This window comes from Ylistrum balloti, unplaced genomic scaffold, assembly GCF_031769215.1.
Source record: "Ylistrum balloti isolate Yb309-2 unplaced genomic scaffold, AGI_CSIRO_Ybal_v1 Utg371804, whole genome shotgun sequence".
NCBI classification, from domain to species: Eukaryota; Metazoa; Mollusca; class Bivalvia; order Pectinida; family Pectinidae; genus Ylistrum; species Ylistrum balloti.
The window spans coordinates 2,400-74,488 of record NW_026782900.1 but is presented as its reverse complement, the minus strand read 5'-3'; the positions used below and the strand labels follow the sequence as shown (position 1 = coordinate 74,488).

General features: G+C 35.1%; 3 protein-coding genes across 3 annotated transcripts; 1 reads left to right on the top strand and 2 right to left on the bottom strand.

Moving 5' to 3' along the window:
* Nucleotides 1–16,478: 16,478 nt before the first annotated feature.
* On the top strand, nt 16,479–23,456 carry LOC132563624 (transcription cofactor vestigial-like protein 2). Its single transcript, XM_060228364.1, has 4 exons — nt 16,479–16,613; nt 17,297–17,585; nt 19,841–20,257; nt 22,722–23,456. The coding sequence occupies exons 1-4, from the start codon at nt 16,539–16,541 to the stop codon at nt 22,766–22,768; spliced, it is 828 nt and encodes a 275-aa protein (XP_060084347.1). The 5' UTR covers nt 16,479–16,538; the 3' UTR covers nt 22,769–23,456.
* Nucleotides 23,457–39,478: 16,022 nt separating this feature from the next.
* LOC132563621 (uncharacterized) lies at nt 39,479–58,922 on the bottom strand. Its single transcript, XM_060228362.1, has 9 exons — nt 57,096–58,922; nt 54,273–54,352; nt 52,053–53,078; nt 49,728–49,897; nt 48,980–49,181; nt 47,454–47,558; nt 45,322–45,561; nt 44,308–44,340; nt 39,479–42,205 (listed from the first exon to the last, which is right to left on the bottom strand). Exons 1-9 carry the CDS (start codon nt 58,898–58,900, stop codon nt 42,009–42,011), a joined length of 3,858 nt encoding a protein of 1,285 aa, XP_060084345.1. The 5' UTR covers nt 58,901–58,922; the 3' UTR covers nt 39,479–42,008.
* Nucleotides 58,923–59,013: 91 nt separating this feature from the next.
* Nucleotides 59,014–61,671, bottom strand: LOC132563626 (uncharacterized). The gene is made up of 3 exons (XM_060228368.1): nt 61,611–61,671; nt 59,156–59,632; nt 59,014–59,094 (listed from the first exon to the last, which is right to left on the bottom strand). Exons 1-3 carry the CDS (start codon nt 61,668–61,670, stop codon nt 59,014–59,016), a joined length of 618 nt encoding a protein of 205 aa, XP_060084351.1. The 5' UTR covers nt 61,671.
* Between the last annotated feature and the right edge of the window lie 10,418 nt (nt 61,672–72,089).

Below are 72,089 nucleotides of genomic sequence, written 5' to 3'. Positions count from 1 at the left end.
TTGGGGGAGACGACTGATAATAGAAAAATTAAAGTGCATTGGTGCTGTGAAGAAATGAAGTCATTTCTGTCCCCAAAAATGCATTGCTTATCATTAAGTTATGAATATTTCGTTTTTAGACGAAATTTCAAATGCAAAGAACAGAATGCTGCTTTTGAAATATTGAAAATAATTACATTTATGGATTATGGGTCTTGCACATCATCTAGATGTTGGAGTTTATTTTTGAATTTATCTAAATCGCCTCTTTAACATTTTTGGTCCTAAACATCACTTAGAGTCATAAAAGAAGGGAACAACTGTATTATGTATTTTTTTGATACTGATTATAAAAAAATCTCAATTTGTATTGAAAGGTGCAGTTCACTTGTGTTTCTTTTTGTACAATGCTTTTAAAACAGTGACATTATGATGTTTTGTTATCAGATTACAATTATACATTAATATATATTGCTTTCACAAACAGTGACGTTATTCTGGAAGCAGCAAAGTTCAGATGTTTTGTTGTCTGAAAGCATGGGCATCATAATGTTTTATCATCAGAAGACAGTGCCCATATTTCTTTTGTTTTAAGACAGCAGTGAAAGATTTTTTTTATCACAAAGCAGTTTTCGGCTGAAGAAATCTGATGCTTTATACTTTTTTTCAATCATCAATCAGTGACATTGAATTGTTTTAGCTTAGGCCGTGTTTTTACAGTTTTTTGTTATATCGTTTGGCGTTAAGACCACGGTATCAACGTACCTAGACTGAAACTGAAACAATAAGGTTGATATTTTTAGTGAGCATGATAATTTAGTTTTGATATCAATGCTGTTGCATTACTTGTCTTCGCTGAGTACTTACGGTGTGTTGTAATAACAGCAGTACAGCATTATGACAAACATTATGTGGGTGTTTTACATACACATGTCTATACTTTTCATAAAACATGAATTCTCTGTTTTGTTTCACTGCAGGACAAACTTGTTCAATGAGATGGTGATACGTAACTGGAACAACCTAACAAGACAATATTTATACTATACTACAATGTGGAATCAATTGGTCTGGAGTGAGAGTAAAGTTGGTCTGGAGTGAGACTGGAGTTGGTCTGGAGTGAGAATGGAATTGATCTGGATTGAGTGTGGGGTTGGTCTGGATTGAGAGTGGAATTGGTCTGGAGTGAGACTGGGATTGGTCTGAAGTGAGACTGTAGTTGGTCTGGAGTGAGACTGGAGTTGGTCTTGATTGAGTGTCGGGTTGGTCTGGATTAAGAGTGGAATTGGTCTGGTGTGAGACTGTAGTTGGTCTGGAATGAGAGTAAGGTTGGTCTGCAGTGAGACTTGAGTTGGTCTGAAGTGAGACTTGAGTTGGTTTGGAGTGAGACTGGAGTTGGTACTTTCCTTAGATAAATAATCTCATCATTGTAAACCGCTATCAGACCATCCAAGCATTGGTAGTAAACAGCTTTAACATTACTGGTCGCTCACGCGTTCTCAATATGTTTTCAAACTGTTTGCTTTTTTTATTTGAATAAAAAAGGAACGAAAGGAAAAAGAGTTTATCAAATTACGCCTTGAATGTAGCAGCATTTGAGTCCGATACGAAAAATATAGGTTACGTCATGTGTTTGGAGACACCTGTTCCCGGTAGGTATTACAGTCAAAGCGGAAGGATATCTGTGTGATTGGGAATATAGAAGGCGAGGATCCCTTACCTTTTACCACCCACCGGTTCCTTGTCTCCATATGTTGTCACTAACTCCCGGGCCCAACACTCGGGGTGTGACATGTTCCAGTGGCCATGGAGGTGCTACTATGATTACATAAACATATTGCAGAAAATGTATTTATCAACACGTGCTGACTATTGGACGTCCAGAATTAATTAGTTACACAACTGACTGGTCGTACAGAGAATATTAGTTACAGGTGTCTTACACAAGCTGGGGAACATGGTTCAGGTCCGCACTCACACGATGGATGGCTTATTGGTAAATATTACAGATGTCAGTGAATATAATACAAATCTGAAGGATATTCTGAAGTACATGTACAGTTAACGAAAATTTACTTATCTCTTTGATATCTAGTTCAGGAAAGTTTTCTGATCAACCATATTTTAGGTGTTATCTTAGCTGTTTCACGGCTCCAATAACCCGTGTTCTCAGTAACATGTTTTGATATGAAAAGAAATCCACTGGTGATTCAGTCTCTTGATCATCTAAAATAAATTCCACAATTGTCAGATTTCGTTCTAAACACCGAGGTAATGTCAGATTAACACAACTGACCATGACGGAATTTGACAGTTTCATACCAATGCAATCGCCGCCATCTTGTTTCCAATATGTAGAGTCCTTTGATAAGAGTGCTTGTTCAATTGAGATGAAATAAGATGAAACTATCTGGTCAGTCCGCCAACCAATCATCAAACGTCCTTCCGTACAGTTCTCGCCATTAAAATCTCTTATCACACTTTTACTGCATGTTTGTAAATTTGAACACATGTCGTGTGCTAGTTTTGTCCCTGGAACCTCATTAATCACTACCCCGCTCTCTGTCAATCAAATCTATCAGTTATCTGCTGTGCCAGGTCAGAATATACACAACTTACCTACATAACAGAGATCATGTAGTTGAAAAGTTATAACTACAATACCACTTACGTACATGACATTCATTTCCCCTTATACTTTATTCTGTTGGTGGACAGGTAAGACCATCGCATGATTCATTAATACCAGTGGTGTATGGACAGTAAAGATTAACAAAACCAAAGAAGAGACAATTCTATCTAAAACTATTATTTCCCTTTTGGTAAAGCGTTAACGAGGATTTAAGCATGTCTTTGTTATATACTAAATACTTTTGTCTAATCATTCTGCTAGTATGCCGGTATCTATCATTACCTATTTATACCAGAAAGACCAATACTATTTCTGAGATAAGATGAAGCGAGAAATCTGACAATGCCATGACCATTTGAATCCATGTCGAATCAGTTCTGGATATCCGACTCCGCGTTCGTCACGGTAATTTCGTTTATAATAATTGTGGATAGTCCCGAGAGTTATCACCGTTACACCACGGAAATAGGGCCAACAGGCTGCGAGGTTAACACGGCTACACATCTATATTGGGGTGCAGGATCATGTAGAAATATAATTGGTATAAAATTATGTCTGCTAAAATCAAGTTCAAGCAAATAATACAGATCAAAAAGTTATCAAAAACGTGTTTATGTGAAAACTTTCTCACTCTTTTTATCCACGGTGACGAAACAAATGAGCACAAGTTTCATCGATTTCTGAAAACCACGAGATTGTGTGACCTATTCCTATTATAATGAAGGAGCTATTCTGACAATGAATCGACTTATTCTGTACCCATGTGTGTTTGTGATTTTAGCACTAAAACAAGTTTACATCGTGTAAGTACTTACATACAAACAGGTGTAACCACAGCGGTAAAACAAGTTTACATCGTGTAAGTACTTACATACAAACAGGTGTAACCACAGCACTAAAACAAGTTAACATCGTGTAAGTACTAGGATACAAACAGGTGTAACCACAGCACTAAAACAAGTTTACATCGTGTAAGTACTTACATACAAACAGGTGTAACCACGGCACTAAAACAAGTTTACATCGTGTAAGTACTTACATACAAACAGGTGTAACCACGGCACTAAAACAAGTTTACATCGTGTAAGTACTTACATACAAACAGGTGTAACCACGGCACTAAAACAAGTTTACATCGTGTAAGTACTTACATACAAACAGGTGTAACCACAGCACTAAAACAAGTTTACATCGTGTAAGTACTTACATACAAACAGGTGTAACCACGGCACTAAAACAAGTTAACATCGTGTAAGTACTTACATACAAACAGGTGTAACCACAGCACTAAAACAAGTTAACATCGTGTAAGTACTAGGATACAAACAGGTGTAACCACAGCACTAAAACAAGTTAACATCGTGTAAGTACTAGGATACAAACAGGTGTAACCACGGCACTAAAACAAGTTAACATCGTGTAAGTACTTACATACAAACAGGTGTAACCACGGCACTAAAACAAGTTAACATCGTGTAAGTACTTACATACAAACAGGTGTAACCACGGCACTAAAACAAGTTTACATCGTGTAAGTACTTACATACAAACAGGTGTAACCACAGCACTAAAACAAGTTAACATCGTGTAAGTACTAGGATACAAACAGGTGTAACCACGGCACTAAAACAAGTTTACATCGTGTAAGTACTTACATACAAACAGGTGTAACCACAGCACTAAAACAAGTTTACATCGTGTAAGTACTTACATACAAACAGGTGTAACCACAGCACTAAAACAAGTTTACATCGTGTAAGTACTTACATACAAACAGGTGTAACCACAGCACTAAAACAAGTTTACATCGTGTAAGTACTAGGATACAAACAGGTGTAACCACGGCACTAAAACAAGTTAACATCGTGTAAGTACTTACATACAAACAGGTGTAACCACAGCACTAAAACAAGTTAACATCGTGTAAGTACTAGGATACAAACAGGTGTAACCACAGCACTAAAACAAGTTAACATCGTGTAAGTACTAGGATACAAACAGGTGTAACCACGGCACTAAAACAAGTTAACATCGTGTAAGTACTTACATACAAACAGGTGTAACCACGGCACTAAAACAAGTTAACATCGTGTAAGTACTTACATACAAACAGGTGTAACCACGGCACTAAAACAAGTTTACATCGTGTAAGTACTTACATACAAACAGGTGTAACCACAGCACTAAAACAAGTTAACATCGTGTAAGTACTAGGATACAAACAGGTGTAACCACAGCACTAAAACAAGTTTACATCGTGTAAGTACTTACATACAAACAGGTGTAACCACGGCACTAAAACAAGTTAACATCGTGTAAGTACTAGGATACAAACAGGTGTAACCACGGCACTAAAACAAGTTTACATCGTGTAAGTACTTACATACAAACAGGTGTAACCACGGCACTAAAACAAGTTAACATCGTGTAAGTACTAGGATACAAACAGGTGTAACCACAGCACTAAAACAAGTTTACATCGTGTAAGTACTAGGATACAAACAGGTATATACGACAATGAAATAGGAATTTTACAAAATCTACTCTGTGAATGCCGTGTCATTCAAAAGAAGAAAAAAAAAACCAGTTTGTAGCACACTGAATTTTTTTGATGTGGTATATACTGTCCTTGTGTTTTGACGTTGATGTGTATTCTGTTGTCTTTGTACCTTGCTGATGTTTCTATTGACGCTCTGGTATATTCTGTCCTTGTGTGACAGAGCTGTAATATATTATGTTCTATTGTCATTTTGTTGGTATATTTTGGTATGTTCTTTGTTGACTTTGTGATATGTCGTCCTGTTGATGTTGATTCTATCATGGCACATGGTGATTATGTTGTTATCCGTCGTGGTGTATATTGTCGTTGTGACAACTCTCTGGTTCCAACTCCTACTTCTTTATGACTGTGTAGAATTAAGAAGTATGCTTCGTGTTAATGAATAAAAAGTTGATATTTTGTGTTTAACGGTCCCTGATACTATATTTATGAATAGAAATTACCCGTACTGATGATATGTAATGTATTACACAGGTCTCGTTCGGTGTATACACAAATACTACTTCGGATATTTCTGCCCCACTTGAGTTGTTTGTGGTACGTGTCGGCATACACCGGTCACACCCTGTCATCTGTACCAGAAGTTAAGGTAGGAAATATGACCCAGCTTATAATGGAGACCGGCGAAAAGTCATTAGAACAAAAATGTCCACCACGCGTCAGAATGCTTAGCCGAGGATGTCTTCATACCGAACACGTTTGGGTGCCGAACGATCACAAAACCAGAGTTTTCATACCGTCAGCAGCTTAACGTACTCACCATTCTCATAGGTACGGGTCAGAATTTATCAGGACAATTATTTCATGAAATATACTAGGATAGTTCTACCTCGATATACGGCAATATGCCATTTTTACCAGGGCCAAAAGAACACAGAAAAAAACAATATAGCTAATCTTTTCTTATGAGAACAAAGTTGACCAATCGCGGAAGTCAGGTAAACTTTTGAATGGAAACGGGTTGGTATGGTTCGTATTTATTGAGAGACGAAACCCATCTGAACCAGTACCATTACCTGGCTATAAACCATATAATGTTAGCCGAAGAGATTGGAGTTATACTCCAACATATAAAGCAGATGTTTGGAGACTGCCATTAAGACTAACAAAGAATTTGTCTCGGATATAACAATTACCAAAAAGTTTGGCAGTTATGGTTAAACATTCAAAATATGTCTCCTTTCTAAAGGTACTGTTAGAGTGACATCCACTCCCGTCGATCCTTCTTGTCATGGTAGGATGAAGTGTCTGAATTACTGGTTTTGATGATGATTCGGAATGTCTTCCTTGACATCATTCAAAATTGTTACTTTGCAATCTGAGTAAAAGAAACGTAAAGAAATTTGCACAAAAGATACGGAAATTTGTAGCAAATTTTGATTTTAAGTTTGAATCAGATACAGCAGAACCACATACAAAGAGGTGCACAAGCTCGATAATTCAATAAATATCGTAATTGTCTATGTATCTGATGATTTCCGAGACCGGCGTGTACATATATATGATATTTGTCAGTATCACTGATAACACAGACCACAAAGAATATCGGTAAACCTGCTACAGTGTAATCGTATGAAGGGCACATTAAGTCACATAACAAGTGCGATCTGGATGTTTTCCTATTTAAAACATGGAATAAACGATTCTAGTGGTTGAATCAAAATCCTATAAATTTCTGAAAATAATCTGATCTCAAAAATGAGCCAGTGAAAAACACAAGGCATTGCTTTCTTGCAGGGAAAAGCGCCACGAACAAATAACGGATTTTAAAAATGAATAGAACATTCTGTATGCTTTAATTCAGTTCAATACCGAGTCTTATTAAATACGAAATGCAAAATGGAGGAAGTATTTACCGGAAAAATAAGAATTGTGTGTTTTTCATGTAATTTTTGTAAGTTTCACATTTAAATAGGACACCTTTGTGATTTAGTCAGTCTTTGTCAAGCTATGAAATTTACTTAATCCTATTTCTAGTCTACCAGTTTATAAGATAAATTGCAATTACCATACCTTCCAATCTAGAACTGAATCTTTGACAAAATAGAAACACGGCAAACATGCAGAATACAGGGTAACAAAACGGGAAATATGAATGCCCCGTCGGCTCGACATAGAACGCATTTTAGGGGAGAGAGGAATGGCCAAGAATGAGAGCCACTCGTCTCGATCGCCGAGAATGTCAACTTACCATTCCCAATCAAATACTGTGTAACCAAAAATGTCAAGTATCCGAGCTGAGAAGTCAGTAGCAGCCATTTGGTAGGAGGGGCGCTGGTTTATCATCAGATATATGCGATAACACACGATGAACGTAATATTTGTTATTTTTTCATTTTTTTTCAAATATTAAACATCACGTTGAACATGAACAATGGAACTGGATGCAAATTGATTTGAAACTTTGTTGTCTTGTTTACTAACAAAGACATGATGGGTTTTAAAAGTCACCATCAAGTAAAGACGGAAAAAAAGTAGATGAAATAAAATAAATACACAACAGTAAGAATAGATATATTGAGTGAAAGTAAATATATATAATTATAGGGGTTGTTGTCGGGGAAATATATCGACAGGTAAACTGTGGGACGACTACGGCAAATATGGAGCACACGATTGGCATCGTGTCAATGGGCATGCGTCACATAGCGGGCATTCTGGGAGAATGGTGGCCACGGTAGGGGAGAGGGGTTGGAAGGAGGGGAAAGCATCGACATATGAATTATGACGAGGTTGTTTGTATGAGACGTAAAGGCCACATGTATCAGATGCAAGATTTTGGTATTCTGACGTCACGTCACACGTCTTGTTTTATTGCCTGACAGACGAATCGGCTGCTTCTGAATAAAGTTTATTTTAAATGTAGTGTAGTATAATAGATTCTGTTACTTCACAATTATTTACCCTATCTCTGTTAGCGTAGTATAATAGATTCTGTTACTTCACAATTATTTACCCTATCTCTGTTAGTGTAGTATAATAGATTCTGTTACAGTTTTCACGTTACTTTAGTTAATTTGTTTCAATTTCAACAAACTTCTACATTTCAGCAATAAAGCTTAACTGTGATTAACATAATGCAATTGTCATCTAATATTCTGATTTAAAAGTATAATAGCACGAGGTGTATATAGAAATGATAATATGTTTTTGATGTCATGATCACGATATTGGCACCAAAATATCTAAATGTTTGGGAAAAGTCGAACATCTTATATACAGTTGGCGCCTCGAGTTTAATACCGAATTTCTTTGTCTGTATTGAATGTCATTCATCAGATGCAAAGAAACAAAAAGCCGATGTTAGACGCACTTAACAGATAATTTTATGGACATGTTCTGGGAAAACTTGGTAAATATTCTTATGCGAGGTATGAAAACAATGTAAGAACATATATATTTACACCTACAACATTAATTTAGCTCTGTTTAATATAAGTAATGATACAGAATTGTTTGATAAATGTGGGCATATTACTTCATCCTTCAATGACGGTGTAAATCTTTTCTGACTTTGAGTTTTAAGACGATATGTGGATTCAAATTGTTGGATAAAGGATGTTATCAATTATAATGAAATCTAGTAGCGTTATATGTGTACTACATTACTGTTCTAAAATATAACTTTTCTACATTGCTTTTCTACATTATTTTTCTACATTACTTTTCTACAACATTACTATTCAATATTATTCTCTACATTACTTTTCTACATCACTTTTCTATATCACTTTTATTGTTAATACTTGTATACAAGATAAATAGATAAATAAAAAGATATTTGAAATAGTTTAGATTACTTTTATTTATTACACTGCCCAATCATTGTTTAACCTGTTTCGTGATGTGCAGTTAACTTCCAAATTACGTAACACTACATTCAGTGTATGTTCAGCAAACGTGTCAGTGACTTAGATCTCTGTACTGGACTATCAGTGGACATATCAGTATCCGAGATTTCATGTCAGATCGTTCTTGAGGATGTTTCTGTGTTGATATCCGTCCACACCAGAAATAGAATTCAGTGGAGTTGTGCCGGACATATCAGGGGCCCTACCATTATTACTGACTTAATTACACTGGACTGGTTAATGATTAGTCTGATGCTACCAACCACAGTGAGGTAAAGTCTACATCTGGCTGGAGATGGGTCCAAAATCTAACCAAACAACCATGTGTATGGAAAACTTACAAAAATAATTAAGATGAGAAAGGGATCTACGATTTCCATAATTCGATACTGATGACGCTCAGTAGTCTCTGGTCAACGAACTGGACTTACAACGGTGATACTTAATACACTCAAAGAATCATGACCTTAGCTAACCTCTGAAATGATTGACCTCCTGGAGTCTCGTTACGTGTACTCCAAAATAGCCAATGACACCTGCACTAACTTATTGCTAAACTTTATTGGTGTTGTTGTTTGTGTTGATTATCATCAATAAGTATCAACAACAACAGGAAGTGTAGCAGAACTGTTGCTTGATATTATGTCTGTTTTGTTTTATTTGTAACCATAATAATTAGTTCTTTTTTTAAAACTATCATTTCAGAACGTTTAATAGGCTGTTACTTTTCATACACGTTTTACTCACAAACAGATACAAGAAATGGTGGTGAAAATAAAACCAAAACGACATGTATTAGGTACTAAAGCTTTGTGTGAAGTCAGGCTTCAAGAAACGTGCATTTACAGAGTAATTAAGACAATATTAATATAGATAAAATAATTACAAATAAACCGACTGCTTCATGTAATCGACATTAACAATGGCTAGTAATGGTTTCTTAGCATGTTAGTACGAAATATCCCTATATAGAAAGATTGTGTTATCAAACTTAAGACGAGAAGGAAGTCCTACATATCTATGAACCATTAAATGTCTATAGATTGAAAATATCAAACCTAAACTTCGTTGTAGAACGTCATGGCTGAATAACCGGATATATTATACTTCCGCAGAGAGAACAAACTTACTGTTTTTTTCTGATACAGATACAAACACAGTGGATGTCTTCGGTTCTTTATTCCTAATAAATATCACAATGCACACCATGACCATACTGCAGACTATTACGACCTCAACAGTTTTATTTATAATAAATATATGAAATAAATTTTAGAATTTCACTAGCTAGTAGTCTGTTAAATTACGAAAGATGAAATTAAGTATGAAGAAGTACAGTACACACACTTAACAGTATGGTACTCATCCTACCAGCAGCTTTCACTACTAATAGCATTTTCAGTGACTGTGTCTTACTTTTGTCAGTATCTAGAGGGTATTAAATGGCTTCACGTTGAAGATCATATTTCACGAGACAGAACATCTGTATATTTTTTTTCAGGAGTGCCAAGCAATAGTGAAAAATGGAAACATATTCTGTGATACATTTTACTACATTACAGTATTTTATTTTCGGCGAGAAAAAACAGTCGATGTCTTCGAAGTTTGTATTCCTAATTCAAATTATGATGCAGACCATGAGCAACTTCTGGCCATATTGCAGTCTATAATGCTACGGTCGGCCCTGCCTGACTTCTGACAGTATTTACAGGATATTTAGTTGTATCATACATATTTCATAAGTCTTACAGGATATACCTAAGGAGTGCGAAGCTATTGTCTATTTATACTGATGTATAAAGACGATATACAAACCTGTAACACGTGACCTAACTCACTGCAGTAAGATACCACTGTTATATTTTATGAAATACATTTCCTTTTCTAAAGACCTTGTAGCAATGACCAGTAGAATGTCCGATAAACCAAAGTACCTAAAATGAAATGTTGCAATGTGGGGAATATCAGCCATTCTTACTACCTGCTGTTCTGACTTCTTTTTTCACATGTCGGTCACCTTAATCACATTTATGTACGTAATGCACAAACTCAAAGAAAAGAATCGTCACATATTTACGATTAGGTATGTATATACGTATGTCCAATATCTACGTCGATGTATATTATGTATATGGTGTAATCTATCTACATATTCGTCCTGTTCGGTGATGTGCAGCTTGTGAGATTGATATGCAACCTTGCTTCATTTGTTTGAGGGCAACCGTTTGCCTGTCTAACACCTGGAATACCGCGCGGTGTGCGACCAATAACACAGGAAAACAATGGCAACACAAAGCGGGAAAAGGCACGCGATCGGAATTCGTGATCGAGTGCAGTATATGTCAGAACCGCTCAACTATTGTGTCTATTTCTGTGTCGGCCGACCTGTGACAGGCATTGAGAGAGAAATAACAGCCAATCAGAATTGACAATACATCGGTGCATGTTCGTAACAAGCTGGATCACACAAACGCTTTAAATCATACCTCATTATATATTTTTCCGTTTCTCGGTGGTTTCACATATGGTAGAGTCAGAGATTTGACAGTTTTCCCAGGCTCCCAGAAATCGTTGATGTAAAGTTGTTCCACTTTTTTACCCAAGCGATGAAATCTTTTGTTGATTCCGAAGAGATAAAGTGGACAAAATGTGGTATTGTTTGATGTAAACTGACGCAAGATGTCTTTACAAGCGTTAGTATCGCGTTCATTGTTTTGCGTTTGCAGGTGTTAAGTATCAGCGATAAGAAACCAGGTAGTATTCGTGGAATGACGATAGGGACAGAGACAATAAAACATTCTAGGTTCGAGGCAATGTGACGTGTGCACGGTAAAAAATCTAAATACTCGTGTAAACACGGACAGGAACAATGCTTCCGCAATGGAGTTGTCAAAGTAATTGTTACTTCAGCTTCAAAAGGGAGGGAAGCATGTGCATATTGTATCTTAGTTATAACTTTTTTCTTTCTCCATCAAAGGTTTTTTTAGTATTTTACAATTGCTTTCAAGAAACAAAGTCAAGAAACACGACATCACTTCCTATCTACATTTTTCTCCATTCTCTATAATTACCAAGACGTTATTGTTAAGCATTGGGAAGATCTAAATCGCCGACAGTCATTAAGTAAAAGATCAGCCATGTTGATGTCAACGGGTTATGGCGTCAGAATATAATGAAGAGGTAGAAAAATTCTTGAATCGTTTTCTTACTTGAGAGTGTTAACAAGTTTTAAAGCAAAAATGAAATTATATGAGAAATTTGAAACAGCAATATTTGTTGTTAATACTTCTTTTTATCCAGCAACTGGCACCGCCATGGTCGGAATACGCCTGCCACATATATTTTTGCTGTATTCGGCAGTGCCGGAAAACAGCTGTATTTTAGCACGTGCGGCAATTCGACAGAATTACTCTCTGAATTTACTTGAATATTACATTTAGAAATATAAATAGTTGTTGAAATAAGCGATTTTCTTGTTGTAATGAGGAAGATATGAAAATTCATAAAATCGCTGTTATCTCCGATGTTTTTTATCTCTGAAGTTTGGAACTATGTTTCAGCGTGGAGCAATTATTCTGACATTCGTTAACAGGCAAAATTCAGCGTAAACGTCAATGTCAGGTAAACACAGATTGAACTTATAACATTATATGTATTTTGGCTCGGGACAGAAAGACAAAAAGTGGATCGCCAGGGGCTCGTCACTTTTGTCTTTCTTCACCTTCGCAAAAATACAGCTCATATCATAAGACACGGGTTATGTATTGCCTATATACTGATTAACTTGCATTATTAATTCTTCGCAATAAAATTTGAGGGTTCGGATAATTTAAGTTCTATCGAAAAAAATATCTTTACAACTCTGCATGCATACATTTCACACCAAGCTTCCTGGTATATGGATATATCGGGATATCATCTTTTCATATAGAACTTAAAAGCACGTTATTAATGTTTATTTTAAATATCTTGAAATATGTATAAATTTCAAATTAATTTACAAGTTCAAATGAATGTCCATAATATATCTATAGAAAATGGTATATCTGGAATAAGAAAATGTGTGATAAAGGTTATATAAAATTAGTACAGCAAAGATCACAGCATCAGTTTATCGAAAAATGGTTTTAATGATAAAGGGAAATCTTCAAGAACTTGTAAACTACCTTGTGAAACTGAGGAAAGTATGAAGACAAATTCTCCTTAAATTTGGAACCTCAAATATGCATTTACTTATCGTAACTGGAATATGGATTGGCACACACAAGAATCAGAACTAGAATCTATGTAATCTATGTTGTAAGGACATCGTTGATTGATAGAAACATTTGTTAATATCAGTGTGAACGATTATCTGTTAAAAATATCAGATTACTTCTGTACTTACACAAATATTATCAAAATGCTTCAGATTTACGATATATGCAACATAAAGTCACACTGTCCCCTCTATATCAATGAAGTATGCGGCGTTTTAACAGGATACTTCAACCCCACGTAACGTTATCATCTAATGACTAGTGATGATAGACGTGTTGGTTGAAAATCACTCGTAAGCATTATCGAATGACAAGTCACGATTAAAGGACCGTGTGTACAACATCTCTGTTTAATGACTGTTAAGAAAAGCACCCATCATCTGGTACATTTGGCAACAATCACACTGCTACTCCTTTCCGAGTTTGTAACGAGACATCGTTTCGAACTAGATTTGCAGCCAACATATCATTAATGATGAATACGACATTTATCTCTCCAGATTAATGAAGAATTAGACATTTGCAAGTCAAGACTGATGAAGAGTAAGGCATTCACCTATCCAGGTTGATGAAGAATAAGACGGTCATCTATTCAGGTTGATGAAGAATAAGACATTCACCTATTCAGGTTGATGAAGAATCAGACATTCACCTATCCAGGTTGATGAAGAATAAGACATTCATCTATTCAGGTTGATGAAGAATAAGACATTCATCTATTCAGGTTGATGAAGAATAAGACATTCATCTATTCAGGTTGATGAAGAATAAGACATTCATCTATTCAGGTTGATGAAGAATAAGACGGTTAATATGTTAATGGTTTCTTTTATCGTGTTTTTGTATTTGTTAAATAGATTTTAAGTATGAACGAATACTTTTGTATACAATCCGATATCTTGCTTACTATTCGTTGACACTCAAACAATAGAACGTCCATTATTAGTTATCAGATATACGATATTTCGGACCCATAGTAAACACGTAAGTGAATAAAACCTTTAAATACATTATTAGTTGCAGTGTTGTAAAAATTGAATTGAAATGTTTTAAATGTATCAAAAATAAGACCCTTTTATGAAGACCTTTATGAAAACAAATTTCGATACTTTATAGTGGAAATGCCCGTGGGACCAGAGTGACGAGGAGATGTCATCAGTAGATGATGGACAGTCCTACCGCCTGATGTACATATTAACGGCGGGTTCTTTCTTCGGGACAACATGATCCCTACACTAATATCAAACTGGGTTCCCTAATTGGCTTGACATTTTATAGTTGTTCGTTTCACTACCAAAAGTCTGTTGACGAATTCTTTATGGTCTAGACTACAAACGAGGCACCCTTCAAGGAAACTCGCATTTCATTAAGGATTTTGATTTTTCTGCTGACCGTTGATTTGACAAAATTGCTGTAGCATGTTTAAAAAAAGTCATGATTATTCTTGTGTATCAAAATTGTTGTGATATTTAGAAAATATATCCAGACTGGTTAAATATGAATTCGTAAATAACCTTTCACAGACCTCTCTCTAAAACACACATAAAAGGATACGATTACTTGGGACCTCCGGGTTTGAGCTACACGTGTACCTACCATACCACTCCGTGCGCTCTCAAATACGCATGCATATCATTTCGATGAAATTCACAAGGGGTTTTAATTAAAGAAATTAGGTGGACCTGTTATTTGTTACAGAAAGTTAAATATGTAAGTTGGGAATATGTAGCAAAATCGTTGGCTTAAAGGGTGAAAATGTATTATATAACGTTAATCAATTGTAGAGTGGTTTATAAGCTGTATGCAACATGCAGTAAGAGTTACTTAATCAAAGATTCTTAATTCCGACATAAACAGGCCGGAAATAAAATTCTCAATTAATTGTACATTTTTAAACGGTTACCGTATCCAGTAATTGATTATAGCAATAGGTCATCTGTTCCGAATGTTCTAGTTTCTCATACACCGCGATTAACGGCTAAATCTAATTGGTTGTAAACACCTTGATCTGAAAATTTCATCGGTTTGATTATAAAATAAAAAAAAATACGTTATTGAATTCGATAGAGGTATGGTAATGCAAGCATAAAGCATATCTTTTATTATTTTATACGAGTAAGATATTCATTAAGTGTGACCTGTAATGAATATATCAAAAGGTTTTTGGCTTAACAAGCTTTAGAATAGATTTACCGTGATATCAGACGGTGTTCAACATGAATTGCTTTGCTCATCCATTTACTTATCATTATGCCTATTCTCAAGTTGGCATTAGATACGATCATTAAAAAGAATACTTTCCAAATTACATCGGTAAAAGGAAAATGGGGTGTATATATGCCTACCTCAATTCCATTTTGTATGCTATTTGGATATGTCATCGATTTGATTTATTTTTTTTAGATAATTAATATCATAACTGTGAAATGCATAATCCATCAGCGCCCTGTACTATGTCTAAGTGAATTATCTATATATCTTATATTATATGTGATAAATGTAGAAATAACGACAGTACGGACACGTGAATCGTATATATTCTAATAAGTGATATCGGGTGTATGGTCCAATGTTTGTACTGGATCCTACCAAAAAAATGTTCGTTGGATGCGTATTACTGGAATAGATGTATGATCAATTAAATGAATTGTCAAATTTTCGCGGCAATCTGCACCTTTATCAAGACACAAATATTACATAATTTACCACACATACACAGGATATAAAATAAATACTAGCTATAAAGTAAATTCGAGAGTGGTAGTGTAAATTTAGGTGTCTCGATAATCCCTTCGGCTGATGGACGCCGAAGGCCCTTTCATAAAAGACCAAAAACATCCCAAGTTGTTGTATGGAAGATGGTGATCAAAATATACATAATGTTTAATATATATTTTAATTTAAAATTACGTATTTCGTCAGCAGCTATCTTATCAGTATATACCTAAATCCATGTTTACGTCTAATATAACGACGGGAAGGCTGCCTTCACCACGGGTATATAGCAGATTACCATCACATCGTAGTGGGCGGTTACAGGTAGGCGTGGCAAAGGTTGTCAGTTTCTTGTCAATAACTTACTTGATGAGAAGTCGTATGTGTTGCCTTGGTGATGATGCGAACGCGTGGATAGCATAGCGAAATCTGTTGAAACTTACATAGCTATTTACTCAGTATCTCTAAAGAAAACAATGCTTGTTGGTTTGTGTTTAGGACAAACTCTTGGATAAATCTACGTATATTTCCAAGGAGAAGTCATGAGTTGTACTGATCTAATGTATCAGTTTTATCCGCCGTATTTCTCTCATAAAACGACACCTTCTGAAAATGGGGTGAGTGATATTCTTTCTATAACATTTCTTTATTTCTACTGGGAAAAAACAACAGGAAATCTCTGAGGAATTGTTGAAATGTAATTAACAAAATATTTGTAAAGGAAGAATCTATATATAGTTGACATTCTTTACCTAGCCGAAAGACATTGCTGAAGGGACTAAGATGCTTTCGTTCCACAGATACACATTACAAATAACACAGAAACAAGTTTAAGATGATAAAAAGCAGAAACAACTGGTTTCCAATCGTGATCAGACTTCAGGGTAATATATATAAACCGGACACTTCGGGTCGAATGTCTTATGAAAGACTGTTGAGCTGTGCAGAGGATATCATGTAACCGGTTTTATATAATTTTTTCTAGATTATTATTTCCACGCTTTACAAAAAGGAATTTTGTAAGTTTTGATTGAACAGACAGATACGTAATAATTAATTTGAAATAATTTTATTCCATGAAAAAGCATTCAAAACGCTTTCTTCTGAAAGGAAACAGAACGGAAACACAATACATGAGAGGTAAAAATGTTGTAATATTTTACAGAAGACGGTTTGAACTTGATAACATAATTAACTGCATTTGTGTGATGATTTCATTTTTGTTCCATTTCAACATCTTTGTTCAAATCTATAATTTGGTACACTGCTTGTCATGTTTTGCTAAATGTGTTTTTTTTAGAAACTTCCAAACCCAGTACCGTACGAAAGTCAACATGCAGCTCCAGGGAGTTATTGCTGTCCTGGAGATGTACGACACACTAAATTAAGGGAAACGGACCCAACTTCGGATCTAACAGATCCGGATTCACAGCCCAAAGGGTCTCAGTATTTGAACGCTAATTGTGTTTTGTTGACCTACTTCAATGGTGACACAGCTACAAATGTTGATGAACATTTTTCGAGAGCTCTTAGTCAGCCAAGTAGTTTTACACTGGAAAAAAATGGTTCCCAGAACCTTCGACGGTCTGGTAGGTGTTCTTTTATTTTATTTTGTATTTGTCAGATAATCAATGATATAACTGAATATGTAAATTCTACGTTACCAGGACACTGGACAGTATCGTTTTCATACTCTTTAATTATAAGAGCAAGGTACGGTGTGATTGTTAATTTTTAATACAATTACATATTGTAAAAGTTTAACCATATGTCTAACAACGAAAACAAATGTTTGCAAAGAGGATACTCGGTACTTGTATAACTTTGAATTTTAATAAGAAAGATATATAAGGTTCTTCACCTGTATTATATTATGATAAGCTTGGTTATCGCTACCATGTAATAATATTTGCAATATTATCATAATTATCAAAGGTTATGATACCACCAGGACAAGGTAATTGGCGATAAAAATGGTAGGATAAGTTCAGGATTTAAATTGCAAAAATACGTTAAGCTCGCATTTAACAAAATATCTCCAAATGTCTTTATTATGTACTGGAAGATAAAATTACCTAGATGATATACCTTACCGGGTAGGCATTTCGAAATGAAGAAGCTGCTTTTTCTATGTACTAAATGCTTTGTGATCATCATGTGATTTTATATATCTAGGCCATCTGATCGCACACAGGTTCGTCCATTGGTATGCAATTATTTCGTTCATTCAGATTAAACATATTCTCAATAACAAAAAGGAAAAATAAGACATTTTCGAATGATGGCCTTAAATGTCATTCAGTTTATATGAACTACGGATATAGGATATTAAACCCTCACATAATATGTTTTGATAAAGTGAAGTTCAAAGATTCTAGAAGTTTGCATGTCCAAGAGTGTAAAATGTAATGGTATTTATCATACTTGAATGTGCATTACTATAAGTGTTTTAGCAATGAGCGAGTGCTTGTATCGTGTCTCTTCTTGTCTTGATATTTATATTTCTGAATATGTAGATACGAATATGGCATTTATTCTTTAATAACCAAAAAGAAATTAACTTTGTTAACATATATTCATATATGCAATATAAATTAAACGATTATTTTTTTTTCTGAATGTGATCTCTACAGTACTTTAAATAAAAATGACGACTTTGTTACATTGATTAATGCAATTATAATTATTCCTAAAAAACATGTTTCTCTTTAGAATCGTTAAGAAAGTACTTAAAATATCTGTGGCGAGAAATTAGAACCTCTATTCAAACTTAAGTGGTTTACTTAAATCTTGAATCTTAGTCCGGAATTATTATAGTTTAAATCATTTCCATTTAGAACTATACCATACATTTTCTTCAGATGAGAAAAGTTGTTGAAGAGTGTCACGTGACAAGCGGAGTAATATGCTGGGTAATTTGTTCCGACACTGATAAATTGGTGCCGGAGTAAGATAAACAGTTGTACCGCGATTTGTCAAAATTGGAAGGAGCCTTATTGCTGTACGGTGTTGATTTAGTCCGTGTCAGGACGGGACTCCCATAACCGTATTTTAACAGCTGCTTGTTTGTGAAATAATTAGCACTTTATTGGTTCAGATAAGCAGCAATATATTATCTGCGGTTAATTGCTTCGCCACATTGAAAATACGATGACAATATTATTTAACATTGATAATTGTTTTTCATTAAATGGAAAACGATATTTCACAAGTCTTCAAGTTTCAGTTATCGGGCATAAATACGATACATTTTTTACTATTCAGATTGACTGACACTACAACGCCATATTTACCTTTTCCCTGTATTTCCTGTATAACAATAAAAACAGCTTTACTTATGCTGTTTATATTTATCTATATCGTTTGCGTTTTGACTCTATTCCTAATAAAATGCGCGTTTATAATACTGATATTATAATTATAACTGTAGATGTTATTTGTCTTTGAATGTTATTTACTAACAACAATATATACATGATTTTTTATCTTAATTGTAGATATTATATTTTTATCGCCGGCAACCATAAACAATATAGTTTTATTTATTGTATAGCTACCGATTTGTCATAGCTGTCGTAGTTGCATATTGTTTTTTTATCCGATTTATTTCGGTGACACATAACCCTATGGTAATTCTTCATACATCAATTTATCATTATTCTGCGTCTTATTGGTGTTTTAAGAAGTACGGTGGTATTTTTTTTCAAAGTGTCATATTTCGTGGACATTCAAATCGTATGTTTATGTGACAATTATCATATTAAATCACAGAAGTACGAACGTTTATTCAAAGTAGACGTAAAATGTTAAACACTACATGTTTTTTATTTATGATTATTTCTAGAGACCCCCTTGATGTGTCAACGGAAACTTCCACCTTCCTTCTGGAACAGTGCCTACCAACCTCCTAAATCAACATTCGCGCCGGGAAGTAGTGCGGACTACACACGGGATTATTTGACATCACCATGGTACACACTGTCCAATAACTGGCCATATCATTTCGCCGCATCACAATCTTACTCAAACACACCTGACTTTGCTCGTTCCTTTCCATATTCCTCTTTTGACTCAGCCAGTAAGCTTGGCCCATCATATCAATCATTAATGCTAAGGAGTGGATTTGACTCGAGAAATTCAAAATATGAAATGTCCAAACTTTCAGACTCTTTACAAGGCGCCGGAAGTTATTACGCCTCATTGCAAAGATTTGGTGCGGATTTATCTTCCAATATGAACTACGATTCGTCAGCGACATCATGTAAGTACATATGTGTATTTTATATACTTTGTTTTGATAAAGCTATAAAGAGAGAAATATAGAATTATCTTAATAGTAACCTGTTAATCGCAATATCAAAACGACAGCTTACACTATAATTACTCCTGAAAAGTTTAGATAATTTTAACTTGTTTGTTTTGATGTCATTAACATTTGTCTATGTGACTGTAGCTCATGCGAAGCTGACTATAAAGAAGTGTGAAAAGTGAAATACGAATTAATATTTAACCGATGTTTTTTTTACACAAAAGAAAGAAACGCGAATAAAAAAACCCAATGTTTCTAGGATGTTCAAGTTGTGAAATAATCCTGGTTAATGATTGTTGAATAAAATAACAGAAAATTTTAAAGCAAATATCAGTTAAATAAAGTAACATCAAATTCTATTTTTTTTCAAAATCATTATTTCCTGCGTCGATTAAACCAACGGAAGAAATTAATATTGTTTTTCTAAAAAAAATCTGATCCTTCCTCGTTTCATAATAAAACAGAAGAAAATATTAATCGATAAAAAGTATGGTTATGTTCGTTTTACTGTCAATACTACTTAATAAAGAATAAACGTAATAAAATATCATCAAGAATGGTGCAAGAACTCCTTTCAATACCAATTCAGATAACACATAGTAATGATAGTTAAGAATCTCTATAACTAGGTTCTGTATCTCAATTAGTGTATTTCTCACCGCCGGCACATTATCTATTCTATGTATGAATTCCTATTATTTGTAAAAACGCGCGCATATATGTTTTTGATTTGTTGTATTTTATAGGGTGGTAGGTTAAAAGTCTTTTGAACCAGAACTACTAATTATAAGAGTGAAACAGCAGAAACAATGAAAATGCCAATAGCTGTTATTGCTTTCCACCAGTGTGATAAATATTACTTTATACTAAAATGCCAAACAACAAGAAACAAATATTTACATTACATTTAAGAAAATGCATTTTGTCAAAATTACCTTAATTAAGGTTTTCAATGACTTTTGTCTTATTGGTTCTTAAACTCCTTCTTGTTAAGCAAACATGCATGCTTTACACAATAAATAATATTTAGGAAAAAGGTGTATTTTTGATATAGAATAAGAAGAGTCGGGATATTCTTTGTTGTAATATCTATCTATAGTAAAACATGTCTTACCTATCTCTATATAAAATCGATGTCTGAGCTTCCCCTCCATATCAGAAAACAATGTATCATACCTAAGTATCAACTCTACCATCATAAAACGATACAAACATGAATAAACGAAAGACTGTGGCATGATACTCAGAAAATCTAAAATATATGTCTAATTTACACCTTAAGATATTTTATATATTATCTAATCTTATGTACGTAAAAGATAAAAAAATCTAGTTGGAGTAGGATCTTTTATTCGAAGGTCGAGCGGATGCGGTTTTATAAAATGATATGCAACTCTTCATAATCAAAATATTCGGAATGAATAACTGCTAAAATAGCATGCAACATAACACATGAAGACACGTCTAAACGTCATTTGTCAATGATTTATAGGAAGCAATCACCAGGTTTTATTCCAATCTACCGAAGCAAGCGATGCACCCGTTTGGTGTGATAAGCGAGACCTTTCGTAGCCCGATACACTCCCGATAAGATACGACTGGGGGATTATAATACCCAATAGCCCAGGCGCTATTATAGTTTATTTGCCGAAACGAAAGTTGTTGAGCAGATTGGTGTCGGCGTGATTTGTTGTTATAATCAGATACATGCTTCTCCTAGATCGGCAAGTCTCCAAAGGGGGATCTGTGTTGATCTACAGGTCAAATGAGAAATTCATATTTACATATTCTTAAATTATCCTCAATAGGACTTATACGCTGATGTAAATGATATCGCTGGAAACATTTTACTTGTAGATAGGTATTGTAATATTTAGCTATGAATCCTTAATATTTACTAAATATTATATAATGATTGTGTAACATACATGAATATGTTTATCGACATGTCTACACGGGATGATACCTAAATTTGTCATTCAATAACATTTAACTACAAGTATTAATGTGATGTGTCATTCCTTAAATTATATTGATGTTTTCCTATTGTTTAGAATTGAACATTCCCAATTCAACTGTATATAACAGCCGTCACGTGTTTGCATTTAACATTAAACTACTTTCCAGGATAGAAGTTAAAGATCTCCACGATGATATAATATATAACGTATAATGATCCAAAATACTAGAATGGGCATTTAGGCAGCCAACAATAACATGTTTATACCATCTGTATATACACACTTTCATAAACGTGTGTTGTGACTTGAAGCTTGCTGTCCGGTTGTAAAAAGGTTGGGATGTTAAATGTTTTGCGATAATCACGTTCCAGATATGTTGGCGATTTTGGATGATTTCGGAGAGTTTATATTGATGGCCAATAACTACATGGTGATAATCGGTTCTTCTGTTTCAGCATTGGACTATCCATTACAGAGCATGAGGAAGGAGATTTGTTGGTAACTCATCTCATCATTGTTAAGTGCTGTTTACGTCAGAAACATCATTGGCGTGTTGTCAATCACTTATCATAACAGGCTGGTGACAATACGCGTAATGATATGGATAGCAACGACCATGTGTGATGGTTGAGCATGCAAATCCGGAAAACTGGAACTACACAAAGAAGCACTTTTACTGATATCCGGAAAGTGGGAATCCCTGGACAAGCACTTCTATGTCATCCTATAGGGAACCAAACAAACATACAATGATCGTGAAAGTGAAACTAGCATTCTCTGTTATTTGGGATCCGTAACAATATACATCATGTACATGGATGTAAATATGTGATTGAGCATGAATAAAAACTACACAACGTAATTAAAGCAAGATATGGTAAGGCCGATATGGAAAATACATCGAGTAGATGTTTTTGCAAATTAAAGATGCAAAATTGTCTTCTTAGATATTTAATCCGAAATATCGAATGACATCATGAGTTCATTAATGGTCTTAATGGTCAGTGATAGACTTTTGATGTTGAGTATATTTTCTGTGATGGACATACTCACAATAGGAATTGTTGCACCAAGGTTGAGTCAAGAAATGGACACCTATATGAAAGAGATATCCGATTTAATGATCTGTATATATTTCAAAGAGAATATTGTCTGATTATTTTGTCAATAAAATGAATAAAACAAAAGTATTTTGATCGTTGTTTAAAATATCTCACATGTGAGATGAAATCTCACAAATTACAAATTTGTAATTGTAAAAAATATAACACGGAATGAAACGAGAAAAGTTCAAAGAGAACGGCAAATATTTATTTTTACGCATTTAATACAAAAGAGATCATACGGTGTTTGATGAGCATATCTATCGGGAACGTAAGTGGTTTGATAAGCTATAGAAAGCAAAAGCCAAAATATGCGTTAATCGACTGATGTAAAATATAATTTCTTGGAGCTCAATTTCCGCAGTTTTTCAAAAATTACTTTTTCGTGTGCTCTTGATTTCGTGAATAACGAGTCCCCACCAAGTCAACGAAAATAAATAATCCATGAAATTTAAAGATTTAACTGAAGCCGTGAAACGGTAAAACGATATAAATTATTCCACAAAATGTTTGATTTTTTTACATAGCGTGATTGCAGAACACGGATTTTTGGTGTTGTCAATTCTTATCCAAACAGTGTGTGAAAACGTAGGGTGTTAAAACAAATAGGAAAAAACACGACTGATTAGGAGTATCAATAGATCATGTATATATGAAAGAAATGCTTCGAACTATCAACACGAAATCAGCTTGTTGCTCTCTGATTATTAGTTAGTTTTTCAAATGAGGTTTTGATGATACCATGCTATCCTATAAAATTGTTGACTCCATTCTTAAGTTTTATAGTTTTTCTTCTTTAAGCCGAGAATGTATTTAAAAATGAGCATCACTCTTTTCAAAGATCTTTTTCATTCACAGATTTTGTGATAAATTACATGAAGAAAAACAAAGTAAAAACAGATTAACATTTGTGGTCATCAATAAATAGATATTTGATGGTACCAATCTGATTTCCAACTAGCAAAATGGTATTTCGTTGTTACAGGATATCCCAACATAGTGCTTACTAAACAGATTTTATAAGAAAGAATTGAAAACTATTGAAAGTGAAAGTGTATTTTAAATATCAAAACTATTTATTCGGAAGCTATTTCGTGAAAGGGACCGAACGTGGTGGGTGCATTCTGGTGTTTTACTTCGGAAATATCAAACAAATTTCTTGAATAGACACGTTAATAATGTTACCGCTTGAAGTTATATTATAGTAGTCCAATGCCACTACCACGACGTCTCTGGGGTACCAATATTAGTTATTAAAACTCATCTAATTCTTTTGGGTATTTTTGGGTCAAATGCATGTTACATTGTGTCGAAAATAAAAACAATAAAAAGATATAATGTAAATGCTTTATGTGAACATCAAGGGTAACGATATTACAGAGTACAGCACTGAATAAATTTTTCACATAATATCGTTAATCAAATTATATTGTAATAAAGACGTTGGCAGAATATGTTAGCATTTCCATTAACATAATTATAACTTATCTTCTAGCCGAAGAGTATAAGCAATTCTTTTACCTAACACGCACAATAGTCTTAACCAGGGCGTTTCCAATACACATAAATGACTGGAGAACTGTCTGGAGCTGATTGGAAGATACCCTTGTCCCTACCCATTATCCTCTTTTACCCAGTTAAAACGTGATTCTGCATAGTTCGCTATTGACTTCAAACCTATGATGGGGCAGAGAAAACCCATTAATGACCTCATACCATGTCATTAATAGGTGTACAAATATCATTTCAAATACTAATATGTTTCAGTAGGAAAGTATAAAAACTTAAACTTCAATCAGGAGGAATATTTTGTAATTAGCTAATGCATTCATATGATTACATAAAACGTTCAAGTCGGCGGTCGCTGTGGTACAAGTTATGAAAGCTATCCGTTTCGCTGTCGGTGTCTAAGCTAGTACGGAATTTCTGGTCGTGTAATGTTCTTCTTGGCAGATCCCTTGATGCCATCGACTTATTTCTGTAAAGAAATGATAAACCCCGCTTTATTGACTTTTCCTTTTGGTAAGGTTATTAAACAGCTATGCTGGGATCTTAGCTAAGCACACGGCGTGAGGATCGCTGCGGAATTAAGCGCGAGTAAATACCCTTGTACAGCAGCTGAAACTCAAACGTGTGATATCAAGGTTGGACACGCTATGATGTTCATTGTAACATCCTACATATACAACATGGTTATCTTACTGTATATGTTAATGTATAATAATACAATAGTCTTTAGCCAAGGTACCGACACATCCCAAACATAAATGGTCAAGCATGCCATTTCATGGTAACGCCTCGGAGGACTGAAATTCAAAAGCATTCTTAAAAGGTTGTACAATGATAGACTTGTGAATACAAACTTAGTATATCTTATCACCAGATCTTTCGCACATTTAGGGATAGCCGACGAATTTAATCTGCGAAATCTAGAAGCGAGTTTGGAATATCAAAATAGGTGAAAAACAGTTAAATTTATGAGAAGTTCATGTATGACTGGAAGTAGGACAGAATTCGATATAAAATGAATTGTTGTCTGTATTTGAAAGTTTATGCTGAAATAAAGCATTCTATATAACGTTTAGTAGAGATTCCCCTGTGGAATGCTTTTCTTGATGGCATTGTTGATAAAGTAGTTGACAGCGTGTTCGGTTAATAGCGTCAACAGTTTCACGGTTTTTCTATTTCTTGTTATTGCGAAGGATATTCCCTTTAGGATAACTTCAAATAAATGTTGCTTGAATTATCTCAACAAATCACGAATTTCAAATTTTATAATTCCCATTTAGTGAAACATGATTTTTAGGAGGACCTGGGAATAAATGGTTGAGCTTGAAAAAGAAGTGAAGGAACATAATAGCTTTTTGCTTTTTAATCATCATCACCACAAGGAAATTAAAATTTCGAAAATTTAGGCGACTAGGCCATTGATACACTCTTAAAGTATTGGAGTTGTGCTAACTCTATCACATGAATGAATTTTCATAGGAAAGCAACCTATTTAAGACAAGTATTATATCATTGCTATAATACTAAATTAATTATAAACACAGAATGTTTTCTCCCGTTTCTAGTGAATTCAACATTCAAAAATGATAATACTGATATTGGTATATTGCAGATAACCATAATATAAATGAATAAAGCGTTTGCGCGCGCACACGTCTTGCTATTTTGATCCTTACAGCATATGATATGTCGTTTGAGATAGGAATGTATCTGTCGTGTTGCTAATGACGCGGTCACAGGTAAACACGTAAGTGTTTGTTTTGTACATTGATACCTATGTAACCCAACATCTCACAACAAACAGGTCCCGCGTCCGCCTCTACGCCACCACAATAAATATTTACATTATTTGGAAATGCATTTAAAGAATTTCTGCATATACACTTACTACACAAATTGTGTTTTGAACCTTTATGTGTTGTTTCTGTCAGGGTCCTCAAGTCGTCAGAGAAATATCTTGTCGATGCGTGTTGCAATTCTGCAAGATGTGAAACAAAAATAATGTGTTTGTGTTTTGGATTAGTTACCAATGATACATTTAGAAACAATGTACACAGCTGGCAAACTAAATGACCCATTTAAACGTATGAAAGTACTTCTTTCAAAAAACAATTTAAAGAAGATATCACCATTTTGAAGATGATATGTAAACATAATTGAAGTTCCCATCCCGTAGATAACTATATATTTAATCAAATTATCGGAGCACTGAATAAAAGTAAAACTTGAGTTATCATTGAAATACACACTAATGTTAGTCTATTGTCTGTGATAAAAAGTTCTAAATCTTCCTGGAAAGAATAAATGTAATCGGTTAATGACAGTGTTATAGTACCTGCATTCGATTAGGACTTCTTTAAATATGATAGATAGCCATATTCTGATTCAGACAGTTAACATTTTAACAGACATACTCATTCTTACTTAATCACAATAACAACGATACTGTTTGTTTCAGCAATTTGATGATAAGACAGTCATGAAGTTAAAGCTGATCTTGCAGCATACAAGTAGCTGAAGAAAATCAAATGCACGGCAAAAACACTAACGTCCGTCATCTTTACCCGGTAATTATATTGGATGAATTATCACACTTTTACGCAAACCAAGGGCAAGGCGTTTCTGTTGCGCAATACAGCTCCAACGACACTATTTATCAACATGAGTTATAAGGCATTCGCACGGCGACTAGCAGATGAAGAAAATTAGAATGATAGAATGAAACATTCGAAGCATGTTCTATAATCAGTTTAAAAACAACAGAATGTTGACAAGTGATGTGTTTATATTTATATGCATATTTTGGTATGGGGAAACAAAGAAACTCTACATGAAAAATTGGATAAAGATGTCAGTTTTTCATATATTTTCTGTGAGCAAATGAAGTCCTCACGGTCATGCGAGCGTGTGATGTAAATGTTTATCACTAGACGAAGGAGTCTGGTATTCCTATTGCGGTTGGAGGTTTGGGAGGGGGTGAAGAAATATTGGAAGAAAATATAGGGAACAACGCGGCGATATGTACGGTTAATTACAGTCAAGTCTGAACCCAGCAAACGAAGCCTGTGATTTGCTTGGTGTCAGAGCTGACTGATGGCTCTTTGTAACATTATTGCCTCTAACATACATTTCGCCAATAAGGCATATCTAGAAAAGTACATATGTCAAATTTTCATGGTAAAGTTTTGCCGTGTTTAGAACAATTGAAATAGTTTTAGCGTGTACAGAAAACAGCATTAACATCGCTTACTTACATAATTCATTTTCTTGTTTAGTGTCTTGGCATTTTGTACAATGTATTTGTAAAACACTAATTGGAACATACTTGGAGGCACCTGATATTTTGAAGAAGTCTATATGAAAAAGATAAATATTTTAAAACGTTTTCTCTTCGTTAAATCCTGAAATCAATGAATCGTGAAATAGCTCTCTCGATTAAGTAAACTTTCAAGTTTATCTATAAAAAAAAAAAAAAAAAAACCCGCCACGAAACTTCATGATATGGCGTGGTTCATTCTGTTCGCAATCAGAAATCCTCTATAAAACAGACAAAAAGAGAAAAAGACAATGAAAATCCTAATCTTTCCTCAGGTCGACGTATATTTCAGGTGGTTCAGACACGTGGGTCGAAACACGAATACCAATTAAAAGAGCAGTGGATATTTAAAAAGGTTTAATAGAAACTTTATTCCTGGTTTTGAAAATACCTTCCTATACCTGATAACCACCGATAAAATAAATATGTGTATATATTATATACATATTAACAAAAATTAAGATATCAGAGTCCTCAGTAACGGTATTAAGACGTTATGTTGGGGATTTTTTATTTTGGCGTAAAATGTTATGTTTTACTTTTTTGATGTCATAACAATGCTTAACAATGATTCAACTTTACAAATGGTAGTGTGGTTATGTGTTAGGTCCGAGTGTAAAATTCATTAAACATTTTGTAAATAACGGCGGAACAATGTTAATGATGTCAACCGCTGTGGTTACTTATTAATTACAATGTTATAATCATCACTATTATCATCAGTAATACGTTATAAAAAGAGACCGACAAGATGATTAACATAGAGCTTTTATTCAGAGTTATGATAACTACGGATGAGAAATCTGTGTTTTGGCGGTTATACAATCAGTGTTTGTAGTATAAGGTATTACTCTGTCTTAAATTAGTTATTTTTCAAAAGTTACCAAAAGCATTACTTTTTTGTTATTTTATTTTTGTTTACGGCAAATCATAAATATTACTTACCTAGTCACGTATCAAAGAACCGCAATAAAGAAGGACACCATTCCAGTTCATGACCATATCTATTCACGATATCTTCAGCTCCAATTATCACTCGAGAAATATCTAGGACTCTGATCATCTCATCTTCTCGCCTTCCTCACTGTAACCAAAACATCACTTTTAGTTAAAAACACATAAAACAACAACAGAGTTTAAACAACATCCCGAATCTAGTTGCATAAATATATATATACCCATCAGTAATACATCATGTTGTCACATATTGTATGGTGTGTAATACAAACATAGGATATATATCACACAGAAATAATTTAAGAATGCTTTCTATATCTGTTTCACAGTATAGACAAATATTGCATGAATAGATATATTTGATATCCATGACTACAGAATGACGTTAAATTGTTGGTTCACTGAGACAGTCAAAGAAAGTTATTTTTGTGTAAGTATTTAATCACTCGGAAGGCAAACAGAACACACGTCAAAGCAATTCAACTATTTCTACTATGTAAGAGTAACTTAGTCTACGATCATATTTGCTATCGGGTCACTTCTTTTTTCAAATAACAGTGATCTTATGTAAATTCTTGCACGCATTTCAAACGGACTTTATGCATATCTATTTCACTGTGCACGAGCGAGCTTGAAATTATTTCAAATATTTTACTGGGGTATGAATGGAACCGAACAGGCCATATCCCAGGAGAAACCTGACCACTTTAACGATTTTGCAGATTTTCAATTAGTTGGTGCTTTCTTGTACCTTATAACGTTACCAGTAATAAAGACGGTTGTTTTGTGGAGCTGATCCTAACGATAATACTCCCTCTGCCATAAATCTTACTGACGAGCCTAAGAGGCGACACGTAAAGGCGCCGCTTCCACCAAACTTTCAGACTTTGTCAATTCGTGATGTAAAACCTATTTATGAAACCAAAATTTCAAAGTAGTTTCACAACAAATGGCCCCAAAAAAGATTGGTTTAACAATTTTGGATATGAATATAGACAAAACAACGGCATTGTTTTGATTTCAAAGAGAAACTTTTGCCAATGTCGGTTTTTTAAAGCGATTATATATACCACTCAAAGTTCTTATGAACTCTGTCCCGGTAACACAGTATATTGAATGATCCAGAAATAGGAGTGTACTCAAGATAGGGGTCAGTCTACAGGAAACATAAAGCTAAGAGACTTTTCCTAGTATACACATTCTTGTGTCATAACAAGTATTATGTCAATGACTAAAATTAGAAATAATATAAGTTTTAGTTAACAGGGGACGATTTATACAAATGGCTATGACTGATTATGTGTCTTGTGTTAAAGCATTCTACTAAACATTCCTGGTAAGGATTTACCCACACAATATCGGACTATACAATGACATTGTCTCTAGAGAATATCTCCCCGTCGTCGACGGGGATACGTGTGCATGACCATACAGTAAGTCGATTGCATTTTCCATTCCATATACCTTTGCGGGTTTATCGCTCCATTGACAGCTTGAGTCGTATTGAGCGAGGCGGGGCTTTCTTGTAGTAAGTGGAGGCTACACCATTGAATAACTTGCGGGAGACCCATCGCATCTCATTCATTTGGCCAAGGACACAACCACGTCAACATAGAACAGTCTGTTTCTCATATTAGGTATATATACATACTTTCACTACTATATCGGACAACGTGTACCTCTGATCTATAAATAAAATCATAAATATGATAACATGTAAATTGTAATTATATTCATTTAGATGAATATTTTCGTTCTGAAGCTTAATGAGAAAACATGGAGTTGATGAAAACTGCACCCGGATATATTATATATTGTTAAAAGACAGAAAATCAAGCAACTAATTCTGCCACTACATTCACTGTTTTAGTGATGAAGGTTTACCCAAAAAATTAAGAGTTTTCTTTAAATAGACCCCGATTATTTTTATATAAACACATTAACCTTTATTTTTAATGTTTCATTTGCAACATACCTTGACTACTTGTTGGTATGAAACAGGTTGCTGTTAACACAACATTATCTGAAATCAATTCGCGGCTCTATTTAGCCTACATTTTAACGTAGACAACTGAATGTTGTGATATATGATCTGCAATGGTCTGTACGTTCCCTATAACTCGCTTTATTACTTAGATCAAGAGCAAAGCTCACTCCGCCCAGAAACTGGTTTATATAAATATGGAGTGAGATTTCGGTGTCGAGCTCACTCCATCCAGAAACTGAGGATTATATAAATAACAAGTGAGGTTTCGACGTTGAGCTGACTTCCCCTGAAGTCTGAGGGTTATATTAATATGTAGTAAGTTTGTGTAAAGCTTTTCTCGATGTGAATTTGAAGATGGCATGAATATGAAGTAAGGTTTCGGTGAAGCTCACTCCGCCTAGAAACTGAGGATAATATAAGTATGAAGCTAAGTTTGTGTGAAGCTTTCCCTGCCAAGAGTCTGAGGATTACATAAACATGGAGATAGGTTTCGGTGTGCTGCTTACTCCGCCCAGAGACAGGATTATATAAGTATGAAGTTAAGTATGTGTGAAGCTTTCCCTGCCAAGAGTCTGAGGATTACATAAATATGGAGTAAGGTTTCGGTGAAGCTCACTCCGCCCAGAGTCTAGTGATTGATAATACTCCTGCTTGTTGACACGGACGATGGATTCCTTTTCACCTTCTCTGACACAACACGTGTTTTACACTCAAATAATTGGGGACCAGTTTGAATTTGACTGCCAAGTTTGATCTTTTGCTCCTAGCTCCTGTAGTTAACGATGTGTGTGATCTAGATCGGTGAAACAGACTTTTAATGAAGTTTCATTATTTGTATTCTATGTACCACAGCCTTGTGTTTTGTCATATACTTTCTGCATTCGTCCATTCCCAAGATAGAAATGTATAAAACATACACAACATGAACAATATTTGGCTTAATTTTGTCAATAAAACTTCGACAATATTACAGTGATTCTTATCGTTTATCTAAATGTATATTATATCAACAAGCTATTGTATCAAAAGTGTTTAACAACAGTGAGTTGCCGCAAAATTGATTATAATGATAAAAGGAAACTACACAATTGCACTATTGCACACATATATGTGCATATCAAAGACTGTATTGATTAAATCTTAATAGCCCTTGTGGGCCTAATTGTACCTAGTCTATGACTGTTTTTCTTTGACAGCAGATGATTCCCTTACTTATATACTAGACTCTATGAACTCTGTGATCTAGAATAAGTAATGAGTGAGCGCTGTGCTTTTGTATAGTGGCTAGTGAGGTTCTGACGTAACGACAGTACAAGTCTGCTGACCATCTACCTAATGTTTTGATCATGTGATCCACCATGTGTATGGAGGCAGCTATGGTAGCTGCCCCTATCCCAAAAGAGTGACCATTATATGTACTAGAGCCAATACCTATGCATTCTAAGGTATTTTAACAAGGTTAAAAACATATTACGATCTAATACCTGACCTTGATTATTAATAAAGAGAGGGCTGTCAGGGAGTGGGTTTTTAAACTTTCTTTCGTTCATGTATCTGCGACATATGGTGAAAAGGCAAATGGAATTATTAGTAGAAAAATAAGCGAATGTTCGCCATTTCTCTAAACGGAATTTTTTTATCCTTTCAGTGTTAAAATGACACAATCTTCTATTATCAAGCCTTGATACAAAGGTGTACGGTTGGGTCAAATTTGTTCAATACTGTAAACTCTCCGCAACCCGAAAAAGGTCACGGTAATACAGTTGCCAGTACCAAGTCAGATTCCATGGTGCATACAGTTGCCAGTACTAAGTCAGATTCCACGTTGTATACAGTTGCCAGTACCAAGTCAGATTCCACGGTGCAAACAGTTGCCAGTACTAAGTCAGATATCACGGTAATACAGTTGCCAGTACTAAGTCAGATTCCATGGTGCATACAGTTGCCAGTACCAAGTCAGATTCCACGGTAATACAGTTGCCAGTACCAAGTCAGATTCCACGGTAATACAGTTGCCAGTACTAAGTCAGATTCCACGTTGTATACAGTTGCCAGTACCAAGTCAGATTCCATGGTGCAAACAGTTGCCAGTACCAAGTCAGATTCCACTGGGCAAACAGTTGCCAGTACCAAGTCAGATTCCACTGGGCATACAGTTACCAGTACCAAGTCAGATTCCACGGTGCATACAGTTGCCAGTACCAAGTCAGATTCCATGGTGCATACAGTTGCCAGTACTAAGTCAGATTCCACGGTGCATACAGTTACCAGTACCAAGTCAGATTCCACGGTGCATACAGTTGCCAAAACCAAGTCAGAATCCACGGTAATACAGTTGCCAGTAGTAAGTCAGATTCCACGGTAATACAGTTGCCAGTACTATGTCAGATTCCATGGTGCATACAGATGCCAGTACCAAGTCAGATTCCACGGTGCATATAGTTACCAGTACCAAGTCAGATTCCACGGTGCATACAGTTGCCAGTACCAAGTCAGATTCTATGGTGCATACAGTTGCCAGTACCAAGTCAGATTCATTCTGTTTCAAGTAATAACAAATCTTTTCGAAGATTTGGAAAGTTATTAGCTGTCGTGACTTACGCGGTTGGTTTTGCCGTCGCTTAACTCCATTTGGAATAACATGAAGACATGGCAACTTCTGATCACTAAAGAGAGCTGACGTTGTTCATCTGACACATGAATATCTCATGCCACACGGGTATACTTTTAATGTGGAGTATGCTATGTTTCTACTAAAACAAATTGCAACAGATAATTTTCTGATACAGGCAATAAACTTGGATTCATGGTTGTGATAAGACCTGTATGCAGAAGAAATTGTATGTATTTGCCGAAACCACACTCATAGTTTTTCCTAGTACTTAAGGCTATGGAGGCTGGCCATACTTCATGTAGCACAGGTTCGAGTCCCACATTATGTCTCTCGGTTGAGGAACTTTCCTCGACACTTGAACTGCCTCTAGAGCCGGCGATCGGAATGTGGTCATCTGTAACCGACACAGAGAGTCAGCCAGCAATATTGTTTAAACAGCGTGGAACATGTTTGGATAATACAGTAGATTTGTTAGTAGCAACACATTATGTAAGGCGGCGCACTAATGGCATGATGTGCGGTGATTTATCCCTGCCTTTACTGAGAATTACAATTGTAGCTGTATTGTCACACATGAAAACTATTTGCTGGCTACACCACATGTGTCCCCAAATCACAGCTGCGGCTACTATAGGATGCAGCTCCTGGAACGATAAAGATAGTTCACTGGTGTCTGCAAATGGATTGTTCAAATCAGGTGGGCAAATTTCAGCGAACAATTTCTCCTCTGAAATAGCCCCCGAAACCCACCGACCCCGGATGTGTCGGTGATCAGGCGCAAGTCCTCAGAGGTAACGGTGGTATTATTGTAGAATACGGAAACACCTTTCCAATTTGACAGGAAATAGATCCACATCCTGATGTCTCTTCTACATTCTGTGTTCAAACGCACGTGGTTGTGTAAACGCTTAACAATGGTCGACAAAGTAATCAGATGAGACACAAACGAACGTTCTGGTATAGCTGTAGGACTTCTCTTTTAGTACACGAATGGTGCTGTTGGAATTGTCATGAAAAAGTGATGATTCTGTTAAGTTTGTCTTCGGGTAGGCGAGCTTCCATCTTGTCCGATTCAAGTATTATACCAAAGTATTCTATAACGGTACTTGGTTCGCAAGTTTTGTGTCATAATGATAATTAGTCTGTTGAAAATCAGGTACAACAAGGCCATATTCCTTTAAGCACAGAGACTCGCCACTTTTGTCTTTCTTCACCATCACCAAAGTACAGCTTTTTATTTTAAGACACTGACCATGTATTCTCTATGTTCACATATACGACGTGATAAACCTCTCCTTTTTATTGGCTAATTAAAGATCCTTCTACTTCTAATCGATTGACTAAAATACTTGGTTTCCATACATATGAACAAGATATTTATATACAGATATATGGTATGTTTGTGCGGTAGATTGATAATTTGTCAGCATAAACCTGGTTTATATACATAACCTTTAAACTGATGTGATTGTTTCGATGTCAATAAAACTTCGACAATATTACAATGATTCCTATTGTTCATTTAAATGTGTATTATTGTCAACAAACTACTGTAATAAGTGATTATCTAACCTGTCGATAAGTACATCGTGTGGGTCTGATAAGTTATAAAAATCGAGTAATTGCTCGATTTTTCATTACTTTTTCAAATTAATATTTTGTCAAAAAAAAAAAAAAAAACTCGTCGTGTGTGTTTGGTAGCCAGTTCAACCTCTGAAAACGAAAAGAAAATAGCCATTTTCACGGAGTAAGCCCTTTATGGTATTACACAGATAGTTTAGATAAAATATACAGGACATACACCATGTTAATCTGACCTGCCTGATTATAAAGAAAGTGAATTTAAATCACAGCTTGTCCTATTACTCCGTACATGTTTCAAGCTACAACTTTTCCCGTTTTCCTAATTCTATCTAACATAATTCCATATCTGTATGCACGCTGATAGAATCACCATTTCGTTTACATCGTGGCAAAGTCTGTTTCGTGTACAAAAGTATATATATTTATGTTCTTGGACTACTTGATGTAGAGAAGTACTGCACATCCATATAAAACAGGTTTTACATTAGTTCTCATCCTTACTTGCCTGATGTTGAAAAAAACCGTTAACCTCATGCAGTAAAGCTATTGGAACAGTTTCAAAATTGTATTATCACACTCGGTTAGGACGAGCCAGGCCGGTCACTGTGTGGAATATGGACTCTCAATTCAATGGACTGTTAAATAACTAGCCGAAACTGACAATCTGTCAATCTCCATCAGCAAACACGTGTTCAATGCTGACAGATATAACTAGAGCTCCGACTAGGACCCTTCTTCAGATGGGAGAACCTATCCCGGCCGGAATTATCGTCGAATGTGATACCTAGATCCTACTTCCTTGTATCTTCCGGTCGGACCTTAGTACCCAGGTCTCACTATGCCGTTCCTTTCGAACAGTCAACACTTATGTTATGATCATAACATTTCGTAATTAGCTGTAGAAAACGCAGTCAAGTTTACCGATATGAAATGCTCTCATGCTACTGTCAAAAAGACGACACCAGTTTACTTGTAATCAAAATCTTTGAATTCATAACTATTATATTTCACATGATTAATTAGATATAATGTCGAGCTGATGTAAAACTAAACATACGGAATATAAGTTGGTCTTCCTCGAACGGGCTGAAGAATTTCCCTTTTTTTCACTCAAGAGTAAAAAGTTGGCGAATTGATATAGGATAATTTTCTACTGTCATTTATTGAAAAGAGTAACAGATATTTGTTGTTAAACTACATACTTTATACACTGCCAATGACATATGACATTACAAAGATGAAACTTTGGAATTGCTGTTCCCCCGATGTCACTGGATGTGCCCCCCGCCAAGATTCAACCACCTATCCATCACGGTGGCCGACAGTTGGTGTTGTGAGGAATGGACCCTACACCACTGATTGAAACAGACGGGCAAATTAATTTACTTCCGTTCCTATAATTGGTCGGATCCTTTCGCCAAGAATGTAAGAAATTGGTCATTTCTTTCTGTCACTATAGAAACCCCACATACATTTATTACATGTCAGTTTCTGAGCGGTCGTTAACGTTTCACTGCCCCACCACACCAAACAAAGAAAGTATCGAATATCTAGAGCCAAAATGAAAGACGAGGACACGTATCCATACCTTGTTGTTTTCGTACACTTACTAAAAATCAACGATACATATCCACATGTTATATGGTTACCTTATAAAATTGAATATCAAGAGAATCACTTACCTAGAAGATCTCATATTAAACTTGATATGTTCGTTATGTTGTACAGATGTAATAATGAGTCTAAACAAAATAGCCTTGTGCTAAAAAGATTTTTTTTATTTACACCAAAACCAAAAATCATCAAAAGCAAAGATTTTCTGAAATGTACACCTCCATTTTCCAAATAACCTAATAATGTAATTCTATAAAAGAACTAGACCAATGTCGAGGAAGGGCCATCTTTTATGATTGGGCTTAATATAAGAAATATATGGCCAACTTGTGCATCAAAATCCAATGAAAATGGACACTGTTTATATTGATACAATAAAATATGTTTAAATCAAACAATTTTGGAGTATTCAAATATGACATTAATACTGCAATGTATGTGTTTGTACAGTATATGAAATGAGAAGCAAATAGGATATATTAAACTGTGAATTACGTTGCATGATGTAAAAAAATCAGATAAAATAAAAACATAGCATAACAGCAAGTGCACCTCCTTGTGAAAAAATAATCAATGACGCTGCACATTTCGTGAAATAACCCAGTTTGCACTGAGCTGAATCACTATAACTTTAATGTCTATCTTGTTAGTCAAATGTCCAAAATCTACTGATTATTATCTCTATTCATCACAAATAATTTTTCAAAAATGAATCTATATTAATAAAAGGCTTGTGTTTTTCCTTGGAATCCGCCGACTATATACAGATATGAGTAAACAGTAACTACATACCTTAAGACAAATCTAAGCAAGACGATAAGTATTAATATATACACAAGAATGTCGCATCATAAGTATTAATATATATACAAGGATGTTGCATCATAAGTATTAATATATATACAAGGATGTTGCATCATAAGTATTAATATATATACAAGAATGTTGCATCATGTAAGACCAAAGAAAGACAACTCCTAATGCATGCTAAACACTGACGACTGTCTTTGGTCTAACAGCCCAACATCATTCCGATTGATGTCTTCTGTCATTTCACATACAGTTGAATTAATTATCAATATACTAAGGATGGGAAAAAATTAATATTTACTTTTCCACACCTTTGTGTTGATTATTTTGACAATACAATCAGTATAAGCACAGGAAGTGACTACAATTTACCATCCTGACTGACAGTCTAGCTATGTACAGAGTTATTAATGATAGCATATATTACAACAATAAATGGTATAAAATAAGAATGGCTACACAACAATTTATATCAGTGTACACGGGTATAATCATTAGCTAAAGATATATCAATCGTCAGCTTAACCTATGAAGTTGTAACAGTACATGTACATACAATACAAAATGATGAAGTTTACCTATATGCTGGATACTTAATCTCACATTATGAATATTATAACATTATAAACACAATATGGATATACAATACAAGTGCATGGGTATATAAGGAAACAGTTCATTACCTGTACATGTAAGATACATAAGAAATCTGTAACATGTATCAATGATAAATCCTGTACTTCAAGGCATGATTATATATAATTTGATAAGTTCTTGGTATCCTTTTTAAAACAGGAAAAAAAATATAAAAATTAAAAAATAAAAATGTGAACCATCTGACGCCTTCAATCACAGTATGGCAGAAGGACCTAATGTCATTCTACAAGAATTAACCACATAATTTTCATAGAAAAGAAATCTTGTGAATATCAAGTTATACCTGTACCATAACATGTTACTTCAACGTAATATATGTCCTTCTTAATTCCTGTTATCTATACAGGCAAATTCTCAAACGTTCGATATAAATAAAGTCATTTATTTGAGGCTGCTTCAGAGCAGTTCACTCTACTAGCCAGTTATAAGTACCATGCTTGGATATCATGAAGCTTAAAAGATTCTTCAATGTGTTAAACACCATTGATCTTTGTGATCTTAATAGGTAAAGGTCATATAAATGAGGAAACTTCATAGCACTCCATTCCAAATACATTGTACATTTGTACCTGCAAGTACTGACTAAATACCAGTACCATACATCTTTTGAAACATGTAATACACTTCAATATATTTGACCTTGAAAGAAGATCAAAATTTTTTAAACAATGAAAAACATATCGGTCTTTACAATGTCATGGGCAAAACGCTAGTAATACTGCAGTTCTAACATTTTTTTGAAGAAGTTGTTAAAAGTAGAAAGTTGACAGATGGATGGAGTATGGGTCATTTATAACATGCATGTATATCATTAATTCGCAGACACATAGTATGTGACCTAAAAACGAAATGTTCTATCAAGTGCTATATACATGAATCTCATTGTTGATCACAACAGTTTAGCTTACCTCTGTGACCTCAAATCAATACATAAGCAAGGTATTAAGAATTGTTCCTGTTTTATGCTATATTTATATCATCAGTAAGGTTTGTTTGTACTTATAGGTGCTATACTGCTAGCCTTAGATAGGGGTTGAAGTGAGTTTTTATTATGTACATCAGATGTCAATGATAATTTTGGGATTGTACAATGCTACATAGTGTATGCATATTAGGAAAAAAATGGACAAAATTTGCTATCACACATCTGCATGGTTCTATAAGTGAATAAGTGTGGGAAAGGGTTGATTTATTTTCTAAATATATAAGAGTACAGCTAAGTATATTGTCTAAATGAGGCATATATGTATAGGTCAGACAAAGGTCAATCTGTCAGGTACAGACTGAACAGATATATACACTCCTTATTAAGAGTGCTATGTTCACAGAGAGACACATATGACAAATTTAATGTACAGTCACTCATCATATAGATATAAGTAAACATCAAAAAGACATCTCTTGTCGTCTCCGCTAAGAAATGATTTTATTTACATTAGTTCTATAGTGCTCTCATTTTCACAATAGTTACCTGGTATGTAAAGAGACACTATAAACTGTTTAGGTCTTGTGTTTGTTATACTGTGGACCTAAGTGGTACAGATCTGTATATACCCATATACAGGTAATTATTCTTGCTCAGGGCATACCATTCGTCCCTCTCTGAGGTGTGAAATATTTGGAAACTAGTTAACAGTCTGGCTGTATTTCGCTAAATGTCAAATTAAAAATGACCTCTATATTCACTTTATATTTCATTTCTTCTACATTATCTTTCTATCAAACGAGTTCACCAATAATAACTCAGTTATCAAATCAGTCTGTAAAAACAGATTGTAGTCAATAAATCACAAGCTAGAAAGACATCCATGACCACAATACTTCTGAGTAAAGATCAGTACACTAAAACTCTTTGGACATATAAATAAGGTATAACACAGTACTGGTCATTTGTCTGATAAGGGTGAGTAGCCCAAAATGTTGAGCATATGTTTCAAACTTGTTTTAGATCATTTCATGTTGTTTCTTCTGTTTACTCTGTAAATCTCATTGCCAGCAAAATACTGCTTAAATACAATCATTTTAGCTTCAGACATGAGAGCTATGGCCTTTAACGGTCATCTGACAATCAACAGACGGATGGACTTACCAAAAAATGAACTATGTTGGATTTTAACCAAACCAAAAATTAAGATTTGGTCAAGACAATCTAGGAATTGTTTCATATACATTTGATACCACTGCAACTTCCTAATCATGTTTAAGACAAAATTTGAATGAAATCCATTTAAGCATTAAGGAAGCTTAGCATTTTGAAGCAAAGTAAATTATATTTCCTTTTGTGGCCCCTTTCCCACCTAACTTGCGGGTCAAATCAACTTTTTGAATGTACAAAATGACTGTCTAACCCCAATGAAGTTTGAATAAAGTCCAACCAAGCATTAAGAAGTAGCATTTAGAGCAAAATGCTGTCTAACTTCCCCTTTTGGGGCCCAGCACCTAAGTCTCTTTGGGTAAAAACAACTTTCTGAATTCATGAATTAAATCCCTACCCTTAATCATGTTTAAGACAAATCTCTGAACAAAATTTGTTCAAGCATGAAGGAAGAGTAATGTTTTGAAGCAAAATATTTCCTCTTTTGGGGACCCAAACCAAGGTCCCTTGGGATTGAATCAACTTTCTGAATATAACAAGAGGCCCATGGGTCTTACCCGTCATCTGACATAAAATACAAGATTTCAAATTTTGAACTTATTTCACCTGGATTTAAGAATCAAGGGCACTCAGCCACCACCTTGAAAGTGGGTTAAGGTTATTCATTTCAACAAACTCCATAAACATTTATCCAAGCATGCTATTGGCCAAATATCATCACCCTGGGTGTTCTGGTTATTCAGAGGATGTTTCTTCCAGGTTTTATACAAAGTTTACCCTTGTGACCTTGAAAAGGGATCAAGGTCATTTGTTTCAACAAAGAGGATTTTCAATGTATTTTCAAAATGGCGGTCATGTTGGATTTTGGACTGATCCGAAATTAACAAACTTTGGTCAGTGCCATGTCATGATCATTTCATGCAAGTTTGGGCTCAATCGCACTGGTGGAACTTGAGAAGAAGTTGAAAATGTGTTTTCAATGTATTTCAAAATGGCGGCCATGGCGGCCATCTTGGATTTCGGTCCAACCCGAAATTAACAAACTTTGGTCAGTGCCATGTCATGATCATTTCATGCAAGTTTGGGCTCAATCACACTGGTGGAACTTGAGAAGAAGTCGAAAATGTGTTTTCAAGATGGCGGCCACCCTATGGCTTGATCAACTTTTTTTTATCACAGAAATAACTGCCTAACCCTAATGATGTTTCAGACAAAATCTGAATTAAATCCATTGAAGCAAAAAGGAAGAGTAGCGTTATGAAGCAAAATATTGTTTTACTTCCCCATTTGGGGCCCCTTCCCCCTGCCCCTAGTCCCCAGTGGTGAAATCAACCTTCTGAATTTAAGAAATAATTCTCCAACCCTAATGTTTTTCAGACCAAATTTGGTTGAAATTCATGCTGGCATTATGAAGGACTAGTGTTTTACAGCAAAAGTTTACGGACAGCAGATAGCACACAGCGGACCCTTCAGGTCAGATGACCTAATTTGATAATTTAAGACAAGTAGGTTTTCACAGAACCCCTTATAATCTGTCGGCATATTGGACACTTGACCATTGCTGGAGCACATTCAGCACAACAACAAAGATGTCCACATGGCAGGAAAGATATACAGACAATGTTGTCCATACATATTTTACATTTCATCTGTTCTCTCAGCTGGTTGTTTTCCTCTTGGATGGATTTCAGTTCTGTGAATATAACACAATTGTAAACTAAATAACAGTTGAAAAACACAATCAAAACAAACTTATTCTGAGCAGTGTCAACAACTATAATCTCTCAGACAAAACATTCAATAAGGATCTTGGTGTTCATCATCATGATTTCCTTTCTTCGTTAAATGTAATTAATGCTGACCTTTTCTTTTGCTCGGACAGTCATGAAAAGAGCACTTTGTTTAATCTTTGTTTTCTCATAATTTACTCCTCAAATATGACATTTTTATCTAAAAAATATTCCCAAAGTTCTTGAAGATGGAGAGAAAAATGACATTACTTGTTTCAATATGACCATAAACTTAATCTGAAGTGAATAGAGCAAGCCATGGAGACTCTTTAAAAAAAGAAGTGTTTGTCCCAAAACTACACCAAAAATATGGTAACTTCAGCAGATATCCATATTACAATGTATTTATATTCAAGCTCTTATTGTACGTTCTAAGAAACTCAGCTGAACACAAAATATTTTACCCCATCTTCTCAGCACCTCTAATGACTTCGAAATCTCGGGAATATTTGGTTGAGGTATCCATTATGTAAACTATAATCAAATTTTGTTTAAGATGGAAAGACATTTTTTGAGTGATGGATCTACAGGCAGAATTTTAATTGAAATGTTGATGATGATGCTGTCGCAAAAGGAATACTATAGAGTCTCACTCATCACACATGACACCAAAAGTTTTAAAAAAGTCAGCAGCTCACACACTGACCTCTGAATATAAACTATAATAAACCTTCATTCAGTCCAAAAAAAAAATCCCATTCAAATTATATGAAATCAAGTAAGTGAAAATAAATCTGAGTTGAAATAATCAGAGTCAGCATCGCTGAGAATCAGAAAGTGTTTAAAAAATTGCTTATACTGTAGAAATCTACTGATTGGTAAAGACAAAGGCCTGTTCTGAATATTGGCAAATGTTTTGATAACAGTAAGATTTTCTTTTGAAAAACTAACGTGTTAATCAATTGGTTAAAAAATTACAGGTTTCATTTCATTCTTCATCATGTTGGATATCGCCACAAAGAAACCATATAAGCCGAAAAAATGTTTGTTTGCCTGTAAATTGGTGGAAGTTACCTTCGAAATACTAGAGTGAAGAACGTAGAAGAGACATTGGCTACAGATTTATGTTCATTCAGATTGCTTATTGGTGTTTACAAGCTTATCTATGAATCTTACAATTATGATAATGTAATAAATAGGGCATGACCATCTTATGAAAATGTGAAGTATGACATCATTGCTCTTTGATAATACACAATGTTCTATGCTCTGTATTCCAATCACTTGTTATAAAAAGGTTTGGCCAGACATTGCCAGCCAAAGACATGAAGAAATCACACTGAATCATTGCTAATTAAGTGACTTGTATGTGTATACCTGGCAGCATCTGTTGCTTACCATCGTCATTTACAACTATAGCTACCTGCACAATTTACTTTTGATGTGAATAGTGACAAAATAAAGTAATAATTGTGACGCCAATATCCCTTTCAATAGTTTGGCCCAGGTATGATCAATTAGAAATAATTTGAATTGTAGTGAATCAAGACTAGAGAGGATTTGAAATATCAAAGAACAGAAAATAATTCCTTTTATAGAAAAAATTAAATTTTCAAACTACCCACCTATTAAAAATGACCAGAGATTCATCTTAAATCTGTGAAGGGGTTCATGAGATATTTTGTACACGTGACCTTTGACTTTTAATCTTGACTGATGACCAATCAAATCTATGCTATGATATGAAAATGAACTATACTGTTTCGGGGTTTATGAGATATCTTTAACAAGACTTTAAATTCAGATGAAGTCGGGTTGACTTGAGTTTGACCTTAATCTCAAACCACTGACAACTCAAATTTTGTTAGGTGTTGCACTTGAAGACGTCCTTGGGTGCGAATATGTTTAAAATATATTGAAGGCTAGAAAATTATCTTTCAATCCACCTAGTCTCAATTTTATACCCACAATTAGAAACAACAGGGCACAAATATGTTGATTAACAGTGATCAACTGTGGTATTTTCCATAGTAAATCAAGGATAGAAGAATTTTGATAAACTTACCTTCTTCAGAGTATGAACGTGATGAATCTCCATCTGAAACAAAAACAAGGTAAAAACTAACAGAACTGAAATGAATTTGTTTAATATGTATCTGCTGTAATTCTACCAGACTGAAAGGTTTTTCACAGAAATATTTGAGAAAAGTTAACAGAAAATATTGCTACCTTTTAGAACCAATGAAACAACATTAAATTTGAAGAGTATATTTTTGACATAGAAGGATCCATACACTTTCGATGATAAGTCCTATACTGAGACAAAGGTTTTTAGTGATAAGTTCTTAAACTATAGAATGGGACCTTATTAATACTGGGTAAACATCATTCACTTGTTTTGAAGAAATAAAGAATATTCCCAGTCTTTTAGAGATCACTTGTTTTAACAAACTTAACAGCCCTTCATCTCAGCATGCTACAGCCTTAATATCAGTACCCTTTGCATTGCCATTATTGAAACGAATTCATTTGAATGGAAAGTTTACATATGGTGCATGATGAAACAATGGCTACACAGTCTGTTGGTTCTAAAAATACACAATTAGGAACAACTGCAAGAGGAACCTACATAGGAAACTTGAGAATGATCTGCCAGCACTAACAAAATAATGACAACAGATTATCACTGTCAAAATCCAAGATGGCCTGTGTAGGCCATTTGGTTTGTCTGATCAGTCCCAAAATTGACAATGCACAACTAGGACGAAGGGAAGCTTACAAATGAAATTTGAAGATGACTCACCCAGTCCTTTTTAAGACAGAGAGATTACAAGAATTGTTTATAGATGGACTGATGACAAAGAGCAATATGATGAGCCCATTGAACCATCTCAGTATAGTGGGCTAAAATCAAAAACATGTCAGGTATTCATCAAAGTGATCATGTTTCATCATCCAGGGTTGAGAGATTTATTCTAGACAATCCTCAATTAACATAATGTACATACTCAAACCTGATTTGCGTGTACTACTCCTTTATTGTGGAGTATCATAGTATTTATCCAAAATATCAGCAAACCTTGATTTCTTCGAGGTGGTCGTGGATCAAATGGTCGAGGCACTGCCTGAGATTCAGATGTCCTAATGTCGGAGGAAGGAGTCACACTTCCTGGTGGAAATGTGTCCTTTGTCACTGTTTGAGGAGCTGGGTTATCATGTGGCCCAGCTTGTGTCTGATCAGGTCGTTGTGGAGGTAAATCTTCCTCACCAAGACTAAATATTATCTCCAACAGCTGATTTGCTGACAACTGAACACGACCTAAAAGAAAACATTTTTAATTGTGAAAATTTCTGCCAATATCCTTATTCTTCTTTTGTCTTGGGATTGCTTCAAAGTAAATCTGACCTAAAACTAACACTATTACCTGTATCCCGATGTAAATCTGACCTAAAACTAACACTGGTACCTGTATCCTGACATAAATCTGACCTAAAACTAACATGATTACCTGTATCCTGACATAAATCTGACCTAAAACTAACACTGGTACCTGTATCCTGACGTAAATCTGACCTAAACCTAACACTGGTACCTGTATCCCGACGTAACTCTGACCTAAACCTAACACTATTACCTGTATCCTGACGTAAATCTGACCTAAAACTAACATGATTACCTGTATCCTGACACTACCTGTACCCGATCCCGACGTAACTCTGACCTAAAACTAACACTGGTACCTGTATCCCGACGTAACTCTGACCTAAAACTAACACTGGTACCTGTATCCTGACATAAATCTGACCTGAAACTAACACTACTACCTGTATCCCGACGTAACTCTGACCTAAAACTAACACTGGTACCTGTATCCCGACGTAACTCTGACCTAAAACTAACACTACTACCTGTATCCTGACGTAACTCTGACCTAAAACTAACACTGGTACCTGTATCCCGATGTAACTCTGACCTAAAACTAACATTGGTACCTGTATCCCGACGTAACTCTGACCTAAAACTAACACTGGTACCTTATCCTGTATCCTGACCTAAAACTAACATCCTGTATCCCGATGTAACTACCTAAAACTAACATTGGTACCTGTATCCCGACGTAACTCTGACCTAAAACTAACACTGGTACCTGTATCCCGATGTAACTCTGACCTAAAACTAACATTGGTACCTGTATCCCGACGTAACTCTGACCTAAAACTAACATTGGTACCTGTATCCCGACGTAACTCTGACCTAAAACTAACACTGGTACCTGTATCCCGACGTAACTCTGACCTAAAACTAACACTGGTACCTGTATCCCGACGTAACTCTGACCTAAAACTAACATTGGTACCTGTATCCCGACGTAACTCTGACCTAAAACTAACACTGGTACCTGTATCCCGACGTAACTCTGACCTAAAACTAACATTGGTACCTGTATCCCGACGTAAATCTGACCTAAAACTAACACTGGTACCTGTATCCTGACAAAAATCTGACCTCAAAATAACATGATTACCTGCATCTTGATGTAAATCTGATCTAAAACTAACACTACTACCTGTATTCTAACATAAATCTGACCTGAAACTAAGACTACTACCTGTATCCTGACATAAATCTGACCCAAAACTAACACCGGTGCCTGTATCCTGACGTAAATCTGACCTAAAACTAAAACTACTACCTGTATCCCAACGCAAATCTGACCTGAAAATAAACGATTACCTGTATCCTGACATAAATCTGACCTGAAACTAAGACTACTACCTGTATCTTGACGTAAATCTGACCTCAAAATAACACGACTACCTGTATCTTGATGTAAATCTACATTGGTGCCTGTATCCTTAAGTAAATATGACCTAAACATCACACTATCACATGAATCCTGACGTAAATCTGACCTAAAACTTACATTTGCTCTTGTATTCTAATGAAAATCTGACCTAAAAGTAAGACTGGTACCTGTATCCTAATATAAATCTGTCATAAAACTTAACATTGGTGCCTGTATTCTAAGGTAAATAAAACATAACAAAAAAACTGGTACCTGCATTCTCAAGTAAATTGACGTAAAGCTGATTTATTCTGCACGTTTCATTCATTCTGAATTTGACATAATGCACTAAGATGATTCAAATAACACTGGTATACCTGTAGCCTATGTTTAACACAAGGCTAAGTGTATAATTATGTTGTACCTTGTTCACGGCGGAGTTGTTGAATTGCCGTTTTAATGATGTTGTTGCTGTAGCCCATTTCCTTGATACACTGTATAGCTGGTGCATTCATTTCTTCATCAGCAACTGAATTTCAGGAGAGTTACAAATGATTAAATTGACATCACTTTTCACAGTGTTGCCACATCAATATCTACCCACACAGTATAACAGCTGCCACCATTGATAAATTTTTATGCTATTTCACAGGCAATATGCTTAATCATAAAGTGTGGTATCAAAGCAATGTCAGGCGGCTGTTTTATTATTTCTGAAAATTAACTTGCTTCTGATGGATCAATCATGCAAAAACATGTCTGACAAAAATTTTGAGGGTACTTCTGAGTGTGTGAATCTCCCTCCAACGGTTTATATACAGTCCATGTAAAACTTATTCTTAGAAATAGTGAAAAGAGTATGAGAAACTGCTAATGTGGGAATGGACTTGTCAGTGCTGAACTCGACAAAACACCCTAGACATGAAAATTATTTCAGATTTTCTAAACCAAATTGTTGATTCACACTTGACTGATCCTAAGCCATAGTGTACCATAATGATTATGTTTAAGACAGTAAAGCACAATTTCTTGTCAACAAATGATTATGTCTGTGGCAGTAAAGCACAATTTCTTGTCAACAAATGATTATGTCTGCAACAGTAAAGCACAATTTCTTGTCGACATCTAAGTCATCTAAAGGTGTTGTTTCTCACCTGTCAACCATTTACTAAAACTTCCTGATTCTGTCCATCTAAATATGAATAAGATGTAGAAAAGATGTTATAATATCTTTACTAAGGAGTAAATATGAACCAAAGTTATGGGGTTCTCAATATATGAAATGAATTCTGAACAGGATATGACATGACAGGTTGGGATGTAATGACAGCCAAAGGTAAGAGCTTATACCCCTTATCCTCCCCCCTCCCCCCCCCCCCCCCCCCCCTTATCAAAGCCCATATATATATATATATATATATATATATATATATATATATATACACCTGTAGGATACATGAGGGTGTCCTGGTGTGTATATAGTATATATCTTCATTGTGTTTCAGTGTGTATAAATATTTTATATACCTGTAGGTTGTGTTTCAGTGTGTCCCTGTGTATAAATATTTTATATACCTGTAGGTTGTGTTTCAGTGTGTCCCTGTGTATAAAAATTAATATACCTGTAGGTTGTGTTTCAGTGTGTCCCTGTGTATAAATATTTTATATACCTGTAGGTTGTGTTTCAGTGTGTCACTGTGTATAAATATTTTATATACCTGTAGGTTGTGTTTCAGTGTGTCCCTGTGTATAAATATTTTATATACCTGTAGGTTGTGTTTCAGTGTGTCCCTGTGTATAAATATTTTATATACCTGTAGGTTGTGTTTCAGTTTGTCCCTGTCCATATACTGTACAAATACCTGTAGGTTGTATTACAGTGTGTCCCTGTGTATATACAGAACAAATTCCTGTGGGACGTTTTGTGCCCTGTGTATATGGTATATATACCTGCAGGTTGTGGTTCAGTTTGCTGTTGTGACACGCTAGAACCTGTCTGTTGAGATGAGGCACTTGCTGCTGAGGTGCTGGAACCAGAAACTGGTGTATCTCTTGTGTTTGTCTGAGTGTCAACTATCCTGGCTGTCTGGGTGGTGGCAGTCGATGATGTACTTGAGGTTGCTGTTGTGTTTATGTATTCGTTGGGCAGTATCTAAATGAGAATTATTTTAATTAATCATCAAAAAGGAAGGTAATAATTGTAAAGCTTAATTTTTATAACAGGAAATGTTTACAAAATACTTACCAACTGATGGTCTGTGCCAATATGAAGAACAAATAAGACAAAATAAAAGTATACACAAATTCAGAAAACAGGACAAAATATCACGAAAAAAACTAATTATTTTAAACGTTCTCTGACAATATTCTATTGTGTCCAGTGACTGCTAAGAAGCCTATATGTGAAAAGTACAGATCTGAAACCGTATTTTCTCAACTAGAAATATGCACATGTCTTTTTGCCTGCAGATGCCTGTAACTGCTCGTCTGTAGGGGTTGCTTCCCCTTAACCACTATCTAATGTTGAAGTAACACACTGATTTTTGCAGTTCGCATACCATTGTCATATCGTTCAAATATAAAGATGAATGGTATGCAATCCAACAGGACACCAATTGAAATATTTAATTCCATCATCATACACATATATTAAGAGCTGCATTAAAGAATTAAAGGTAATGTACTGCGGTAAACTTACCAGCTCCCTGTGCCTTTGAAGTACCATGTTAATGAAGGTTTGACCTTTGTTTTGTTTTACATAAGCACATCGTGGAAACCAGCGGGCATGCTCTACCCAGGGGTCATCACCAGGTTCCCAATTTCTAAGGCCACCCCCACAAAAGAAGCACCTTACATAATCTCCATAACCTACAGATAAAACAGATTGTTATGGAGGTTATTGTTAAACAGATTGTTATGGAGGTTATTGTTAAACAGATTGTTATGGAGGTTATTGTTAAACAGATTGTTATGGAGGTTATTGTTAAACAGATTGTTATGGAGGTTATTGTTAAACAGATTGTTATGGAGGTTATTGTTAAACAGATTGTTATGGAGGTTATTGTTAAACAGATTGTTATGGAGGTTATTGTTAAACAGATTGTTATGGAGGTTATTGTTAAACAGATTGTTATGGAGGTTATTGTTAAACAGATTGTTATGGAGGTTATTGTTCAACAGATTGTTATGGAGGTTATTGTTCAACAGATTGTTATGGAGGTTATTGTTAAACAGATTGTTAATCACATCAAACTAGCATCACTTCTGATATTAATGAAATGTGTTTTTCGATTATTACAATATATGCCTGACCTCTGAATCAATAATTAATATGATATTCATGGTTAAATGAGAGTTCCATCTACCATGGATAAAGTCAGCATATGACACTGCAACACTGGATTGTACAGTTTATTTGTGCAGGGTTTACTTCCCTTGCCACCCTATGCATCACACAATAATTAAAAAGTGATATATCCATTAATGCAAATAAAGACCCATATTTGGTCACAATTAGGTTTAAAAGCAAACTCTTACATGGGATGATGTTAACAACTACCAATACATTGACAGCAGTTCCATCACAAACAATGCCCAAGTCCTGTCACAAACAATGCCCAAGTCCTGTCACAAACAATGCCCAAGTCCTGTTTTCATTCCAAATGTGATAGTTACCATATTTTATTATCAGAATGTTGATATATTAACTAATAGAAAAACTATATGCTCACAAAATAAAACAAAAAAAAAAAAAAAAAAAAAGAAAGTTTTAGGTAACTGATATAAGAAATGGAATCAGTACCATGGTGATACTAAAATTCAACTACCTTATGTGAAACTGTAGACTCACAATCAGAAAAAACTAATGTAAAACTCTCTGCTCACTTGGATTGTTTGGATTTTAAGTGGTGCAATGTCTCAGGTCATATGAGAATGTGATTAGTTAAACTGATAAAGAATTCATTATATTCAATTAGAAAGGAAGTCTCTGCAGTCATAATATCAAAATTTTCAATGACTTGTTTTTACTCAAGAAAAATGTCATGAAAACATATTTGTGAACATCATCCTAATTAATGCCATTTGTTAAAGACACTGAATTACAGACAAGTGATTAAGTTCCTAAGTTAAGAACTTAATCCTTATTCAGTTGAAATGTTTACTGAAGTTCATAACAATCTGTATTTATGTATACATTTAAAGTGAACAAATAAGGACAAACACATTAGAACATGTGCCACATTTAAAGTGAACAAATAAGGGCAAACAAATTAGAACATGTGCCACATTTAAAGTGAACAAATAAGGGCAAACACATTAGAACATGTGCCACATGTAAAGTGAACAAATAAGGGCAAACACATTAGAACATGTGCCACATTTAAAGTGAACAAATAAGGGCAAACAAATTAGAACATGTGCCACATTTAAAGTGAACAAATAAGGGCAAACAAATTAGAAAATGTGCCACATGTAAAGTGAACAAATAAGGGCAAACACATTAGAACTTGTGCCACATTTAAAGTGAACAAATAAGGGCAAACACATTAGAACATGTGCCACATTTAAAGTGAACAAATAAGGGCAAACACATTAGAACATGTGCCACATTTAAAGTGAGCAAATAAGGGCAAACACATTAGAACTTGTGCCACATTTAAAGTGAACAAATAAGGGCAAACACATTAGAACATGTGCCACATTTAAAGTGAACAAATAAGGGCAAACACATTAGAACATGTGCCACATTTAAAGTGAGCAAATAAGGGCAAACACATTAGAACATGTGCCACATTTAAAGTGAACAAATAAGGACAAACAAATTAGAACATGTGCCACATTTAAAGTGAACAAATAAGGACAAACACATTAGAACATGTGCCACATGTAAAGTGAACAAATAAGGACAAACACATTAGAACATGTGCCAACTACTTTTGATTTATCTTTATTCTTTTCATAAATCATTATGTATAGTTTTATGAAATTTGAATGATTTTATCAACAAAGAAAGTGTGCTTACCTGCATAAAAGAATCCTGCCTGGGCCATTTGTAGGGGGGTCTGGTCCAAATGGTTAGGGAAGCCATTGAAGGTACTTGACCTAATTGTCAGGACTGCATAGTTAGGATAACGAGGCTTGGCTGTGTTGACACCCAGACTTGCAGGGTTGTTTGCAGCTCCACCTCCTCTACCTGGTGTTGGTTGCTGTCCATGTCTCTGTTGTTGTTGATAGTGACGTTGAGCAAATGTAGTAGGTTGTTGTTGGTTTGTTGGTCGCTGCTGGTTAGCCGTATCATCATTCTGAGCCTGAGTTGCTGTAGGATTGAGAGTCGAGGTGTGAGGAGTAGCTGAAGCCTGTTGGTTAGCTGAGCCAGATCCTGACTGAGTCACAGCTGGTGTTGGAGGAGTAGCTGAAGCCTGTTGGTTAGCTGAGCCAGATCCTGACTGATTCACAGCTGGTGGTGGAGGAGAAGCTGAGGCCTGCTGGTTAGCTGAGCCAGATCCTGACGGAGTCACAGCTGGTGTTGTAGGAGAAGCTGAGGTCTGCTGGTTAGCCGAGCCAGATCCTAACTGAGAGAAAGCTGGTGTTGGAGAAGCCGAGGCCTGCTGTTTAGCTGAGCCAGATCCTGACTGAGAGACAGCTGGTGTTGGAGAAGCTGAGGCCTGCTGGTTAGCTGAGCCAGATCCTAACTGAGAGACAGCTGGTGTTGGAGAAGAAGACGCCTGCTGGCCAGCTGGTGCCTGGTTAGGTGTAGACACTGTTTGTGGAGACCTTGATATAGCTTCATTTACGGAGGGGTTGGTGATTGATGGATTTGATGTCAGGGGATTAGATACACCCTCCACACCTAAGCTATTTCTCCTTTCAGCATGGTTCTGAACACTACCAACTTCTGATCCATTCCTTGTTTCAAAGCGAAGATTAGGTAGTGTTGAGGATGCTGGGTGTCCAGGATCTCGTTCACGTCCAAGAAGGAGTGATGTAATGCTATTTGGTGTTTCGAGGAGTGATCTTAGTTCTGATTCTTCTGCAGTCTGTGACGCTTCTGCAAAGGATAATAAGTATAGAAAGTCTTATCTTAACTGTGGTCATCTAAAATGCCCATAGGGCCTATATCATTGACTTATTTTAATAATTTCATATGAACTAAACTAAAATTAATATCTATTTCCCCTATAATAAGCCACACGTTTTCCCACTGGGGGATTAGATGCACTTTTCATAGAGAAAGTATTCCCTTCGCCAAAGGATACTTCAGACCAGATTGAGACAGAATCCTAACATAAAAAGACAGTTTTTGACCAATGCCCCCAATTGTGCAATGCCCCTCTTGCCCCTGGGTGTCAAGACCCACAATTTATACAAAATCTATTTTCTTTACCAAAAGATGCTTCAGACCTAATTTGGACAGAGTGCTGACATTCCTACAGAAGAAGGATTTTACAGAATTTGTACTATTTATCCTAATGTGTCCCATCCCTTCTGCCCAATGGGACTAGGGGACCAACTTTTTATACAAAACTGATTCTCTTCATCCAAGGATGCTTCAGATGGAATTGGGATGGAAGGAAGGCATTCCTACAGATTTGTTCAGATAAAACTGATTCCCTTCACACAAGGATGATACAGACTAAACCGAGACAGAACCCTGACATTTCTACGGAAAAATGAAAATTTTGAAGAATTTTCTCTATTTCCTGTACAACCTAATTGCCAGATGTGACTATCATATATGATCAGAACTGCACAGAGGAATAACAAAGAATTATATAAATAGAAATTCATCCAATATTCAACTACTGTGAACTTCCACATAGTGACAATTATCCTACATTAAATAAATTCTCCACACAAAGACTTATATCCCAATGTAATGATTTTGTAACAAAATGTTGGAAATGCAGATGTCTATTAAACAGAAATCCTAATATCATCATAAACATGAGTTTCCAATACAAAATCTTTGAAACAAGTCTTGGAATTTTTCATTTTACAAAACTTCTGGTGAGGTAAAATAGAAACATTTGTGACAAGTTTTGTGAACCCCATGAAATGGAAGCAAATGTCAGATTTAGTTTATCATATAACTTAGAACTTTTACAAATATTCATGAGCATTTCATTAAACCAACACAAAATCACAATTGGGAAAGATGAATATGGACAAAGGTAAACTGTGATGAAACATTTTCCTGTACATAGTATGTTTTTCTGAATAATAAGAGTTTCTATATCCTAACCTGCACCTCCACCTCTTTGGCTCAGGGAGGAATAGGGACCTTGTATAGGCACGTTTCCAACGTCTTTTCCTCTCATAAAGCTGCCAAATAAAAAGATAATTCTTTTAGATATATATATATCAGAAATTTGACATCAAAATTGTAATACTACCTGCAATCATAATACCAAATTCTATAAGATTATAAAAAGGGTCTTATCCTAGGACTAATTGTTGAATTTATTAGTGGCATACATCTTAAATCAAACATGTGTAATCATGTGTTTAGATTTCAAGAAGAAAGGTGACACATCAAGAAATGATGCCAAGTCAGTATGATAGTGGAATATCACTTTCAATAAGTGATGCTGAACTTTGAACATGTTCTTTTTAATCTGTCCAATAGAGTGGAACTAGAAATATTGTTTAATAATGTGACTTATCAAGCAAAGACAAATGCACAGACACTTCATTCTGCCATTAAACATGTGTCCTAATATCCTTAGATGTAGGTAATGGCTTACGGACTGATCTGATGAAAATATTTCATGGCTCCTACCTTACACAACATGTGTTATAATAACAATGTTTAAGTATTTTCCTAGAATTGAGACTAATCATATGGTGACCATCTTAGATTGATACAAGGCGGACATTCATCAATAATGTCTCAGAACTGATACAAAGACTCAATTGCACATCTTATAGCAGTGAACTGTCACACCAAATACCTTAATTATCTCCAATTTATCAAACTTGAAATGATTTGGAGGCTTTAACTTGTCATACAACAATTTTCATGAAATTCTTCTTCCTCTAAAAGATATTGCAAGAAAACATGCAATCAGCCAATAAGATCACAGCAGCATCATTAGAACTTGAATTTGCCATACATAAATAACTGAGAAAGCCTTATTAAAGGGATATTCTGCACAACTTAGGATTTTATGGGATGCTTTCAAATTCCCAGGGTAACCATTTAAACAAACATATGATATTCAATTTGCATCTATTCCTCATAGATCTAGCTACATTGATTTACAAACGTTTGCCTGGCTCTGATTGTGTCGTAACAGGTTTGTGAAAGAATTAAATATTTGTGTAAGTTATAAAAACAAGAGATAATAAGCCTAATGAAGTAATAAAATCGTAATCCCAGCAGAAAGTTTTAGTGATACACTTATTTACCCAATACTCTGCATAAAACCGTTCAGTTCCTGATTTCCCGATGCACTATATTTACCTGGTAGATGGTTTGGCTGGGAGTATTCCCACCAATTTTGTGTATCCAAACTGATCATAGGAGAGATATTTTGATGCTAACAATAGCTTAAAATGTCATTAGAGTGAGATCTTAAGGTACAGAACAGCCAGGAATTCTGCAACCTGGAGGGAATATCCCTTTAAAGTCAGATTGTAGCATCACATTATAGAGCCTGGGTATGGAACTTTCTGAACATAGGACCTTTTGATGAGGTGACTTATAATTACTTAGTAAGTATATTAAGTAAAGTTGAACTAAAATCTGGTTATTGTGGGGAAAAAATCAACAAATCAAATTGCAGGAGCCCCATTAAATGATCTTTGGATGTGACCAGAGTGCTTTAGTTAATTTCATTATAAAAATATCAATGGTGTGAAAATTGAACATATTTATAATCCTTAAGGGGAAAATATTGGTATTATGTACTGTGATCAATCCTCAAACTGACCATATATATCTAAGTCCAGGAAAATGGATATCTTTATTCATAAATTTTTTAATGATAATCTATATCTAGACTTTTGTAAACATTTTGCCAAACAGCAAAAAACAGAGAAGTGGACAGACGGTTGAAGAAGGACAACCTGGCTTCGGTCACATAAAAGTTAAATATGATAAACCAATGGTTAGTGTAAAATCAAACTGTTGCCACAGAAAATACTAGAGGGTTTATAGCGAAGTCAAAATACATTAATCTGACTCGTCTCAACAAGCTGTGAAATGATTAAAGATGTTCTTATCATATTTGAACATTTTTGTTAAACACTGGTTATCACAAATAAGTATTTGAACAACATAGGCCTGATTACTAAAGGGAACCCAAAACTCCACGTGGAACCCTAATAAGAGTGAAAATTGGAAAGCGTACAAACTCAAATCACAAAATAAGATCCATCAAACACGATTGAAAGATCTTTTAATTACAATAATGAACTATTTATGTTTTTTTTTCATACAAAATTCAGCACAAAAGACATATAACAGCATACTAATAATAAGGCCTAAATTGTCACCCAAGTAAGCACATTTACTTCACATGTACATGACATGGTAATAAACATGTCAACAAATGATGGTTACTAGTACTACATTGTCATGTAATACGTACACATATTTAACCCTTGTTCTTCAATTGAATCATAAAACTGCTGTACATCTTTTTTGAAAACAAAACAATACAACTGCTCAATCAAATATCAGATAAACTAATCTGGGACTGAGAAGATTATTGTAAAAGATTTGTTAATCTAAACTTCACCCATTTCAGACCAGTCTTTGTGAGTAAAATAGAAAATTTAACTGCCATCCCTTAATCATGATACAAATTAAAGTTAAAATTATTTCCAGCAGGAAGTATAATCAGTAGCAGGTAAAAACATCATTTTCCTACATAGCAATTGCAAAGGGAATCAGAGATTAAAAGTTAATATCTATTGTTTATAAATATGAAGCAGATTTTTGACATATGACAATGAATAAAGGTTGATGTAAATAGACTATAACCATATGATACAAAGAAGATAAGGGACAAGATGCAATTGTAGTATGTTATTTTGTCTCAAATAACCAAATAAAACTTACCTGCATCGTCTTGAAATCTGATAGTGAGTAGCATAGACAGACTGTCCTTTCTGCCAGTTTCCGTGAGTCACTCCACAGGAAAAGCAGCACACCTTGTCCTCGTTTCCTGTATAGTAAAAGCCATACTTGGCCAATAAAGTTGGAGAAATTGGACAGCTCATTGGAAAGGACCAGAATGACTTAAATCTAGCCCATTCAAACTTCATACTTTCTGTTACAGTTCCAGTGCTGATCTGCTCAAATACACACATGTCTTCCTTGAAAGTGCTATTATCTATGTTGGGAAGTCTTTCTGCAGAGGCCCCTAGTGCATGTTCAGTACTATTTGTACCATTTACTTCTGCACCTGACTGACTGTTTGGAAGATGATTGAATGGTAGCATGAATACATCTAATTGTGATCTTATATCAGGTATTCGATGCAAGAAATTCACTTTTTCTTTATTACTTTCACCGATTTTATGATTTTGTCGGAAAACGAAATTCTCTATACTGTTCATCTTCCTGGCAGGTCTCCTGGATTTCAAATGTTTACCAGCATGCAATTGAAAAGCTGACTTAATTGCATGACTTTTGTAGTGAAACCTCAACATGCTTTTTTTCCCTTTCTTTTGGGATGATAAAGGTTCATTAGAAGAAGTAATCCTGGGATGGTGTCTGTTTAGACTTCCAAGGCTTCTGGCTAGATGTGTTTGGTGCCGGTTTAGACTTCCATGGCTTTTGGCTCGATACGTTTGGTGCCTGTCTAGAATTCTAGAGTCCATTGTAGGATTAATCTTGTGTATTGTGTGTATGCTTTTGGAACTTTTTGTTAAGCTTTGCTGGTCAACAGGTGTGATAAAAACTTGCAGGGGGCTCAATACATCAGATGAATTCTGATCCCCTTCGGCAATTCCTTCATTTTTTACCAGTTGGCATTTTTCAAGCACTTTAATTTCTGGTTTCCTATCAGTCTTCCTTTTCTGTTGTTCAGCATTTTCTTCTACTGATTGTTTATCTGATTGAAGTTGTAATGTCTTAAACATCTGTTTGTGGTTTCCTTTATATATTTCATGTTGCTTCTTCAGCTCCAACAAACAGGAAATCCAACCAAAAAGGAAAGCGGTACACATTACCATCTGCACGTCAGCAGGATCTATTTGTTTTGACTGATAACCGCCATATCTTTTTCTCAAAGGTGTTGACTGCAGCTGTCCTGCTGCTTGGGTATAGTCAGCAGTAACAGGATATACACTATAGGTGCAATGGGAACTTGTTGCTAAAACTTGATCTATTGAGGGTCTATTATTATCCATTAAGTATAGCAGCTTTGTGTCAATTAACAGCTTTAATTCACTTTTTTTCTTCTGAAATGAAAAATCCTCAGAATTTCCATTCATAGGTAGTCTATCATGAGGAAACTTTTCTACCATGGTCTTTTCTGGATGGCATTCCATCAGCTTATCTTCAGAGTAACTGTTGTTTATAATATTGGCCGCCTGGTTTAGTGATTCCAGCGTGTCACCTGGATCACATCTATCTAATGCTTCATCTTGTTCAGTACTCATTACATGGTCAAAAGGTTGTGTATGGGAAGGTTTTAAGAAAACAGGTTTCTTGTCAATCTCAACAGTTTCATCTTTGTTACCATTTTTAATTGAATTGAGTGTATCCTTTCTCTCTTTTCTTGTCCTGGTGTAAGGCATCATTGCAGTAGAGTTCTCTGCATCTTCTGTACACTGAATAGCTTTTGAATCTCGTACACATGGCTTACTTTTTGGCACAATGCTTGCAGATTGCTTACAAGTGACAACTTCCTTTACCATGGTTTCACCACTCTTATCATCTTGATGATTACTATCAGTTTCAAAAAAACATCCATCAGATTCAACACTTTTGGAAACATCAACATGAATTTTAGTATCATCAATTGAATCCTCTAACAAGGATAATGAATGACCCAGTAGATGGATGTCTCTAAAGCTGTCACTTTGAGACAAAGGCCTGGTGATTGATGATTCTGAAAGTGAATAATTTCCAAAAGCATTCTGAGAAGCAATGTCTGTATTATCTGTATGTACATTCAGTATGTCATTGCAACTCTCGTCATCAATCGCTGCAGGTGTAACGCTAAAGCAGTAGTTCTCTTTCATCTCATGTGGATCAACTTTGACCTCAGAATCAGTCTCCATCGAAAGTTTCTTGGATTTCTTTTCTGATTTTCTAACTTTCAGACATTTCATAAAGGGCTTATGGAAATTCTTCAAATGCTTTTCATTTTGGATTTTCTTTTCATTGTTTGGTGATGACGTTTCCTTCTGATTCTTTGATTTCTTTCTTTGAAACAAATTAAGAAACTTCCGAAATCCAGTATTTTTTTTCCATCCACCCATTTCAAAATTATTCTCTTTTGTAGACGTAGATATAAGCCTCAGCATTGCTTTCCTTAATTTATGACCACCTACAACACTAGAATCAGTACCAGGTAACTCTTCTATGCAGCAATCCTCTGCTGTCTGTATGAGGGATGGTGTCTCGTACTCCACTGCATACCTGTCCTATAAATCATACAAAATTTAAAAAATAACAGACTTACAACTGTAAAGCATCATACAAAAGGCGGATATATAATTACGGTGGGAAGAGCACCATACAAATCTGGCCTAGACAATAAAATTTGTTTAATGGGAATGCACCATTGGTACGTTTACTTCTTAGTTTGAGTTCACAGTCATCACATAAATTTGGTAAAAATGATACAAGATAACTTTGACCTTAGACTATAACCTGATGACCCTTTGACAATTGCAATTATGCATTTTGACTTCATATATCAGAGTTGTCGAAACTATTTATGTATCATTAATGTAACTATCTCGGGAATAACTATATAATACTCCCAGTCCAGCGTCAACATTTATGTATGACCTTGAAGTTCTATAGAGATGTGCATGTACTATTAATGTGTCATGCCCTATTTCTTTACCATTTATCATTAAAGTTGTGGACTATTACACAAATGCATCTGTATGTAGTGACCTGGTTACCAAGGAAACCAAAACCTTACTGAATTAAGATAATTGCATTGTTAGCAGAATTTTCCATGTGACATAACAAAAGTGTGAATTATTTGTGGCCAGCTTTTATCTTACATTTTCCCTCTAGGTATTGGATAACACTGTTATTAACAGTGAATACCAGTAGTTGAGACCTAGCACTATTTTGACACAAATATCATCTGGGAATTTTTCTTAAGAGAATAAAAATGGACCTAGAATCGATATAAAGCATAAGTTAATTAAAACATGTATACTTATTCTTTATTCTGTAGTTAATCTATAGTATCATATCAGTGTATTCAATAGAAACCAGCAGCCGGCGAATCTGACCATCTATTTTGATGTCGGCGCCGGCAATTTTAATTTCAGAGATAATGAAAAAATTCTCCTACCTGATTTAAAATGTTTTCATTGTTTATGCGCATCATTAACCTTCGAGAACGCAAGTTTATTCAAATCGAATGTGTGAGCGTCTGCTTCATCCTGATGCACATGTCCGAAATTGTTCTTTGTTAAAGATAAGTTTTTCTTACAAAAAATGAGCACGGTAGGCCTGGCTATAGCAAACGCTTGCCTGACGGAGAACACGGAATATAAACAGGAAGCGGTCTATTGAAGACTATTTTGGCTAAGGGTTGAAGCGGCCAAAAAGTATGCCTATACTGATGTTAAAAATAATTGCATTTTACATATTTTTTATATTTCCCTAGCATTTAATAAAGCAGACTAGTATGTCAATATCACATTTAATTGTTCGTTCTCCGATGAACATCACGTCATCGTCTTTCACCCTGAATGAAAAACGTATCAAATGATGCCCATAAATGTTCTTGAGAGCTGTACTTGTGGCATTGACTGACAATTATTAAAATATAGCATTTTACATGTAGCCCGTTTAAATTGTATCTTTACCGGACGGCATAGTCTAATACAAAAAAAACGGTCAACAGCAATTATTTCCGAATTTTTTTCAAATAAGCTCATCAGATATTAAAGTAATTGGTGATTCCTATGGTTTAATAGAAAGACATAGAATTTTCCATTTAGGTTAATTTATGTACGCTAAAGTGCCTTTTCTTTTTTCTGTCCACAGATTAACCTATTTTATAACTGGTTACACACAAAAATATGACTAATATTAAAAAAGACAGACACAATTTTTATCAAGAAATTGTCTTAAAATGTATCTCAGAGCTTCCTCATTTTCAAAATTTTCCCGCAGGCCCCCCGGAACCCCCAACAAGAGGGGGAGGACCCCTTCTTGTACTTTCCCTCTGCAGGCCTTTAGCCCGTCTGCAGCTCACACAAGGGCCTGTAGCCCTTGACCACCTACTTAATGTTATCATCCATGTACTCTAAAAAGTCTTGAACACACTGAGTATCATACTTATTGTAATAAATAAATGATTTAAGATAACATTTTCGATTAAAGGAAAAGAATTTTGAAATTGCATTGATTTTCAACACAAGGACATACTTTGCTGTGGTTTACCACAACTATTTCTTCAACTTCATGAAGGAATACTGGTACAGCCATAATCTATATCCTTTGTCTCAAGATATAGTTGACAGAAGTTCAAGAGTTGAAGTGAGATACCTGAAACAAACAATACCAATACATATTCATTAGTGTCGCAACAAGCACCAGTAGATACCATTTTAGGGCTTTTCACCATTTAAAGTCCAAATGTCATGTTTCTTATTACCATTATAAGCTTACCAGTAACAAGTATTTATATGTTAATGTATTGGATGAAATTTGCATTTTAATTCAATAAAAACTGTTAGCTTGATTCATCACAGCAACATTAGGATACAGATACAAAATATCTTACATGCATACTGCTAAACACAAATTCCAATGAATATCTCGTGGAAACTACATCCAAATATTCATGGATTAGTTTCGTTTTTGTGTTGTAGTAATTAGTTGTGTTTGGTTTTAAAGTCTGTATCTTTTATCATACCATTAATTGGTTTACATTGTTGACAATATCAATGGCACTGATAAATATACTTATATGACATTTGGTTGAAATCCCACTTGTTTCTCCTTTGGGGCCCTTGATATATATATATGTAATGCCTGGGGTTGTACTTTCTGACCACACTAATTATCTCAACAAACTAAAGATTTGATGTATATTAGATCCAGAGTCAGAAACTGGATTCCTGTTCATGAATATTCATGATGTTGAATCCTTGTCTCCTAATTAGAATATGTCAGTTTGATGTGGAGGTCAAGGTAAAATCATGAAAAAATCCAGGTAGACATGTAATCTTGTCATAAACTGTCATTGTCAAAATCCATTTTTTTTCCTAATAGTCTTGATGTTAAAAGGGTACTATAAGATCTACAAATGACATTTGATACGGAACCATTTTGTACTTTTTTATCAGACCAGCCAGTCCAAATATGAAAAGGGAACATCTAAGGACTAAGGGAAACTTACACATGAAATCTTATTATGATTCATCCAGCATTTCTAAACATTCATCAATAACAAAGTTTCACTAATGAAATCCAATATGGCCACTGGTCAACCATTTCATTTTTCTTATCAGGTCAAACATTGAATGGGCACTACTGGAAAGCAATGGGAGCATCCATATGGAAGTTTGGAAAGTTCCATCTTATACTCCTAAAGAAATACATATAGCCATAACAAGCCTTACTTAAGGACCAATGATGGACAGGATACGGGCGCAGAGCAACTTGGAAAGCTGCCATCTGATGACGGCAGGCTCAAAATGCTTTCGAAATATTTGCAAGACATGAATGCCCACTTTCACATACAGATATGTACTAGTGTCACTATTTGACAAACTGTATAGTCAAGGTGTCAGAAGTCCTAGGAACACACTCATTTCAAGTATTATTCTCATTATATTGTTTGACCTTTGCATAGGTTTGAAAAAAATGGCCCTTTTAGACATGAAGTCACTAAGTACACACCCAAAGAAATGGTTCATGAGAATTTCATTTATCTAAGGTAACTGCATAGTAAAACTTGATGTTCGAACAAAGCTGAAATAGGATCTCCTTCAAAGCATTATCTAACAGAGGTCATTATATGGTTCAATGGTTCTGCTTGGCATTGAACGGAGACCTCTGGCTTAATGCTAGTCTTTTGCTCAACCAACGGATCTAAAGATAGTTCTTTCTAGCTGAGCGAGTATTAATCAGGGTTACTTCTGTTTCGTAATGAGCTACGTTGGTTGTATGTGATAAGGTAGCTCAATTTGTAGTGTGTTCATCTAGTGTTCTGAGGGTCAAGCGTTTGAACTCTCGACTGGCTATGCATTTTTCTGTTCTTATCACATTCAGAGCTGTAGACCACTCAAAGTGCAAGCTACAGGTAGCTTACAGGCTCCATTGCAGAACCTTGCTTGGCTGAAGTGGTGTTCAGAGGTGAACACAATGTGACGATTCAAGGATATGGGCATTTCAGCTGCATTGTAAGGCTATGCTATTGAGTGACATATCAAAGTTACACAATGTAGAGGATGGTCAACACTTGGATGGATAAACCCTTGTACAGATTAGAAGTAGGGATTAGTGTTAAATTTCCCTTTAGCTTGATCATGAGACAAGGACCAGCAAACAGTAGCAATAGCTGTTTGCTATTCACTTCTGAGTTCAAAAATTGACTGTAAGTCTATAAGTTTTACATTTCAATGCCATGGGAGGAATGGATGACAGGCTGATAATGTCCATATGTAGGCCACGATGTCAAGACTGGTTTATTAGGCTTGCTCACTTGTGTGACAGGTTAACAGCAGTCAAAACGGCATGAAATACTATTGGTAATGGAAACAGTTGAAACCACCCAAAAACTGTGTGAAATAGACTGCAAGAGGCAATTTAAGCGTAAGTTGCCAGTGTGTTGGTTTGCCACAGACACCTCAATATTGAGCATGGTGTATGAGGTGGTTGATGGCACATTTGCTGAGACCTTTCCCTATGAGATGTTGGAAATAAATGGCTGTATGCTATCAAGATGTGACCCTATGGCCTCAGGTTGTACCTTACATTATAAGGTACCATCCGACCTTTCAGCATGATAATGCTAGACCATACATTCCTGGAGTTTGTAGGGACTTTCTTGCAACCCAGAACATCATCCCTATTGATTGGCCTGCATATTTAGCCTCCATATAGCCCCAAATTGACCCCAATTGCACACTTGCGGAATGAATTTGACAGACGAGTTTGTAACCAAGAAAATATCACAAATAACCTAACCTCTGCCAATTGGCCAAGGCACTTTCCCAGAAATGGAAACTATTCCTCTGACAGTCAACCTCCTTATGAACTCCATGCAAAATAAGAGATGCTATAACTGGTCACTTAAGGAACACAAGATATTAGGGATCAGTCTGACAAAAGCTGTTATTTCAACTTTGTGTACAGTACTTGTGTACCATACCCTAAATCATGGTTTAGTTAAAATCTTTGAAAATTTGAAGACAAATGGTCTTCGAAGTTAACTATTGTATTTCACACTGAGGTGTATTGCTCAAAATTGTTATTTTATTGAACAGTTCGGTTGAATTTGCATTTCCTTTTCCTCGAAGTATATTACGTCTCTGATTTCATCAAAGCTGAAAATATTTTCCTTTAAATTCTTTTCAAAAGCTGGATGTTTGACTTTGTTGGCTGTAGAGCAGTTATAATAACAAGTGAACTGTACCTCATCGCATGCCTATTACGCTAGATGTGATATTTCACTACTCTTTCTACGTAGCAAAATTCCGTGATTTTATCAATATAGCCACCATTCAAACTAATAACGGTCTAAGTCACAATCAAGTCGGTCTACAACACAAGCCGAATCCTTCTTGAGTCAAAAAGCTATCGAACCCCGAGAAATAAATTTCCAAATTCAATCGAATAAACACATTTCCTTGAGTGCATTAAACAATAACATACGTTACCTATAACAGTCATGGCGGATGGCGGATATGTTGTGATCATGAGAACTGAAAATTACCGTCCCTGAGGAAAGTAAGGATGTTTCACGAGATGTTCCGAATGAGCAAACGCTTTCTCACAGAGGCAGACAGCAATAAAACATGCTTGATATGTGATATATACGTCTCTGCTTAAAGAAAGCACTTTTTCTATGTTTTATTCTGTGTTGACACATTATCTGTTACCGACGAAGAATGTCACCTATAACGGAAAGATGTTGCTGGTCACCCTGTTGACCAAGTCTCCAGGGGAATATATCAACTGTCTGGGGAGCGACGAGTTTGGCAGAACCAATGAATCAGCGAGGCCATCGCTATGTTTTTGCGCAATGGCCAGCTCCTAATGAAAAGGGAGATGGTAATGTCATCCCGTCTTGTGTCACTATTTGTAATTCGCACGAAAAAAGACAAAGTGTAGTTAAGGAGGCGTTGTTGGGTATGCATGAGGCTGGTTAATTCATGATAATTGGCTGCTGGACTGTAGGGAATCGCTACGTGTACGCAGAGACGTATACAACACATGTGTTATATACGTCTCTGGTGTACGTAATGTATGTTATTGTTTATCCACTTTAAGCCTTGCAACTTATTAGTGTAAGTTAAATACGTAAGAATACAATGTACATATACAATATAAGGCTATTATAACACATACGAAATATTCAAATATTATATGGAATTAACTTACACTGTACACGACGAGAAGCCGAAAAAAGACTGATTGGCGGTTATGCCACTTACATTCTATAATTTCAATTAACTTTTGTAACAGGTATAAAGATTTTTGTTCAAACGTTTTCGCCAAGTCAGCTTTTCGTAAACACATTCTTATTATTGTACATTCATTGAATTTAGATTTTAATTGCTCATTGTTTGTGGTCCATCACCTGTCTTTCTGTCTTTTATTAAGTATTAATACATATACTGTCCAGTTGCTTAGAACCAAATGAAACCCATGTTAATCCAAAATTTGAAAAATATCAAAAAAATATTTTTCAATACAAGGTGTTGGAGGTTTTGCGAGTACGTATGTGGGCTGTACTATAGATAGCATGTAAGGGTGTAGTAAAATTGTACGATATTGTATTCCAAATCATACATTTAACATTGTTATTGTTTGTAACATAATTTTCGCTACTTAAGTATTGTACAGCAGGTAGGTGTAATTTATGGAGAACATAGACGGAGTTACATGATATTTTAAATGAGCGTCTGTTTAAAATCAGAAATAGATAAATCTCAAAAATATTAGTCAGAGATATTTTTTGTTAATTGATCGGAAAACTGATACCAGGAAAATATGTACGTATTGTTATTTTACTTATTAAATACAAAAATGAGGATGGGGTGCGGATTATGAAATGTCTGAAATTGTGACTGATATTCAAGTACGAGTTTGTCTCATAACTCTGAAAATGTGTGGTGCAATAAGTTATGTTCCAATATTCATAATAAAATCGCAATTATAATATCAAAGTGGTTTGTGAAGTCATTTCATGTTTCCAGGTTTCATTAATCGTTGTGATGTCTTGTATTATTGATTTAAGTAAAGTTTTCAGTGCAGGCCATTTGGACCTCTTGTATTTATATATTGTATTTCATAAGATAAAGTCTATAAATTTCATGAACTTTTGAAACACATATAATGATAAGATTAGATAGGTATTTCATGAATGTATTGTACATGATGCCCGATTTATATCTTATAAGACGTTATACATGCAATGTATCTTTATTTTATCATGTTTTCTGGCTGTATTTACATTTGTTATTTTCACTGATATACCAAGATATGGTGTTTCTATCAGTTTTATTCCAGTATTTGTTATAATTTACATCATGATCGATGACATTAAAGAGATACAATTGAAATTTCGCTCTTGTTTTTCCTACTGTATGGGGTGTGACATTGTATGTGCACCGGATGGTGTACGTAGTTAAAATGAACTTGAAATGACGACTTTAAATTTAATTGGCCAATACTGCAAATGCGTTGTGTTTGTTCTTAGAGATATTATAGTGATTCCTGAACAGGAACTAGTTGATTGGCGATTTCGTTTTAAAAATAGAGGGTATTCGAAGCACACGGGAATACGAAAATGGCTGTATTTCGCTAGTTTTATGCTTCGACCACGCTTCGAAACTTAAAAAAATGACGATACTTTTTTTAATGAGCTGTTCATCTTGAAGCTTGATACTTGTTTTAGTTATCCTGAAGGGAACTGGTACACTCACTATGTATTAGAGTTGCAATCCGACATCGAAGTGATTATTGATGGCGTTCCAGACGGACTTGTGTTGTTGTCTTCTTTGGAGCTGAATTATTCTGTACGCTTACGTCATGTCGAGAATTCCGTAAAATATATTGTTCAAAATTTATCAATAGTTTAACCACACTGTGCTTCTTTTTGGAAATATATAGTAATCGTATTGTTATTAAAAAAATAAACTAATTTTGGATGCTTTTAAAATAGCGATTTGAAAGATAGGTAGCAGTAAACAGTTAATTTGCATTTTTCCTGAAATTATTTGTCATGTTTGAGATATACAGGTATAGCAGATTGGTTATGAAAAATACATCATTACATGTATATATATTTATAAACTGTATAACAATTACATTAACAGTAGAGAGATGAAATTTGTGTAAAAAAAAAAAATTCCTCTGATTTCTGACATTTGATTGTCATGGTTACCTACTGAAAAAATGCTAAAAATGCAAAAATACTGCTAATTCCAATCCAACACTACAACTTTCTAGGAGAAATTTAATTCTAATCACCTATCTTACAATCAACAACACTGTCGTGGTAACAAAGTACTTACATTTCAGCATATTCCAACACGGAAATTCTTCATAACATGACCACATGTAAACACTATGAAAATTTCACTTCCTGTAAAGCTAGTTTTTGGTGCGTAGACACAGATTCGAGACTGCCCAAATAGTAATCTCCAACACAAAGCTAAAATATTATCCTGAAAAATATGAAACCCCACATTGTCCACTTTAACATGACAGGACCAATTTTAGCAAGGATTTTTTTTTCATTTTTAATTAAAACCTTTATAATGGGGTAATCTAATGAGCAAAAAAATCACCCATGGCCACACCGAGAAACTGTGTACTGCTACCATAGCGGCATTATTTACGCAGAAAATTGCCGCTAGAGGGCTCTAACTCTTTTCAATATTTCAGCCAATGAGAAGGCCAGGATCGGTAAATTTTGTGTGAAAGGCCGTCGCAATAGGCTATGCGTACTGAGTACGTTTAGCCTAAAAATGTAGTAGTAGTGGTGGTGGTAGTAGAAATAATAGGGATTAGTAATGGTGATAGTGGTGGTGCAGCCTGAAGCTAAGCTGCGCTTTAAGGGCAACAAGGGGAAGAATAAAATGGGTACGAACCCTTCTGCGGACAGGAAGAGGGGTTCCTGACTCATTTAGCTCCTTTGCCGTGGCAGTCGAAGAGCGGGGCAGGGTGAACGGCGGTCCTCTAGCTCTTGTCCTGACCTGCAGGATGAAGCTCCGGATGTCCAGACGATTTTCAGACTTGGCGGGGTCTCGATCTGCCCGTCCGGAGCTTTCCGTTGGAGTGCGTCTATCTGCGTCCGTTCCGAAATGGAGGGATATCAAGGAAGACGCTTGGACATTGTCTGTGTCAAACAATATAGGTATCTGTACGCTCCTGTCAGTCGTGACCATTCTTTATCATTACTTATGAAATATATCGTTTTTTATGTTTACTGCATAAAATGTGTATGTACTACAATTGTACATGTATATGGGATATAAATACATACTTAATTGTTAAAATTGTGATTACACAAAATGCAAAATGATATTATCTAAGACATAAATATTTCTATTATCAATCAACAAATCAGTAATAAAGGGTCAGAAAAAATGAAAAAATTTGAAAGATCAAACAACATAAGGCAAACTACACATAACCCTAATGCAAAATCAAAAGCTTTAGGACGAAACATATCAATAATCTTAAACTGTTCAAACAAATAAAACAACACACACAAGTAAACACGACCCTTAAAGTATTTGTTAAAACACGACTAAATAGGAAGAAAAATACACAAACGGACTCCACATTTAAGAACCTATGTCCGACATAGATGATACATAAAGGGAACCTCCGGGTACAAAGGTCATGGACCGGTTTGCAGTCGGATTCGGGTCTTCTACCCTACCCTGTAGCATATGGAAGCCTATTAGGGATGACAGTGTGGATATACAGGCTATAGGATCTAGAATTAGCAATCTAAAATCTCACACAATAAAACACAATAACGCACAACCATACATGCAATATATCACACACACATACAAAACGAATTAACACTATACAAGATCACCAGAACACTGACGTTTACTTTCTTTCAGAATATTTTATTGTCATGGTGGTATTGACAGTAGGAATTGGGCAACAGGCAGAGCCTATGAAAGCCCTCTCCTTACAGTGCATAAACAAGTATACAGACACATCAATCAAAATTAGAGATAACAGATAATAATAATATTAGGAATAAGAATGTAGAAGATAGATTCAAATGGATGATTATATAACCGAAATGCAAAATAGGCATCACCATCGTTTGTATTATTGAGTTCCAGAACAGTAACATAAACTAAAAAATACAAATTAGGTATCACAAGATATTACAAGACTGGGTCAAAATATGTCCATTTGTGGTGGGACAGGCTGCAGGTTCAAACAGTCCATTTGCACATAATCCTGAGCTGAGTCCCTAAAATGGACAGGCGGACCCACACTTGAGACATCAAATACAAATGAGAGATAGAAAAGATAGAAGTATAGAATGGGATGTACATTTGCTAAAATAGGCGACCAGTGTCAGTTATGAATCTCTGAACTATATCAAGAATAAATTTATTCATGTTTGCATCAAGTATAGGAGAACCTTTGAGAAATGTATCAATTGTAGGAGGTATAGAATCACTAAGGTCAGAAAGGGAATTAAAGAGGAGTTGTCTCTGGTTAGTAAAGAAGGGACAGTGGAAAAAGAAGTGGGTACAATCTTCAACTGGGTGGCCACAGTTACAGGCAGGGTTATCTTTAAGGTGGGAATTGAATAAATCAAAATTCAGATTACTTGCAGAGTTTCTTAGTTGACATAAAATTATGTTAGCTTTTCTTTGTCCTTTATATTTGAAAGTATCATTACAGCGGAAAGGAGGAATGGTAGTTTGCTGTGATAAAAAAGATTTTTGTATCGCATAAATGGAAGTTAATGAGGGATACAGACAAGATGGGCCATTCCATTCATTCATGAGTTTTGGAAAGAAGCTAGTGCCATATTGACAAGTTCTTGTATGGGGCACATCAAACAATCTATTGTGTCGAAGTGGATAAGGAGCATTATTATTGTTTATAAAAGGTTGGATAGAGTCAAATACATGAGAAGGGCATCTGTTATTTAAAATCTTAAAAAAATGAATATTTTGATGTGTCTTCTTTGAGCTAAGGGTATTAATCCAGACTCATTATATAGAATTGCATGACTGGTGCCCCGTCTTAGGCCAGTAATAATGTGAATTGCCTCTAGTTGAATTGATTCTAAGATGTTGCATTCCCTTTCTGTGCAATTAGCCCAAACAATATCAGCATATTCTAAAATAGGACGAATAAATGTAATATATAATAATTCAAGTGACTTTCTGTCAATTATATACTTTAACATTCTAAGTACATTTATTCGTTTATAAGCTTTCTCATAGATAGAGTTTATGTGGTTTGACCAATTAGCATGACTATTAAAAGTTAGACCAAGGTGCTTATGGAAGGTTATTTTTAATAACTGAATCATTAAAGTACAGATTTGGATGCAACATCTCCGAATCAACTCTCCTTGAAAAAAGTAGGGATTCAGTCTTGTCAGGATTAAAAATAATACCCCATCTATTGGCCCACCTAGAAATTTTTTGAAGATCATTATTGAGTATATTAGCTGCATCTTGTCTATCGCCCTCAATTAAGCCATATAAAGATGTGTCATCAGCAAATAATTTCACATTAGATAGTAAATCATCACCAATATCATTAATATATAACAAAAACAGATAAGGACCAAGAACTGAACATTGAGGGACCCCAGCCTGTAATGTTTTCCAGTTGGACTTGTATCCATCCAAGACCACTCTCTGTCTCCTGTTAGTTAAATAAGATGAAAACCACTTTAACATGTTATTACTAATGCCATACTTTTTCAATTTAAAAATTAACCAATCATGCCAAACTCTATCGAATGCTTTGCTTCTTTACCTTTATCCAAATGCTTAGTAATTTCATCATATATAATTAATAGTTGATTAACAGTGGAATCTTTAGGTAAGAACCCTGATTGATTTCTGGAGATAATGTTATGTCTTGAGAGATAATTATAAAAATATTTAAAGACAATTTTCTCAAGGATTTTACTGAAGATGGGAGTAACAGAGATTGGCCTGTAGTTGGATGGATCACTTTTTCCTCCTTTTCCTTTATATATAGGTGTTACATGAGCATTTTTCCAGGAGGTAGGAAGTACACCTGCAGAGATAGATTTATTAAATATTATTGAAAGAGGTTTTATAAGGGATTGAGAAACACCTTTTATGAATTTGGAAGGGATGGAATCAGGACCTGCAGGTTTGTTAGTATTAAGAAGCTTAAGTTGGTCGATAATGTCCTGTTCAGTTATGTCGATTGAAGAGAAGTTAATAATTGGTGGGGGATAGTCAGGTGGTAAATCATCAGCATTCTTGTCTGTTGTTGAAATAGAAGTGAAGTAGTCATTGAAAGTCTCAGCTTTATCTAGAGGGTGTATTTTCAGATCACCATTAATAATAAGGGGAGATTCAGTATCACTTTTATTATGTAGATTCATAACTGATTTAGCAATTCGCCACCATTTTCCAGGAGGAATAGTTTTATTAATAAGAGAAGATTGTAATTTAGATAGATATTTAT

Coding starts and splice junctions, on each gene's coding strand:
- LOC132563624 (XM_060228364.1), top strand. CDS start 16,539: ATGAGTTGTACTGATCTAATGTATCAGTTTTATCCGCCGTATTTCTCT. Junction 16,614..17,296: donor CGACACCTTCTGAAAATGGG/GTGAGTGATATT, acceptor TGTTTTTTTTAG/AAACTTCCAAACCCAGTACC. Junction 20,258..22,721: donor CGATTCGTCAGCGACATCAT/GTAAGTACATAT, acceptor CTTCTGTTTCAG/CATTGGACTATCCATTACAG.
- LOC132563621 (XM_060228362.1), bottom strand. CDS start 58,900: ATGGTAAAGGAAGTTGTCACTTGTAAGCAATCTGCAAGCATTGTGCCA. Junction 53,079..54,272: donor CCAAAGAGGTGGAGGTGCAG/GTTAGGATATAG, acceptor TATCCTTTGCAG/AAGCGTCACAGACTGCAGAA. Junction 47,559..48,979: donor AACTGAACCACAACCTGCAG/GTATATATACCA, acceptor CCTGAAATTCAG/TTGCTGATGAAGAAATGAAT.
- LOC132563626 (XM_060228368.1), bottom strand. CDS start 61,670: ATGGCTGTACCAGTATTCCTTCATGAAGTTGAAGAAATAGTTGTGGTA. Junction 59,633..61,610: donor TTGTGGTAAACCACAGCAAA/GTATGTCCTTGT, acceptor TATGATTTATAG/GACAGGTATGCAGTGGAGTA. Junction 59,095..59,155: donor GTTGCAATGACATACTGAAT/GTACATACAGAT, acceptor ATTCACTTTCAG/AATCATCAATCACCAGGCCT.